At 38.9% G+C, this 72,089-nt stretch overlaps 1 long non-coding RNA gene across 1 annotated transcript; it reads right to left on the bottom strand.

The window, feature by feature from the left end:
• Positions 1-44,414: 44,414 nt before the first annotated feature.
• On the bottom strand, positions 44,415-48,166 carry LOC138407096 (uncharacterized). The gene is made up of 3 exons (XR_011240528.1): positions 47,965-48,166; positions 46,822-46,886; positions 44,415-46,135 (listed from the first exon to the last, which is right to left on the bottom strand). It is a non-coding gene; the product is annotated as an uncharacterized lncRNA (long non-coding RNA).
• Between the last annotated feature and the right edge of the window lie 23,923 nt (positions 48,167-72,089).

The raw sequence follows: 72,089 nt of genomic DNA, 5'->3' as shown, positions 1-72,089 counted from the left end.
AACATCCAACAACACTAACATAATGGAGTGGCCACTCCGATCATCCTGGACTACAATACCTGTACACAGGTGACGCAACTTGGTCGACTCCATGCAACACACATGTGAAGCTGTTCTCAAACACACTGCTTGTACAACTAAATACAACTTCAGTGATTCACAGACAAGACACATCTTCTAGCATTTTTCCCTTCATACAATTAATGTTTGACTTTGTAAAGACCAATGCAGACACTGCTATCTTTTTTTTTTTTATTAACACACTGCTATTATTCTGAACACAACTCTACATCTCACATGGAACAAGCAGCAATAGATCAAATACATTCAAACAATAACTGTTCAAATCTACTCACAAATCCAGCAGTGACACAATCCAGGTGCTTCAACAAACCTGTAACACATGACATGGTTTACAAACACACATTAATATAAAGTCTCTTTTGATTTAATGAACAAACACTGAACTGTACAACCACTTACCACTGTTGATCCTCAGTAACACTGGTGGAACAGCTTAGAGGTTTCTTAGGTCCACATGAAGTACAACCTGCTAGACACAATAACACATTAACATACAGTAACCAGGACTTATGGCTCACCTGGAGGAACACATACCTATTTGCTGCTAAACAACAATCTTTAAAAGCTCAATACCTATTTTAAATCACACTCACCATTTTCCATGTGGTTCCCTCGCACCACCAAGGACTTTCAGTACAATGTCTGAAAGGGGACAGAAGTGGTCATCTTTAGTTTTTACAACTTTAACAACGTCAGTGTGTACAGATTATTCAGACTATTTGCTCTTAATACATTACTTACCTCAAACAACATCGCTCCACATAACCAGTGAGCCGCTGTCCTCATCGGCCCTGTATGACAGTCAAAACAATCAAGGGTCTCATTTAGCAAACACTGTGTGGCATTCATACAAAAACTGGACTTACACAAAACTAAATTACTATTTAGAAAACCATGCAGGTTCACCCAATAGATTTTTGAGAAGAGAAAAGAATAGAAACATACTCACCTGGGACTTTTCCTGGCTGAACAATCACCTTTCTATTGTGACAGAGGCATGACAAGACACAACCCTAACACAATTTCACCACTTTCAACAACAGTCATTGTGTTCAAAAGAACAGCAGTGTGGAGTTCTATTACTCAAGTCAAACAGGTGGCCCTCATTTAAGGACCAAGGCAGCAAATGTTCTACATGCTAGTTCTAGTGCATTTCTCTGAAAATCACTGGAACATGGGTCATTGTTCACAACAACAGCATACTTTGATTCAAAAGTATCAAAAAACCAGAAAAGTACAAACCGCTCAACTTCAATCATCTCAAATCCTTTAAAATAGCAACCAAAACCACAAAGACGTGGAAGACAACAGAACACTACCATTCAGATGAATCAAACAATAACCAAAATGACACCTACGCAAAGTCCAATTGTTGAAAAATCAACATGTGCTGAAGAGGTTACAATTTTCCTTAAAGGACAATACCACAACATTTTGTGGAGTGATGAAGGCAACACTGTTCAAACCACAGAACACTGTGAAGCATGATGGCACAGGCACAATACTTCAAGACATTGTGTTGCCTTATGCCAAAGAGGAGACACCCTTCAAATGTGTGTTTCAACAAGACAACCACCCCAAACACACAAGTAAGCACACAGCATCTTCAACATCCAACAACACTAACATAATGGAGTGGCCACTCCGATCATCCTGGACTACAATACCTGTACACAAGTGACGCAACTTGGTCGACTCCATGCAACACACATGTGAAGCTGTTCTCAAACACACTGCTTGTACAACTAAATACAACTTCAGTGATTCACAGACAAGACACATCTTCTAGCATTTTTCACTTCATACAATAAATGTTTGACTTTGTAAAGAACAATGCAGACACTGCTATCTTTTATTTTATTGTATTATATTGTTTAAAACACACTGCTATTACTTTGAACACAACTCTACTTCTCACATGGAACAAGCAGCAATAGATCAACTACATTCAAACAATAACTGTTCAAATCTACTCACAAATCCAGCAGTGACACAATCCATGTGCTTCAACAAACCTGTAACACATGACATAGTTTACAAACACACATTAATATAAAGTCTCTTTTGATTTAATGAACAAACACTGAACTGTACAACCACTTACCACTGTTGATCCTCAGTAACACTGGTGGAACAGCTTAGAGGTTTCTTAGGTCCACATGAAGTACAACCTGGTAGACACAATAACACCTGAAACACATGAAGGACATACAGTAACCAGGACTTATGGCTTACCTGGAGGAACACATACCTACTTGCTGCTAAACAACAATCTTTAAAAGCTGATAATCTATTTTAGATCAAACTCACCATTTTCCATGTGGTTCCCTCGCACCACCAAGGACTTTCAGTACAATGTCTGAAAGGGGACAGAAGTGGTCGTCTTTAGTTTTTACAACTTTAACAACGTCAGTGTGTACAGATTATTCAGACTATTTGCTCTTAATACATTACTTACCTCAAACAACATCGCTCCACATAACCAGTGAGCCGCTGTCCTCATCGGCCCTGTATGACAGTCAAAACAATCAAGGGTCTCATTTAGCAAACACTGTGTGGCATTCATACAAAAACTGGACTTACACAAAACTAAATTACTATTTAGAAAACCATGCAGGTTCACCCAATAGATTTTTGAGAAGAGAAAAGAATAGAAACATACTCACCTGGGACTTTTCCTGGCTGGACAATCACCTTTCTATTGTGACAGAGGCATGACAAGACACAACCCTAACACAATTTCACCACTTTCAACAACAGTCATTGTGTTCAAAAGAACAGCAGTGTGGAGTTCTATTACTCAAGTCAAACAGGTGGCCCTCATTTAAGGACCAAGGCAGCAAATGTTCTACATGCTAGTTCTAGTGCATTTCTCTGAAAATCACTGGAACATGGGTCATTGTTCACAACAACAGCATACTTTGATTCAAAAGTATCAAAAAACCAGAAAAGTACAAACCGCTCAACTTCAATCATCTCAAATCCTTTAAAATAGCAACCAAAACCACAAAGACGTGGAAGACAACAGAACACTACCATTCAGATGAATCAAACAATAACCAAAATGACACCTACGCAAAGTCCAATTGTTGAAAAATCAACATGTGCTGAAGAGGTTACAATTTTCCTTAAAGGACAATACCACAACATTTTGTGGAGTGATGAAGGCAACACTGTTCAAACCACAGAACACTGTGAAGCATGATGGCACAGGCACAATACTTCAAGACATTGTGTTGCCTTATGCCAAAGAGGAGACACCCTTCAAATGTGTGTTTCAACAAGACAACCACCCCAAACACACAAGTAAGCACACAGCATCTTCAACATCCAACAACACTAACATAATGGAGTGGCCACTCCGATCATCCTGGACTACAATACCTGTACACAGGTGACGCAACTTGGTCGACTCCATGCAACACACATGTGAAGCTGTTCTCAAACACACTGCTTGTACAACTAAATACAACTTCAGTGATTCACAGACAAGACACATCTTCTAGCATTTTTCCCTTCATACAATTAATGTTTGACTTTGTAAAGACCAATGCAGACACTGCTATCTTTTTTTTTTTTATTAACACACTGCTATTATTCTGAACACAACTCTACATCTCACATGGAACAAGCAGCAATAGATCAAATACATTCAAACAATAACTGTTCAAATCTACTCACAAATCCAGCAGTGACACAATCCAGGTGCTTCAACAAACCTGTAACACATGACATGGTTTACAAACACACATTAATATAAAGTCTCTTTTGATTTAATGAACAAACACTGAACTGTACAACCACTTACCACTGTTGATCCTCAGTAACACTGGTGGAACAGCTTAGAGGTTTCTTAGGTCCACATGAAGTACAACCTGCTAGACACAATAACACATTAACATACAGTAACCAGGACTTATGGCTCACCTGGAGGAACACATACCTATTTGCTGCTAAACAACAATCTTTAAAAGCTCAATACCTATTTTAAATCACACTCACCATTTTCCATGTGGTTCCCTCGCACCACCAAGGACTTTCAGTACAATGTCTGAAAGGGGACAGAAGTGGTCATCTTTAGTTTTTACAACTTTAACAACGTCAGTGTGTACAGATTATTCAGACTATTTGCTCTTAATACATTACTTACCTCAAACAACATCGCTCCACATAACCAGTGAGCCGCTGTCCTCATCGGCCCTGTATGACAGTCAAAACAATCAAGGGTCTCATTTAGCAAACACTGTGTGGCATTCATACAAAAACTGGACTTACACAAAACTAAATTACTATTTAGAAAACCATGCAGGTTCACCCAATAGATTTTTGAGAAGAGAAAAGAATAGAAACATACTCACCTGGGACTTTTCCTGGCTGAACAATCACCTTTCTATTGTGACAGAGGCATGACAAGACACAACCCTAACACAATTTCACCACTTTCAACAACAGTCATTGTGTTCAAAAGAACAGCAGTGTGGAGTTCTATTACTCAAGTCAAACAGGTGGCCCTCATTTAAGGACCAAGGCAGCAAATGTTCTACATGCTAGTTCTAGTGCATTTCTCTGAAAATCACTGGAACATGGGTCATTGTTCACAACAACAGCATACTTTGATTCAAAAGTATCAAAAAACCAGAAAAGTACAAACCGCTCAACTTCAATCATCTCAAATCCTTTAAAATAGCAACCAAAACCACAAAGACGTGGAAGACAACAGAACACTACCATTCAGATGAATCAAACAATAACCAAAATGACACCTACGCAAAGTCCAATTGTTGAAAAATCAACATGTGCTGAAGAGGTTACAATTTTCCTTAAAGGACAATACCACAACATTTTGTGGAGTGATGAAGGCAACACTGTTCAAACCACAGAACACTGTGAAGCATGATGGCACAGGCACAATACTTCAAGACATTGTGTTGCCTTATGCCAAAGAGGAGACACCCTTCAAATGTGTGTTTCAACAAGACAACCACCCCAAACACACAAGTAAGCACACAGCATCTTCAACATCCAACAACACTAACATAATGGAGTGGCCACTCCGATCATCCTGGACTACAATACCTGTACACAAGTGACGCAACTTGGTCGACTCCATGCAACACACATGTGAAGCTGTTCTCAAACACACTGCTTGTACAACTAAATACAACTTCAGTGATTCACAGACAAGACACATCTTCTAGCATTTTTCACTTCATACAATAAATGTTTGACTTTGTAAAGAACAATGCAGACACTGCTATCTTTTATTTTATTGTATTATATTGTTTAAAACACACTGCTATTACTTTGAACACAACTCTACTTCTCACATGGAACAAGCAGCAATAGATCAACTACATTCAAACAATAACTGTTCAAATCTACTCACAAATCCAGCAGTGACACAATCCATGTGCTTCAACAAACCTGTAACACATGACATAGTTTACAAACACACATTAATATAAAGTCTCTTTTGATTTAATGAACAAACACTGAACTGTACAACCACTTACCACTGTTGATCCTCAGTAACACTGGTGGAACAGCTTAGAGGTTTCTTAGGTCCACATGAAGTACAACCTGGTAGACACAATAACACCTGAAACACATGAAGGACATACAGTAACCAGGACTTATGGCTTACCTGGAGGAACACATACCTACTTGCTGCTAAACAACAATCTTTAAAAGCTGATAATCTATTTTAGATCAAACTCACCATTTTCCATGTGGTTCCCTCGCACCACCAAGGACTTTCAGTACAATGTCTGAAAGGGGACAGAAGTGGTCGTCTTTAGTTTTTACAACTTTAACAACGTCAGTGTGTACAGATTATTCAGACTATTTGCTCTTAATACATTACTTACCTCAAACAACATCGCTCCACATAACCAGTGAGCCGCTGTCCTCATCGGCCCTGTATGACAGTCAAAACAATCAAGGGTCTCATTTAGCAAACACTGTGTGGCATTCATACAAAAACTGGACTTACACAAAACTAAATTACTATTTAGAAAACCATGCAGGTTCACCCAATAGATTTTTGAGAAGAGAAAAGAATAGAAACATACTCACCTGGGACTTTTCCTGGCTGAACAATCACCTTTCTATTGTGACAGAGGCATGACAAGACACAACCCTAACACAATTTCACCACTTTCAACAACAGTCATTGTGTTCAAAAGAACAGCAGCGTGGAGTTCTATTACTCAAGTCAAACAGGTGGCCGTCATTTAAGGACCAAGGCAGCAAATGTTCTACATGCTAGTTCTAGTGCATTTGTCTGAAAATCACTGGAACATGGGTCATTGTTCAAAACAACAGCATACTTTGATTCAAAAGTATCAACACAACCAGAAAAGTACAAACTGCTCAACTTCAATCATCTCAAATCCTTTAAAATAGCAACCAAAACCACAAAGACGTGGAAGACAACAGTACACTACCATTCAGATGAATCAAACAATAACCAAAATGACACCTACGCAAAGTCCAATTGTTGAAAAATCAACATCTGCTGAAAAGGTTACAATTTTCCTTAAAGGAAAATACCACAACATTTTGTGGAGTGATGAAGGCAACACTGTTCAAACCACAGAACACTGTGAAGCATGGTGGCACAAGCACAATACTTCAAGACATCATGTTGACTTATGCCAAAGAGGAGACACCCTTCAAATGTGTGTTTCAACAAGACAACCACCCCAAACACACAAGTAAGCACACAGCATCTTCAACATCCAACAACACTAACATAATGGAGTGGCCACTCCGATCATCCTGGACTACAATACCTGTACACAGGTGACGCAACTTGGTCGACTCCATGCAACACACATGTGAAGCAGTTCTCAAACACACTGCTCGTACAACTAAATACAACTTCAGTGATTCACAGACAAGACACATCTTCTAGCATTTTTCCCTTCATACAATTAATGTTTGACTTTGTAAAGACCAATGCAGACACTGCTATCTTTTTTTTTTTTATTAACACACTGCTATTATTCTGAACACAACTCTACATCTCACATGGAACAAGCAGCAATAGATCAAATACATTCAAACAATAACTGTTCAAATCTACTCACAAATCCAGCAGTGACACAATCCAGGTGCTTCAACAAACCTGTAACACATGACATGGTTTACAAACACACATTAATATAAAGTCTCTTTTGATTTAATGAACAAACACTGAACTGTACAACCACTTACCACTGTTGATCCTCAGTAACACTGGTGGAACAGCTTAGAGGTTTCTTAGGTCCACATGAAGTACAACCTGCTAGACACAATAACACATTAACATACAGTAACCAGGACTTATGGCTCACCTGGAGGAACACATACCTACTTGCTGCTAAACAACAATCTTTAAAAGCTGATAATCTATTTTAGATCAAACTCACCATTTTCCATGTGGTTCCCTCGCACCACCAAGGACTTTCAGTACAATGTCTGAAAGGGGACAGAAGTGGTCGTCTTTAGTTTTTACAACTTTAACAACGTCAGTGTGTACAGATTATTCAGACTATTTGCTCTTAATACATTACTTACCTCAAACAACATCGCTCCACATAACCAGTGAGCCGCTGTCCTCATCGGCCCTGTATGACAGTCAAAACAATCAAGGGTCTCATTTAGCAAACACTGTGTGGCATTCATACAAAAACTGGACTTACACAAAACTAAATTACTATTTAGAAAACCATGCAGGTTCACCCAATAGATTTTTGAGAAGAGAAAAGAATAGAAACATACTCACCTGGGACTTTTCCTGGCTGGACATTCACCTTTCTATTGTGACAGAGGCATGACAAGACACAACCCTAACACAATTTCACCACTTTCAACAACAGTCATTGTGTTCAAAAGAACAGCAGTGTGGAGTTCTATTACTCAAGTCAAACAGGTGGCCGTCATTTAAGGACCAAGGCAGCAAATGTTCTACATGCTAGTTCTAGTGCATTTGTCTGAAAATCACTGGAACATGGGTCATTGTTCAAAACAACAGCATACTTTGATTCAAAAGTATCAACACAACCAGAAAAGTACAAACTGCTCAACTTCAATCATCTCAAATCCTTTAAAATAGCAACCAAAACCACAAAGACGTGGAAGACAACAGAACACTACCATTCAGATGAATCAAACAATACCCAAAATGACACCTACGCAAAGTCCAATTGTTGAAAAATCAACATCTGCTGAAAAGGTTACAATTTTCCTTAAAGGAAAATACCACAACATTTTGTGGAGTGATGAAGGCAACACTGTTCAAACCACAGAACACTGTGAAGCATGGTGGCACAAGCACAATACTTCAAGACATCATGTTGACTTATGCCAAAGAGGAGACACCCTTCAAATGTGTGTTTCAACAAGACAACCACCCCAAACACACAAGTAAGCACACAGCATCTTCAACATCCAACAACACTAACATAATGGAGTGGCCACTCCGATCATCCTGGACTACAATACCTGTACACAGGTGACGCAACTTGGTCGACTCCATGCAACACACATGTGAAGCAGTTCTCAAACACACTGCTCGTACAACTAAATACAACTTCAGTGATTCACAGACAAGACACATCTTCTAGCATTTTTCCCTTCATACAATTAATGTTTGACTTTGTAAAGACCAATGCAGACACTGCTATCTTTTTTTTTTTTATTAACACACTGCTATTATTCTGAACACAACTCTACATCTCACATGGAACAAGCAGCAATAGATCAAATACATTCAAACAATAACTGTTCAAATCTACTCACAAATCCAGCAGTGACACAATCCAGGTGCTTCAACAAACCTGTAACACATGACATGGTTTACAAACACACATTAATATAAAGTCTCTTTTGATTTAATGAACAAACACTGAACTGTACAACCACTTACCACTGTTGATCCTCAGTAACACTGGTGGAACAGCTTAGAGGTTTCTTAGGTCCACATGAAGTACAACCTGCTAGACACAATAACACATTAACATACAGTAACCAGGACTTATGGCTCACCTGGAGGAACACATACCTACTTGCTGCTAAACAACAATCTTTAAAAGCTGATAATCTATTTTAGATCAAACTCACCATTTTCCATGTGGTTCCCTCGCACCACCAAGGACTTTCAGTACAATGTCTGAAAGGGGACAGAAGTGGTCGTCTTTAGTTTTTACAACTTTAACAACGTCAGTGTGTACAGATTATTCAGACTATTTGCTCTTAATACATTACTTACCTCAAACAACATCGCTCCACATAACCAGTGAGCCGCTGTCCTCATCGGCCCTGTATGACAGTCAAAACAATCAAGGGTCTCATTTAGCAAACACTGTGTGGCATTCATACAAAAACTGGACTTACACAAAACTAAATTACTATTTATAAACCATGCAGGTTCACCCAATAGATTTTTGAGAAGAGAAAAGAATAGAAACATACTCACCTGGGACTTTTCCTGGCTGAACAATCACCTTTCTATTGTGACAGAGGCATGACAAGACACAACCCTAACACAATTTCACCACTTTCAACAACAGTCATTGTGTTCAAAAGAACAGCAGTGTGGAGTTCTATTACTCAAGTCAAACAGGTGGCCGTCATTTAAGGACCAAGGCAGCAAATGTTCTACATGCTAGTTCTAGTGCATTTGTCTGAAAATCACTGGAACATGGGTCATTGTTCAAAACAACAGCATACTTTGATTCAAAAGTATCAACACAACCAGAAAAGTACAAACTGCTCAACTTCAATCATCTCAAATCCTTTAAAATAGCAACCAAAACCACAAAGACGTGGAAGACAACAGAACACTACCATTCAGATGAATCAAACAATACCCAAAATGACACCTACGCAAAGTCCAATTGTTGAAAAATCAACATCTGCTGAAAAGGTTACAATTTTCCTTAAAGGAAAATACCACAACATTTTGTGGAGTGATGAAGGCAACACTGTTCAAACCACAGAACACTGTGAAGCATGGTGGCACAAGCACAATACTTCAAGACATCATGTTGACTTATGCCAAAGAGGAGACACCCTTCAAATGTGTGTTTCAACAAGACAACCACCCCAAACACACAAGTAAGCACACAGCATCTTCAACATCCAACAACACTAACATAATGGAGTGGCCACTCCGATCATCCTGGACTACAATACCTGTACACAGGTGACGCAACTTGGTCGACTCCATGCAACACACATGTGAAGCAGTTCTCAAACACACTGCTCGTACAACTAAATACAACTTCAGTGATTCACAGACAAGACACATCTTCTAGCATTTTTCCCTTCATACAATTAATGTTTGACTTTGTAAAGACCAATGCAGACACTGCTATCTTTTTTTTTTTTATTAACACACTGCTATTATTCTGAACACAACTCTACATCTCACATGGAACAAGCAGCAATAGATCAAATACATTCAAACAATAACTGTTCAAATCTACTCACAAATCCAGCAGTGACACAATCCAGGTGCTTCAACAAACCTGTAACACATGACATGGTTTACAAACACACATTAATATAAAGTCTCTTTTGATTTAATGAACAAACACTGAACTGTACAACCACTTACCACTGTTGATCCTCAGTAACACTGGTGGAACAGCTTAGAGGTTTCTTAGGTCCACATGAAGTACAACCTGCTAGACACAATAACACATTAACATACAGTAACCAGGACTTATGGCTCACCTGGAGGAACACATACCTACTTGCTGCTAAACAACAATCTTTAAAAGCTGATAATCTATTTTAGATCAAACTCACCATTTTCCATGTGGTTCCCTCGCACCACCAAGGACTTTCAGTACAATGTCTGAAAGGGGACAGAAGTGGTCGTCTTTAGTTTTTACAACTTTAACAACGTCAGTGTGTACAGATTATTCAGACTATTTGCTCTTAATACATTACTTACCTCAAACAACATCGCTCCACATAACCAGTGAGCCGCTGTCCTCATCGGCCCTGTATGACAGTCAAAACAATCAAGGGTCTCATTTAGCAAACACTGTGTGGCATTCATACAAAAACTGGACTTACACAAAACTAAATTACTATTTATAAACCATGCAGGTTCACCCAATAGATTTTTGAGAAGAGAAAAGAATAGAAACATACTCACCTGGGACTTTTCCTGGCTGAACAATCACCTTTCTATTGTGACAGAGGCATGACAAGACACAACCCTAACACAATTTCACCACTTTCAACAACAGTCATTGTGTTCAAAATAACAGCAGTGTGGAGTTCTATTACTCAAGTCAAACAGGTGGCCGTCATTTAAGGACCAAGGCAGCAAATGTTCTACATGCTAGTTCTAGTGCATTTGTCTGAAAATCACTGGAACATGGGTCATTGTTCAAAACAACAGCATACTTTGATTCAAAAGTATCAACACAACCAGAAAAGTACAAACTGCTCAACTTCAATCATCTCAAATCCTTTAAAATAGCAACCAAAACCACAAAGACGTGGAAGACAACAGAACACTACCATTCAGATGAATCAAACAATACCCAAAATGACACCTACGCAAAGTCCAATTGTTGAAAAATCAACATCTGCTGAAAAGGTTACAATTTTCCTTAAAGGAAAATACCACAACATTTTGTGGAGTGATGAAGGCAACACTGTTCAAACCACAGAACACTGTGAAGCATGGTGGCACAAGCACAATACTTCAAGACATCATGTTGACTTATGCCAAAGAGGAGACACCCTTCAAATGTGTGTTTCAACAAGACAACCACCCCAAACACACAAGTAAGCACACAGCATCTTCAACATCCAACAACACTAACATAATGGAGTGGCCACTCCGATCATCCTGGACTACAATACCTGTACACAGGTGACGCAACTTGGTCGACTCCATGCAACACACATGTGAAGCAGTTCTCAAACACACTGCTCGTACAACTAAATACAACTTCAGTGATTCACAGACAAGACACATCTTCTAGCATTTTTCCCTTCATACAATTAATGTTTGACTTTGTAAAGACCAATGCAGACACTGCTATCTTTTTTTTTTTTATTAACACACTGCTATTATTCTGAACACAACTCTACATCTCACATGGAACAAGCAGCAATAGATCAAATACATTCAAACAATAACTGTTCAAATCTACTCACAAATCCAGCAGTGACACAATCCAGGTGCTTCAACAAACCTGTAACACATGACATGGTTTACAAACACACATTAATATAAAGTCTCTTTTGATTTAATGAACAAACACTGAACTGTACAACCACTTACCACTGTTGATCCTCAGTAACACTGGTGGAACAGCTTAGAGGTTTCTTAGGTCCACATGAAGTACAACCTGCTAGACACAATAACACATTAACATACAGTAACCAGGACTTATGGCTCACCTGGAGGAACACATACCTACTTGCTGCTAAACAACAATCTTTAAAAGCTGATAATCTATTTTAGATCAAACTCACCATTTTCCATGTGGTTCCCTCGCACCACCAAGGACTTTCAGTACAATGTCTGAAAGGGGACAGAAGTGGTCGTCTTTAGTTTTTACAACTTTAACAACGTCAGTGTGTACAGATTATTCAGACTATTTGCTCTTAATACATTACTTACCTCAAACAACATCGCTCCACATAACCAGTGAGCCGCTGTCCTCATCGGCCCTGTATGACAGTCAAAACAATCAAGGGTCTCATTTAGCAAACACTGTGTGGCATTCATACAAAAACTGGACTTACACAAAACTAAATTACTATTTATAAACCATGCAGGTTCACCCAATAGATTTTTGAGAAGAGAAAAGAATAGAAACATACTCACCTGGGACTTTTCCTGGCTGAACAATCACCTTTCTATTGTGACAGAGGCATGACAAGACACAACCCTAACACAATTTCACCACTTTCAACAACAGTCATTGTGTTCAAAATAACAGCAGTGTGGAGTTCTATTACTCAAGTCAAACAGGTGGCCGTCATTTAAGGACCAAGGCAGCAAATGTTCTACATGCTAGTTCTAGTGCATTTGTCTGAAAATCACTGGAACATGGGTCATTGTTCAAAACAACAGCATACTTTGATTCAAAAGTATCAACACAACCAGAAAAGTACAAACTGCTCAACTTCAATCATCTCAAATCCTTTAAAATAGCAACCAAAACCACAAAGACGTGGAAGACAACAGAACACTACAATTCAGATGAATCAAACAATACCCAAAATGACACCTACGCAAAGTCCAATTGTTGAAAAATCAACATCTGCTGAAAAGGTTACAATTTTCCTTAAAGGAAAATACCACAACATTTTGTGGAGTGATGAAGGCAACACTGTTCAAACCACAGAACACTGTGAAGCATGGTGGCACAAGCACAATACTTCAAAACATCATGTTGACTTATGCCAAAGAGGAGACACCCTTCAAATGTGTGTTTCAACAAGACAACCACCCCAAACACACAAGTAAGCACACAGCATCTTCAACATCCAACAACACTAACATAATGGAGTGGCCACTCCGATCATCCTGGACTACAATACCTGTACACAGGTGACGCAACTTGGTCGACTCCATGCAACACACATGTGAAGCAGTTCTCAAACACACTGCTCGTACAACTAAATACAACTTCAGTGATTCACAGACAAGACACATCTTCTAGCATTTTTCCCTTCATACAATTAATGTTTGACTTTGTAAAGACCAATGCAGACACTGCTATCTTTTTTTTTTTTATTAACACACTGCTATTATTCTGAACACAACTCTACATCTCACATGGAACAAGCAGCAATAGATCAAATACATTCAAACAATAACTGTTCAAATCTACTCACAAATCCAGCAGTGACACAATCCAGGTGCTTCAACAAACCTGTAACACATGACATGGTTTACAAACACACATTAATATAAAGTCTCTTTTGATTTAATGAACAAACACTGAACTGTACAACCACTTACCACTGTTGATCCTCAGTAACACTGGTGGAACAGCTTAGAGGTTTCTTAGGTCCACATGAAGTACAACCTGCTAGACACAATAACACATTAACATACAGTAACCAGGACTTATGGCTCACCTGGAGGAACACATACCTATTTGCTGCTAAACAACAATCTTTAAAAGCTCAATACCTATTTTAAATCACACTCACCATTTTCCATGTGGTTCCCTCGCACCACCAAGGACTTTCAGTACAATGTCTGAAAGGGGACAGAAGTGGTCGTCTTTAGTTTTTACAACTTTAACAACGTCAGTGTGTACAGATTATTCAGACTATTTGCTCTTAATACATTACTTACCTCAAACAACATCGCTCCACATAACCAGTGAGCCGCTGTCCTCATCGGCCCTGTATGACAGTCAAAACAATCAAGGGTCTCATTTAGCAAACACTGTGTGGCATTCATACAAAAACTGGACTTACACAAAACTAAATTACTATTTAGAAAACCATGCAGGTTCACCCAATAGATTTTTGAGAAGAGAAAAGAATAGAAACATACTCACCTGGGACTTTTCCTGGCTGAACAATCACCTTTCTATTGTGACAGAGGCATGACAAGACACAACCCTAACACAATTTCACCACTTTCAACAACAGTCATTGTGTTCAAAAGAACAGCAGTGTGGAGTTCTATTACTCAAGTCAAACAGGTGGCCCTCATTTAAGGACCAAGGCAGCAAATGTTCTACATGCTAGTTCTAGTGCATTTCTCTGAAAATCACTGGAACATGGGTCATTGTTCACAACAACAGCATACTTTGATTCAAAAGTATCAAAAAACCAGAAAAGTACAAACCGCTCAACTTCAATCATCTCAAATCCTTTAAAATAGCAACCAAAACCACAAAGACGTGGAAGACAACAGAACACTACCATTCAGATGAATCAAACAATAACCAAAATGACACCTACGCAAAGTCCAATTGTTGAAAAATCAACATGTGCTGAAGAGGTTACAATTTTCCTTAAAGGACAATACCACAACATTTTGTGGAGTGATGAAGGCAACACTGTTCAAACCACAGAACACTGTGAAGCATGATGGCACAGGCACAATACTTCAAGACATTGTGTTGCCTTATGCCAAAGAGGAGACACCCTTCAAATGTGTGTTTCAACAAGACAACCACCCCAAACACACAAGTAAGCACACAGCATCTTCAACATCCAACAACACTAACATAATGGAGTGGCCACTCCGATCATCCTGGACTACAATACCTGTACACAGGTGACGCAACTTGGTCGACTCCATGCAACACACATGTGAAGCTGTTCTCAAACACACTGCTTGTACAACTAAATACAACTTCAGTGATTCACAGACAAGACACATCTTCTAGCATTTTTCACTTCATACAATAAATGTTTGACTTTGTAAAGAACAATGCAGACACTGCTATCTTTTATTTTATTGTATTATATTGTTTAAAACACACTGCTATTACTTTGAACACAACTCTACTTCTCACATGGAACAAGCAGCAATAGATCAACTACATTCAAACAATAACTGTTCAAATCTACTCACAAATCCAGCAGTGACACAATCCAGGTGCTTCAACAAACCTGTAACACATGAGATAGTTTACAAACACACATTAATATAAAGTCTCTTTTGATTTAATGAACAAACACTGAACTGTACAACCACTTACCACTGTTGATCCTCAGTAACACTGGTGGAACAGCTTAGAGGTTTCTTAGGTCCACATGAAGTACAACCTGCTAGACACAATAACACATTAACATACAGTAACCAGGACTTATGGCTCACCTGGAGGAACACATACCTACTTGCTGCTAAACAACAATCTTTAAAAGCTGATAATCTATTTTAGATCAAACTCACCATTTTCCATGTGGTTCCCTCGCACCACCAAGGACTTTCGGTACAATGTCTGAAAGGGGACAGAAGTGGTCGTCTTTAGTTTTTACAACTTTAACAACGTCAGTGTGTACAGATTATTCAGACTATTTGCTCTTAATACATTACTTACCTCAAACAACATCGCTCCACATAACCAGTGAGCCGCTGTCCTCATCGGCCCTGTATGACAGTCAAAACAATCAAGGGTCTCATTTAGCAAACACTGTGTGGCATTCATACAAAAACTGGACTTACACAAAACTAAATTACTATTTAGAAAACCATGCAGGTTCACCCAATAGATTTTTGAGAAGAGAAAAGAATAGAAACATACTCACCTGGGACTTTTCCTGGCTGAACAATCACCTTTCTATTGTGACAGAGGCATGACAAGACACAACCCTAACACAATTTCACCACTTTCAACAACAGTCATTGTGTTCAAAAGAACAGCAGTGTGGAGTTCTATTACTCAAGTCAAACAGGTGGCCGTCATTTAAGGACCAAGGCAGCAAATGTTCTACATGCTAGTTCTAGTGCATTTGTCTGAAAATCACTGGAACATGGGTCATTGTTCAAAACAACAGCATACTTTGATTCAAAAGTATCAACACAACCAGAAAAGTACAAACTGCTCAACTTCAATCATCTCAAATCCTTTAAAATAGCAACCAAAACCACAAAGACGTGGAAGACAACAGTACACTACCATTCAGATGAATCAAACAATAACCAAAATGACACCTACGCAAAGTCCAATTGTTGAAAAATCAACATCTGCTGAAAAGGTTACAATTTTCCTTAAAGGAAAATACCACAACATTTTGTGGAGTGATGAAGGCAACACTGTTCAAACCACAGAACACTGTGAAGCATGGTGGCACAAGCACAATACTTCAAGACATCATGTTGACTTATGCCAAAGAGGAGACACCCTTCAAATGTGTGTTTCAACAAGACAACCACCCCAAACACACAAGTAAGCACACAGCATCTTCAACATCCAACAACACTAACATAATGGAGTGGCCACTCCGATCATCCTGGACTACAATACCTGTACACAGGTGACGCAACTTGGTCGACTCCATGCAACACACATGTGAAGCAGTTCTCAAACACACTGCTCGTACAACTAAATACAACTTCAGTGATTCACAGACAAGACACATCTTCTAGCATTTTTCCCTTCATACAATTAATGTTTGACTTTGTAAAGACCAATGCAGACACTGCTATCTTTTTTTTTTTTATTAACACACTGCTATTATTCTGAACACAACTCTACATCTCACATGGAACAAGCAGCAATAGATCAAATACATTCAAACAATAACTGTTCAAATCTACTCACAAATCCAGCAGTGACACAATCCAGGTGCTTCAACAAACCTGTAACACATGACATGGTTTACAAACACACATTAATATAAAGTCTCTTTTGATTTAATGAACAAACACTGAACTGTACAACCACTTACCACTGTTGATCCTCAGTAACACTGGTGGAACAGCTTAGAGGTTTCTTAGGTCCACATGAAGTACAACCTGCTAGACACAATAACACATTAACATACAGTAACCAGGACTTATGGCTCACCTGGAGGAACACATACCTACTTGCTGCTAAACAACAATCTTTAAAAGCTGATAATCTATTTTAGATCAAACTCACCATTTTCCATGTGGTTCCCTCGCACCACCAAGGACTTTCAGTACAATGTCTGAAAGGGGACAGAAGTGGTCGTCTTTAGTTTTTACAACTTTAACAACGTCAGTGTGTACAGATTATTCAGACTATTTGCTCTTAATACATTACTTACCTCAAACAACATCGCTCCACATAACCAGTGAGCCGCTGTCCTCATCGGCCCTGTATGACAGTCAAAACAATCAAGGGTCTCATTTAGCAAACACTGTGTGGCATTCATACAAAAACTGGACTTACACAAAACTAAATTACTATTTAGAAAACCATGCAGGTTCACCCAATAGATTTTTGAGAAGAGAAAAGAATAGAAACATACTCACCTGGGACTTTTCCTGGCTGAACAATCACCTTTCTATTGTGACAGAGGCATGACAAGACACAACCCTAACACAATTTCACCACTTTCAACAACAGTCATTGTGTTCAAAAGAACAGCAGTGTGGAGTTCTATTACTCAAGTCAAACAGGTGGCCGTCATTTAAGGACCAAGGCAGCAAATGTTCTACATGCTAGTTCTAGTGCATTTGTCTGAAAATCACTGGAACATGGGTCATTGTTCAAAACAACAGCATACTTTGATTCAAAAGTATCAACACAACCAGAAAAGTACAAACTGCTCAACTTCAATCATCTCAAATCCTTTAAAATAGCAACCAAAACCACAAAGACGTGGAAGACAACAGAACACTACCATTCAGATGAATCAAACAATAACCAAAATGACACCTACGCAAAGTCCAATTGTTGAAAAATCAACATCTGCTGAAAAGGTTACAATTTTCCTTAAAGGAAAATACCACAACATTTTGTGGAGTGATGAAGGCAACACTGTTCAAACCACAGAACACTGTGAAGCATGGTGGCACAAGCACAATACTTCAAGACATCATGTTGACTTATGCCAAAGAGGAGACACCCTTCAAATGTGTGTTTCAACAAGACAACCACCCCAAACACACAAGTAAGCACACAGCATCTTCAACATCCAACAACACTAACATAATGGAGTGGCCACTCCGATCATCCTGGACTACAATACCTGTACACAGGTGACGCAACTTGGTCGACTCCATGCAACACACATGTGAAGCAGTTCTCAAACACACTGCTCGTACAACTAAATACAACTTCAGTGATTCACAGACAAGACACATCTTCTAGCATTTTTCCCTTCATACAATTAATGTTTGACTTTGTAAAGACCAATGCAGACACTGCTATCTTTTTTTTTTTTATTAACACACTGCTATTATTCTGAACACAACTCTACATCTCACATGGAACAAGCAGCAATAGATCAAATACATTCAAACAATAACTGTTCAAATCTACTCACAAATCCAGCAGTGACACAATCCAGGTGCTTCAACAAACCTGTAACACATGACATGGTTTACAAACACACATTAATATAAAGTCTCTTTTGATTTAATGAACAAACACTGAACTGTACAACCACTTACCACTGTTGATCCTCAGTAACACTGGTGGAACAGCTTAGAGGTTTCTTAGGTCCACATGAAGTACAACCTGCTAGACACAATAACACATTAACATACAGTAACCAGGACTTATGGCTCACCTGGAGGAACACATACCTATTTGCTGCTAAACAACAATCTTTAAAAGCTCAATACCTATTTTAAATCACACTCACCATTTTCCATGTGGTTCCCTCGCACCACCAAGGACTTTCAGTACAATGTCTGAAAGGGGACAGAAGTGGTCGTCTTTAGTTTTTACAACTTTAACAACGTCAGTGTGTACAGATTATTCAGACTATTTGCTCTTAATACATTACTTACCTCAAACAACATCGCTCCACATAACCAGTGAGCCGCTGTCCTCATCGGCCCTGTATGACAGTCAAAACAATCAAGGGTCTCATTTAGCAAACACTGTGTGGCATTCATACAAAAACTGGACTTACACAAAACTAAATTACTATTTAGAAAACCATGCAGGTTCACCCAATAGATTTTTGAGAAGAGAAAAGAATAGAAACATACTCACCTGGGACTTTTCCTGGCTGAACAATCACCTTTCTATTGTGACAGAGGCATGACAAGACACAACCCTAACACAATTTCACCACTTTCAACAACAGTCATTGTGTTCAAAAGAACAGCAGTGTGGAGTTCTATTACTCAAGTCAAACAGGTGGCCCTCATTTAAGGACCAAGGCAGCAAATGTTCTACATGCTAGTTCTAGTGCATTTCTCTGAAAATCACTGGAACATGGGTCATTGTTCACAACAACAGCATACTTTGATTCAAAAGTATCAAAAAACCAGAAAAGTACAAACCGCTCAACTTCAATCATCTCAAATCCTTTAAAATAGCAACCAAAACCACAAAGACGTGGAAGACAACAGAACACTACCATTCAGATGAATCAAACAATAACCAAAATGACACCTACGCAAAGTCCAATTGTTGAAAAATCAACATGTGCTGAAGAGGTTACAATTTTCCTTAAAGGACAATACCACAACATTTTGTGGAGTGATGAAGGCAACACTGTTCAAACCACAGAACACTGTGAAGCATGATGGCACAGGCACAATACTTCAAGACATTGTGTTGCCTTATGCCAAAGAGGAGACACCCTTCAAATGTGTGTTTCAACAAGACAACCACCCCAAACACACAAGTAAGCACACAGCATCTTCAACATCCAACAACACTAACATAATGGAGTGGCCACTCCGATCATCCTGGACTACAATACCTGTACACAGGTGACGCAACTTGGTCGACTCCATGCAACACACATGTGAAGCTGTTCTCAAACACACTGCTTGTACAACTAAATACAACTTCAGTGATTCACAGACAAGACACATCTTCTAGCATTTTTCACTTCATACAATAAATGTTTGACTTTGTAAAGAACAATGCAGACACTGCTATCTTTTATTTTATTGTATTATATTGTTTAAAACACACTGCTATTACTTTGAACACAACTCTACTTCTCACATGGAACAAGCAGCAATAGATCAACTACATTCAAACAATAACTGTTCAAATCTACTCACAAATCCAGCAGTGACACAATCCAGGTGCTTCAACAAACCTGTAACACATGACATGGTTTACAAACACACATTAATATAAAGTCTCTTTTGATTTAATGAACAAACACTGAACTGTACAACCACTTACCACTGTTGATCCTCAGTAACACTGGTGGAACAGCTTAGAGGTTTCTTAGGTCCACATGAAGTACAACCTGCTAGACACAATAACACATTAACATACAGTAACCAGGACTTATGGCTCACCTGGAGGAACACATACCTACTTGCTGCTAAACAACAATCTTTAAAAGCTGATAATCTATTTTAGATCAAACTCACCATTTTCCATGTGGTTCCCTCGCACCACCAAGGACTTTCAGTACAATGTCTGAAAGGGGACAGAAGTGGTGGTCTTTAGTTTTTACAACTTTAACAACGTCAGTGTGTACAGATTATTCAGACTATTTGCTCTTAATACATTACTTACCTCAAACAACATCGCTCCACATAACCAGTGAGCCGCTGTCCTCATCGGCCCTGTATGACAGTCAAAACAATCAAGGGTCTCATTTAGCAAACACTGTGTGGCATTCATACAAAAACTGGACTTACACAAAACTAAATTACTATTTAGAAAACCATGCAGGTTCACCCAATAGATTTTTGAGAAGAGAAAAGAATAGAAACATACTCACCTGGGACTTTTCCTGGCTGAACAATCACCTTTCTATTGTGACAGAGGCATGACAAGACACAACCCTAACACAATTTCACCACTTTCAACAACAGTCATTGTGTTCAAAAGAACAGCAGTGTGGAGTTCTATTACTCAAGTCAAACAGGTGGCCGTCATTTAAGGACCAAGGCAGCAAATGTTCTACATGCTAGTTCTAGTGCATTTGTCTGAAAATCACTGGAACATGGGTCATTGTTCAAAACAACAGCATACTTTGATTCAAAAGTATCAACACAACCAGAAAAGTACAAACTGCTCAACTTCAATCATCTCAAATCCTTTAAAATAGCAACCAAAACCACAAAGACGTGGAAGACAACAGAACACTACCATTCAGATGAATCAAACAATAACCAAAATGACACCTACGCAAAGTCCAATTGTTGAAAAATCAACATCTGCTGAAAAGGTTACAATTTTCCTTAAAGGAAAATACCACAACATTTTGTGGAGTGATGAAGGCAACACTGTTCAAACCACAGAACACTGTGAAGCATGGTGGCACAAGCACAATACTTCAAGACATCATGTTGACTTATGCCAAAGAGGAGACACCCTTCAAATGTGTGTTTCAACAAGACAACCACCCCAAACACACAAGTAAGCACACAGCATCTTCAACATCCAACAACACTAACATAATGGAGTGGCCACTCCGATCATCCTGGACTACAATACCTGTACACAGGTGACGCAACTTGGTCGACTCCATGCAACACACATGTGAAGCAGTTCTCAAACACACTGCTCGTACAACTAAATACAACTTCAGTGATTCACAGACAAGACACATCTTCTAGCATTTTTCCCTTCATACAATTAATGTTTGACTTTGTAAAGACCAATGCAGACACTGCTATCTTTTTTTTTTTTATTAACACACTGCTATTATTCTGAACACAACTCTACATCTCACATGGAACAAGCAGCAATAGATCAAATACATTCAAACAATAACTGTTCAAATCTACTCACAAATCCAGCAGTGACACAATCCAGGTGCTTCAACAAACCTGTAACACATGACATGGTTTACAAACACACATTAATATAAAGTCTCTTTTGATTTAATGAACAAACACTGAACTGTACAACCACTTACCACTGTTGATCCTCAGTAACACTGGTGGAACAGCTTAGAGGTTTCTTAGGTCCACATGAAGTACAACCTGCTAGACACAATAACACATTAACATACAGTAACCAGGACTTATGGCTCACCTGGAGGAACACATACCTATTTGCTGCTAAACAACAATCTTTAAAAGCTCAATACCTATTTTAAATCACACTCACCATTTTCCATGTGGTTCCCTCGCACCACCAAGGACTTTCAGTACAATGTCTGAAAGGGGACAGAAGTGGTCGTCTTTAGTTTTTACAACTTTAACAACGTCAGTGTGTACAGATTATTCAGACTATTTGCTCTTAATACATTACTTACCTCAAACAACATCGCTCCACATAACCAGTGAGCCGCTGTCCTCATCGGCCCTGTATGACAGTCAAAACAATCAAGGGTCTCATTTAGCAAACACTGTGTGGCATTCATACAAAAACTGGACTTACACAAAACTAAATTACTATTTAGAAAACCATGCAGGTTCACCCAATAGATTTTTGAGAAGAGAAAAGAATAGAAACATACTCACCTGGGACTTTTCCTGGCTGAACAATCACCTTTCTATTGTGACAGAGGCATGACAAGACACAACCCTAACACAATTTCACCACTTTCAACAACAGTCATTGTGTTCAAAAGAACAGCAGTGTGGAGTTCTATTACTCAAGTCAAACAGGTGGCCCTCATTTAAGGACCAAGGCAGCAAATGTTCTACATGCTAGTTCTAGTGCATTTCTCTGAAAATCACTGGAACATGGGTCATTGTTCACAACAACAGCATACTTTGATTCAAAAGTATCAAAAAACCAGAAAAGTACAAACCGCTCAACTTCAATCATCTCAAATCCTTTAAAATAGCAACCAAAACCACAAAGACGTGGAAGACAACAGAACACTACCATTCAGATGAATCAAACAATAACCAAAATGACACCTACGCAAAGTCCAATTGTTGAAAAATCAACATGTGCTGAAGAGGTTACAATTTTCCTTAAAGGACAATACCACAACATTTTGTGGAGTGATGAAGGCAACACTGTTCAAACCACAGAACACTGTGAAGCATGATGGCACAGGCACAATACTTCAAGACATTGTGTTGCCTTATGCCAAAGAGGAGACACCCTTCAAATGTGTGTTTCAACAAGACAACCACCCCAAACACACAAGTAAGCACACAGCATCTTCAACATCCAACAACACTAACATAATGGAGTGGCCACTCCGATCATCCTGGACTACAATACCTGTACACAGGTGACGCAACTTGGTCGACTCCATGCAACACACATGTGAAGCTGTTCTCAAACACACTGCTTGTACAACTAAATACAACTTCAGTGATTCACAGACAAGACACATCTTCTAGCATTTTTCACTTCATACAATAAATGTTTGACTTTGTAAAGAACAATGCAGACACTGCTATCTTTTATTTTATTGTATTATATTGTTTAAAACACACTGCTATTACTTTGAACACAACTCTACTTCTCACATGGAACAAGCAGCAATAGATCAACTACATTCAAACAATAACTGTTCAAATCTACTCACAAATCCAGCAGTGACACAATCCAGGTGCTTCAACAAACCTGTAACACATGACATGGTTTACAAACACACATTAATATAAAGTCTCTTTTGATTTAATGAACAAACACTGAACTGTACAACCACTTACCACTGTTGATCCTCAGTAACACTGGTGGAACAGCTTAGAGGTTTCTTAGGTCCACATGAAGTACAACCTGCTAGACACAATAACACATTAACATACAGTAACCAGGACTTATGGCTCACCTGGAGGAACACATACCTACTTGCTGCTAAACAACAATCTTTAAAAGCTGATAATCTATTTTAGATCAAACTCACCATTTTCCATGTGGTTCCCTCGCACCACCAAGGACTTTCAGTACAATGTCTGAAAGGGGACAGAAGTGGTCGTCTTTAGTTTTTACAACTTTAACAACGTCAGTGTGTACAGATTATTCAGACTATTTGCTCTTAATACATTACTTACCTCAAACAACATCGCTCCACATAACCAGTGAGCCGCTGTCCTCATCGGCCCTGTATGACAGTCAAAACAATCAAGGGTCTCATTTAGCAAACACTGTGTGGCATTCATACAAAAACTGGACTTACACAAAACTAAATTACTATTTAGAAAACCATGCAGGTTCACCCAATAGATTTTTGAGAAGAGAAAAGAATAGAAACATACTCACCTGGGACTTTTCCTGGCTGAACAATCACCTTTCTATTGTGACAGAGGCATGACAAGACACAACCCTAACACAATTTCACCACTTTCAACAACAGTCATTGTGTTCAAAAGAACAGCAGTGTGGAGTTCTATTACTCAAGTCAAACAGGTGGCCGTCATTTAAGGACCAAGGCAGCAAATGTTCTACATGCTAGTTCTAGTGCATTTGTCTGAAAATCACTGGAACATGGGTCATTGTTCAAAACAACAGCATACTTTGATTCAAAAGTATCAACACAACCAGAAAAGTACAAACTGCTCAACTTCAATCATCTCAAATCCTTTAAAATAGCAACCAAAACCACAAAGACGTGGAAGACAACAGAACACTACCATTCAGATGAATCAAACAATAACCAAAATGACACCTACGCAAAGTCCAATTGTTGAAAAATCAACATCTGCTGAAAAGGTTACAATTTTCCTTAAAGGAAAATACCACAACATTTTGTGGAGTGATGAAGGCAACACTGTTCAAACCACAGAACACTGTGAAGCATGGTGGCACAAGCACAATACTTCAAGACATCATGTTGACTTATGCCAAAGAGGAGACACCCTTCAAATGTGTGTTTCAACAAGACAACCACCCCAAACACACAAGTAAGCACACAGCATCTTCAACATCCAACAACACTAACATAATGGAGTGGCCACTCCGATCATCCTGGACTACAATACCTGTACACAGGTGACGCAACTTGGTCGACTCCATGCAACACACATGTGAAGCAGTTCTCAAACACACTGCTCGTACAACTAAATACAACTTCAGTGATTCACAGACAAGACACATCTTCTAGCATTTTTCCCTTCATACAATTAATGTTTGACTTTGTAAAGACCAATGCAGACACTGCTATCTTTTTTTTTTTTATTAACACACTGCTATTATTCTGAACACAACTCTACATCTCACATGGAACAAGCAGCAATAGATCAAATACATTCAAACAATAACTGTTCAAATCTACTCACAAATCCAGCAGTGACACAATCCAGGTGCTTCAACAAACCTGTAACACATGACATGGTTTACAAACACACATTAATATAAAGTCTCTTTTGATTTAATGAACAAACACTGAACTGTACAACCACTTACCACTGTTGATCCTCAGTAACACTGGTGGAACAGCTTAGAGGTTTCTTAGGTCCACATGAAGTACAACCTGCTAGACACAATAACACATTAACATACAGTAACCAGGACTTATGGCTCACCTGGAGGAACACATACCTACTTGCTGCTAAACAACAATCTTTAAAAGCTGATAATCTATTTTAGATCAAACTCACCATTTTCCATGTGGTTCCCTCGCACCACCAAGGACTTTCAGTACAATGTCTGAAAGGGGACAGAAGTGGTCGTCTTTAGTTTTTACAACTTTAACAACGTCAGTGTGTACAGATTATTCAGACTATTTGCTCTTAATACATTACTTACCTCAAACAACATCGCTCCACATAACCAGTGAGCCGCTGTCCTCATCGGCCCTGTATGACAGTCAAAACAATCAAGGGTCTCATTTAGCAAACACTGTGTGGCATTCATACAAAAACTGGACTTACACAAAACTAAATTACTATTTATAAACCATGCAGGTTCACCCAATAGATTTTTGAGAAGAGAAAAGAATAGAAACATACTCACCTGGGACTTTTCCTGGCTGAACAATCACCTTTCTATTGTGACAGAGGCATGACAAGACACAACCCTAACACAATTTCACCACTTTCAACAACAGTCATTGTGTTCAAAATAACAGCAGTGTGGAGTTCTATTACTCAAGTCAAACAGGTGGCCCTCATTTAAGGACCAAGGCAGCAAATGTTCTACATGCTAGTTCTAGTGCATTTGTCTGAAAATCACTGGAACATGGGTCATTGTTCAAAACAACAGCATACTTTGATTCAAAAGTATCAACACAACCAGAAAAGTACAAACTGCTCAACTTCAATCATCTCAAATCCTTTAAAATAGCAACCAAAACCACAAAGACGTGGAAGACAACAGAACACTACCATTCAGATGAATCAAACAATACCCAAAATGACACCTACGCAAAGTCCAATTGTTGAAAAATCAACATCTGCTGAAAAGGTTACAATTTTCCTTAAAGGAAAATACCACAACATTTTGTGGAGTGATGAAGGCAACACTGTTCAAACCACAGAACACTGTGAAGCATGGTGGCACAAGCACAATACTTCAAGACATCATGTTGACTTATGCCAAAGAGGAGACACCCTTCAAATGTGTGTTTCAACAAGACAACCACCCCAAACACACAAGTAAGCACACAGCATCTTCAACATCCAACAACACTAACATAATGGAGTGGCCACTCCGATCATCCTGGACTACAATACCTGTACACAGGTGACGCAACTTGGTCGACTCCATGCAACACACATGTGAAGCAGTTCTCAAACACACTGCTCGTACAACTAAATACAACTTCAGTGATTCACAGACAAGACACATCTTCTAGCATTTTTCCCTTCATACAATTAATGTTTGACTTTGTAAAGACCAATGCAGACACTGCTATCTTTTTTTTTTTTATTAACACACTGCTATTATTCTGAACACAACTCTACATCTCACATGGAACAAGCAGCAATAGATCAAATACATTCAAACAATAACTGTTCAAATCTACTCACAAATCCAGCAGTGACACAATCCAGGTGCTTCAACAAACCTGTAACACATGACATGGTTTACAAACACACATTAATATAAAGTCTCTTTTGATTTAATGAACAAACACTGAACTGTACAACCACTTACCACTGTTGATCCTCAGTAACACTGGTGGAACAGCTTAGAGGTTTCTTAGGTCCACATGAAGTACAACCTGCTAGACACAATAACACATTAACATACAGTAACCAGGACTTATGGCTCACCTGGAGGAACACATACCTATTTGCTGCTAAACAACAATCTTTAAAAGCTCAATACCTATTTTAAATCACACTCACCATTTTCCATGTGGTTCCCTCGCACCACCAAGGACTTTCAGTACAATGTCTGAAAGGGGACAGAAGTGGTCGTCTTTAGTTTTTACAACTTTAACAACGTCAGTGTGTACAGATTATTCAGACTATTTGCTCTTAATACATTACTTACCTCAAACAACATCGCTCCACATAACCAGTGAGCCGCTGTCCTCATCGGCCCTGTATGACAGTCAAAACAATCAAGGGTCTCATTTAGCAAACACTGTGTGGCATTCATACAAAAACTGGACTTACACAAAACTAAATTACTATTTAGAAAACCATGCAGGTTCACCCAATAGATTTTTGAGAAGAGAAAAGAATAGAAACATACTCACCTGGGACTTTTCCTGGCTGAACAATCACCTTTCTATTGTGACAGAGGCATGACAAGACACAACCCTAACACAATTTCACCACTTTCAACAACAGTCATTGTGTTCAAAAGAACAGCAGTGTGGAGTTCTATTACTCAAGTCAAACAGGTGGCCCTCATTTAAGGACCAAGGCAGCAAATGTTCTACATGCTAGTTCTAGTGCATTTCTCTGAAAATCACTGGAACATGGGTCATTGTTCACAACAACAGCATACTTTGATTCAAAAGTATCAAAAAACCAGAAAAGTACAAACCGCTCAACTTCAATCATCTCAAATCCTTTAAAATAGCAACCAAAACCACAAAGACGTGGAAGACAACAGAACACTACCATTCAGATGAATCAAACAATAACCAAAATGACACCTACGCAAAGTCCAATTGTTGAAAAATCAACATGTGCTGAAGAGGTTACAATTTTCCTTAAAGGACAATACCACAACATTTTGTGGAGTGATGAAGGCAACACTGTTCAAACCACAGAACACTGTGAAGCATGATGGCACAGGCACAATACTTCAAGACATTGTGTTGCCTTATGCCAAAGAGGAGACACCCTTCAAATGTGTGTTTCAACAAGACAACCACCCCAAACACACAAGTAAGCACACAGCATCTTCAACATCCAACAACACTAACATAATGGAGTGGCCACTCCGATCATCCTGGACTACAATACCTGTACACAGGTGACGCAACTTGGTCGACTCCATGCAACACACATGTGAAGCTGTTCTCAAACACACTGCTTGTACAACTAAATACAACTTCAGTGATTCACAGACAAGACACATCTTCTAGCATTTTTCACTTCATACAATAAATGTTTGACTTTGTAAAGAACAATGCAGACACTGCTATCTTTTATTTTATTGTATTATATTGTTTAAAACACACTGCTATTACTTTGAACACAACTCTACTTCTCACATGGAACAAGCAGCAATAGATCAACTACATTCAAACAATAACTGTTCAAATCTACTCACAAATCCAGCAGTGACACAATCCAGGTGCTTCAACAAACCTGTAACACATGACATGGTTTACAAACACACATTAATATAAAGTCTCTTTTGATTTAATGAACAAACACTGAACTGTACAACCACTTACCACTGTTGATCCTCAGTAACACTGGTGGAACAGCTTAGAGGTTTCTTAGGTCCACATGAAGTACAACCTGCTAGACACAATAACACATTAACATACAGTAACCAGGACTTATGGCTCACCTGGAGGAACACATACCTACTTGCTGCTAAACAACAATCTTTAAAAGCTGATAATCTATTTTAGATCAAACTCACCATTTTCCATGTGGTTCCCTCGCACCACCAAGGACTTTCAGTACAATGTCTGAAAGGGGACAGAAGTGGTGGTCTTTAGTTTTTACAACTTTAACAACGTCAGTGTGTACAGATTATTCAGACTATTTGCTCTTAATACATTACTTACCTCAAACAACATCGCTCCACATAACCAGTGAGCCGCTGGCCTCATCGGCCCTGTATGACAGTCAAAACAATCAAGGGTCTCATTTAGCAAACACTGTGTGGCATTCATACAAAAACTGGACTTACACAAAACTAAATTACTATTTAGAAAACCATGCAGGTTCACCCAATAGATTTTTGAGAAGAGAAAAGAATAGAAACATACTCACCTGGGACTTTTCCTGGCTGAACAATCACCTTTCTATTGTGACAGAGGCATGACAAGACACAACCCTAACACAATTTCACCACTTTCAACAACAGTCATTGTGTTCAAAAGAACAGCAGTGTGGAGTTCTATTACTCAAGTCAAACAGGTGGCCGTCATTTAAGGACCAAGGCAGCAAATGTTCTACATGCTAGTTCTAGTGCATTTGTCTGAAAATCACTGGAACATGGGTCATTGTTCAAAACAACAGCATACTTTGATTCAAAAGTATCAACACAACCAGAAAAGTACAAACTGCTCAACTTCAATCATCTCAAATCCTTTAAAATAGCAACCAAAACCACAAAGACGTGGAAGACAACAGAACACTACCATTCAGATGAATCAAACAATAACCAAAATGACACCTACGCAAAGTCCAATTGTTGAAAAATCAACATCTGCTGAAAAGGTTACAATTTTCCTTAAAGGAAAATACCACAACATTTTGTGGAGTGATGAAGGCAACACTGTTCAAACCACAGAACACTGTGAAGCATGGTGGCACAAGCACAATACTTCAAGACATCATGTTGACTTATGCCAAAGAGGAGACACCCTTCAAATGTGTGTTTCAACAAGACAACCACCCCAAACACACAAGTAAGCACACAGCATCTTCAACATCCAACAACACTAACATAATGGAGTGGCCACTCCGATCATCCTGGACTACAATACCTGTACACAGGTGACGCAACTTGGTCGACTCCATGCAACACACATGTGAAGCAGTTCTCAAACACACTGCTCGTACAACTAAATACAACTTCAGTGATTCACAGACAAGACACATCTTCTAGCATTTTTCCCTTCATACAATTAATGTTTGACTTTGTAAAGACCAATGCAGACACTGCTATCTTTTATTTTTTTATTAACACACTGCTATTATTCTGAACACAACTCTACATCTCACATGGAACAAGCAGCAATAGATCAAATACATTCAAACAATAACTGTTCAAATCTACTCACAAATCCAGCAGTGACACAATCCAGGTGCTTCAACAAACCTGTAACACATGACATGGTTTACAAACACACATTAATATAAAGTCTCTTTTGATTTAATGAACAAACACTGAACTGTACAACCACTTACCACTGTTGATCCTCAGTAACACTGGTGGAACAGCTTAGAGGTTTCTTAGGTCCACATGAAGTACAACCTGCTAGACACAATAACACATTAACATACAGTAACCAGGACTTATGGCTCACCTGGAGGAACACATACCTACTTGCTGCTAAACAACAATCTTTAAAAGCTGATAATCTATTTTAGATCAAACTCACCATTTTCCATGTGGTTCCCTCGCACCACCAAGGACTTTCAGTACAATGTCTGAAAGGGGACAGAAGTGGTCGTCTTTAGTTTTTACAACTTTAACAACGTCAGTGTGTACAGATTATTCAGACTATTTGCTCTTAATACATTACTTACCTCAAACAACATCGCTCCACATAACCAGTGAGCCGCTGTCCTCATCGGCCCTGTATGACAGTCAAAACAATCAAGGGTCTCATTTAGCAAACACTGTGTGGCATTCATACAAAAACTGGACTTACACAAAACTAAATTACTATTTAGAAAACCATGCAGGTTCACCCAATAGATTTTTGAGAAGAGAAAAGAATAGAAACATACTCACCTGGGACTTTTCCTGGCTGAACAATCACCTTTCTATTGTGACAGAGGCATGACAAGACACAACCCTAACACAATTTCACCACTTTCAACAACAGTCATTGTGTTCAAAAGAACAGCAGTGTGGAGTTCTATTACTCAAGTCAAACAGGTGGCCGTCATTTAAGGACCAAGGCAGCAAATGTTCTACATGCTAGTTCTAGTGCATTTGTCTGAAAATCACTGGAACATGGGTCATTGTTCAAAACAACAGCATACTTTGATTCAAAAGTATCAACACAACCAGAAAAGTACAAACTGCTCAACTTCAATCATCTCAAATCCTTTAAAATAGCAACCAAAACCACAAAGACGTGGAAGACAACAGAACACTACCATTCAGATGAATCAAACAATAACCAAAATGACACCTACGCAAAGTCCAATTGTTGAAAAATCAACATCTGCTGAAAAGGTTACAATTTTCCTTAAAGGAAAATACCACAACATTTTGTGGAGTGATGAAGGCAACACTGTTCAAACCACAGAACACTGTGAAGCATGGTGGCACAAGCACAATACTTCAAGACATCATGTTGACTTATGCCAAAGAGGAGACACCCTTCAAATGTGTGTTTCAACAAGACAACCACCCCAAACACACAAGTAAGCACACAGCATCTTCAACATCCAACAACACTAACATAATGGAGTGGCCACTCCGATCATCCTGGACTACAATACCTGTACACAGGTGACGCAACTTGGTCGACTCCATGCAACACACATGTGAAGCAGTTCTCAAACACACTGCTCGTACAACTAAATACAACTTCAGTGATTCACAGACAAGACACATCTTCTAGCATTTTTCCCTTCATACAATTAATGTTTGACTTTGTAAAGACCAATGCAGACACTGCTATCTTTTTTTTTTTTATTAACACACTGCTATTATTCTGAACACAACTCTACATCTCACATGGAACAAGCAGCAATAGATCAAATACATTCAAACAATAACTGTTCAAATCTACTCACAAATCCAGCAGTGACACAATCCAGGTGCTTCAACAAACCTGTAACACATGACATGGTTTACAAACACACATTAATATAAAGTCTCTTTTGATTTAATGAACAAACACTGAACTGTACAACCACTTACCACTGTTGATCCTCAGTAACACTGGTGGAACAGCTTAGAGGTTTCTTAGGTCCACATGAAGTACAACCTGCTAGACACAATAACACATTAACATACAGTAACCAGGACTTATGGCTCACCTGGAGGAACACATACCTATTTGCTGCTAAACAACAATCTTTAAAAGCTCAATACCTATTTTAAATCACACTCACCATTTTCCATGTGGTTCCCTCGCACCACCAAGGACTTTCAGTACAATGTCTGAAAGGGGACAGAAGTGGTCGTCTTTAGTTTTTACAACTTTAACAACGTCAGTGTGTACAGATTATTCAGACTATTTGCTCTTAATACATTACTTACCTCAAACAACATCGCTCCACATAACCAGTGAGCCGCTGTCCTCATCGGCCCTGTATGACAGTCAAAACAATCAAGGGTCTCATTTAGCAAACACTGTGTGGCATTCATACAAAAACTGGACTTACACAAAACTAAATTACTATTTAGAAAACCATGCAGGTTCACCCAATAGATTTTTGAGAAGAGAAAAGAATAGAAACATACTCACCTGGGACTTTTCCTGGCTGAACAATCACCTTTCTATTGTGACAGAGGCATGACAAGACACAACCCTAACACAATTTCACCACTTTCAACAACAGTCATTGTGTTCAAAAGAACAGCAGTGTGGAGTTCTATTACTCAAGTCAAACAGGTGGCCCTCATTTAAGGACCAAGGCAGCAAATGTTCTACATGCTAGTTCTAGTGCATTTCTCTGAAAATCACTGGAACATGGGTCATTGTTCACAACAACAGCATACTTTGATTCAAAAGTATCAAAAAACCAGAAAAGTACAAACCGCTCAACTTCAATCATCTCAAATCCTTTAAAATAGCAACCAAAACCACAAAGACGTGGAAGACAACAGAACACTACCATTCAGATGAATCAAACAATAACCAAAATGACACCTACGCAAAGTCCAATTGTTGAAAAATCAACATGTGCTGAAGAGGTTACAATTTTCCTTAAAGGACAATACCACAACATTTTGTGGAGTGATGAAGGCAACACTGTTCAAACCACAGAACACTGTGAAGCATGATGGCACAGGCACAATACTTCAAGACATTGTGTTGCCTTATGCCAAAGAGGAGACACCCTTCAAATGTGTGTTTCAACAAGACAACCACCCCAAACACACAAGTAAGCACACAGCATCTTCAACATCCAACAACACTAACATAATGGAGTGGCCACTCCGATCATCCTGGACTACAATACCTGTACACAGGTGACGCAACTTGGTCGACTCCATGCAACACACATGTGAAGCTGTTCTCAAACACACTGCTTGTACAACTAAATACAACTTCAGTGATTCACAGACAAGACACATCTTCTAGCATTTTTCACTTCATACAATAAATGTTTGACTTTGTAAAGAACAATGCAGACACTGCTATCTTTTATTTTATTGTATTATATTGTTTAAAACACACTGCTATTACTTTGAACACAACTCTACTTCTCACATGGAACAAGCAGCAATAGATCAACTACATTCAAACAATAACTGTTCAAATCTACTCACAAATCCAGCAGTGACACAATCCAGGTGCTTCAACAAACCTGTAACACATGACATAGTTTACAAACACACATTAATATAAAGTCTCTTTTGATTTAATGAACAAACACTGAACTGTACAACCACTTACCACTGTTGATCCTCAGTAACACTGGTGGAACAGCTTAGAGGTTTCTTAGGTCCACATGAAGTACAACCTGCTAGACACAATAACACATTAACATACAGTAACCAGGACTTATGGCTCACCTGGAGGAACACATACCTACTTGCTGCTAAACAACAATCTTTAAAAGCTGATAATCTATTTTAGATCAAACTCACCATTTTCCATGTGGTTCCCTCGCACCACCAAGGACTTTCAGTACAATGTCTGAAAGGGGACAGAAGTGGTCGTCTTTAGTTTTTACAACTTTAACAACGTCAGTGTGTACAGATTATTCAGACTATTTGCTCTTAATACATTACTTACCTCAAACAACATCGCTCCACATAACCAGTGAGCCGCTGTCCTCATCGGCCCTGTATGACAGTCAAAACAATCAAGGGTCTCATTTAGCAAACACTGTGTGGCATTCATACAAAAACTGGACTTACACAAAACTAAATTACTATTTAGAAAACCATGCAGGTTCACCCAATAGATTTTTGAGAAGAGAAAAGAATAGAAACATACTCACCTGGGACTTTTCCTGGCTGAACAATCACCTTTCTATTGTGACAGAGGCATGACAAGACACAACCCTAACACAATTTCACCACTTTCAACAACAGTCATTGTGTTCAAAAGAACAGCAGTGTGGAGTTCTATTACTCAAGTCAAACAGGTGGCCCTCATTTAAGGACCAAGGCAGCAAATGTTCTACATGCTAGTTCTAGTGCATTTCTCTGAAAATCACTGGAACATGGGTCATTGTTCACAACAACAGCATACTTTGATTCAAAAGTATCAAAAAACCAGAAAAGTACAAACCGCTCAACTTCAATCATCTCAAATCCTTTAAAATAACAACCAAAACCACAAAGACGTGGAAGACAACAGAACACTACCATTCAGATGAATCAAACAATAACCAAAATGACACCTACGCAAAGTCCAATTGTTGAAAAATCAACATGTGCTGAAGAGGTTACAATTTTCCTTAAAGGACAATACCACAACATTTTGTGGAGTGATGAAGGCAACACTGTTCAAACCACAGAACACTGTGAAGCATGATGGCACAGGCACAATACTTCAAGACATTGTGTTGCCTTATGCCAAAGAGGAGACACCCTTCAAATGTGTGTTTCAACAAGACAACCACCCCAAACACACAAGTAAGCACACAGCATCTTCAACATCCAACAACACTAACATAATGGAGTGGCCACTCCGATCATCCTGGACTACAATACCTGTACACAGGTGACGCAACTTGGTCGACTCCATGCAACACACATGTGAAGCTGTTCTCAAACACACTGCTTGTACAACTAAATACAACTTCAGTGATTCACAGACAAGACACATCTTCTAGCATTTTTCACTTCATACAATAAATGTTTGACTTTGTAAAGAACAATGCAGACACTGCTATCTTTTATTTTATTGTATTATATTGTTTAAAACACACTGCTATTACTTTGAACACAACTCTACTTCTCACATGGAACAAGCAGCAATAGATCAACTACATTCAAACAATAACTGTTCAAATCTACTCACAAATCCAGCAGTGACACAATCCAGGTGCTTCAACAAACCTGTAACACATGACATGGTTTACAAACACACATTAATATAAAGTCTCTTTTGATTTAATGAACAAACACTGAACTGTACAACCACTTACCACTGTTGATCCTCAGTAACACTGGTGGAACAGCTTAGAGGTTTCTTAGGTCCACATGAAGTACAACCTGCTAGACACAATAACACATTAACATACAGTAACCAGGACTTATGGCTCACCTGGAGGAACACATACCTACTTGCTGCTAAACAACAATCTTTAAAAGCTGATAATCTATTTTAGATCAAACTCACCATTTTCCATGTGGTTCCCTCGCACCACCAAGGACTTTCAGTACAATGTCTGAAAGGGGACAGAAGTGGTCGTCTTTAGTTTTTACAACTTTAACAACGTCAGTGTGTACAGATTATTCAGACTATTTGCTCTTAATACATTACTTACCTCAAACAACATCGCTCCACATAACCAGTGAGCCGCTGTCCTCATCGGCCCTGTATGACAGTCAAAACAATCAAGGGTCTCATTTAGCAAACACTGTGTGGCATTCATACAAAAACTGGACTTACACAAAACTAAATTACTATTTAGAAAACCATGCAGGTTCACCCAATAGATTTTTGAGAAGAGAAAAGAATAGAAACATACTCACCTGGGACTTTTCCTGGCTGAACAATCACCTTTCTATTGTGACAGAGGCATGACAAGACACAACCCTAACACAATTTCACCACTTTCAACAACAGTCATTGTGTTCAAAAGAACAGCAGTGTGGAGTTCTATTACTCAAGTCAAACAGGTGGCCGTCATTTAAGGACCAAGGCAGCAAATGTTCTACATGCTAGTTCTAGTGCATTTGTCTGAAAATCACTGGAACATGGGTCATTGTTCAAAACAACAGCATACTTTGATTCAAAAGTATCAACACAACCAGAAAAGTACAAACTGCTCAACTTCAATCATCTCAAATCCTTTAAAATAGCAACCAAAACCACAAAGACGTGGAAGACAACAGAACACTACCATTCAGATGAATCAAACAATAACCAAAATGACACCTACGCAAAGTCCAATTGTTGAAAAATCAACATCTGCTGAAAAGGTTACAATTTTCCTTAAAGGAAAATACCACAACATTTTGTGGAGTGATGAAGGCAACACTGTTCAAACCACAGAACACTGTGAAGCATGGTGGCACAAGCACAATACTTCAAGACATCATGTTGACTTATGCCAAAGAGGAGACACCCTTCAAATGTGTGTTTCAACAAGACAACCACCCCAAACACACAAGTAAGCACACAGCATCTTCAACATCCAACAACACTAACATAATGGAGTGGCCACTCCGATCATCCTGGACTACAATACCTGTACACAGGTGACGCAACTTGGTCGACTCCATGCAACACACATGTGAAGCAGTTCTCAAACACACTGCTCGTACAACTAAATACAACTTCAGTGATTCACAGACAAGACACATCTTCTAGCATTTTTCCCTTCATACAATTAATGTTTGACTTTGTAAAGACCAATGCAGACACTGCTATCTTTTTTTTTTTTATTAACACACTGCTATTATTCTGAACACAACTCTACATCTCACATGGAACAAGCAGCAATAGATCAAATACATTCAAACAATAACTGTTCAAATCTACTCACAAATCCAGCAGTGACACAATCCAGGTGCTTCAACAAACCTGTAACACATGACATGGTTTACAAACACACATTAATATAAAGTCTCTTTTGATTTAATGAACAAACACTGAACTGTACAACCACTTACCACTGTTGATCCTCAGTAACACTGGTGGAACAGCTTAGAGGTTTCTTAGGTCCACATGAAGTACAACCTGCTAGACACAATAACACATTAACATACAGTAACCAGGACTTATGGCTCACCTGGAGGAACACATACCTACTTGCTGCTAAACAACAATCTTTAAAAGCTGATAATCTATTTTAGATCAAACTCACCATTTTCCATGTGGTTCCCTCGCACCACCAAGGACTTTCAGTACAATGTCTGAAAGGGGACAGAAGTGGTCGTCTTTAGTTTTTACAACTTTAACAACGTCAGTGTGTACAGATTATTCAGACTATTTGCTCTTAATACATTACTTACCTCAAACAACATCGCTCCACATAACCAGTGAGCCGCTGTCCTCATCGGCCCTGTATGACAGTCAAAACAATCAAGGGTCTCATTTAGCAAACACTGTGTGGCATTCATACAAAAACTGGACTTACACAAAACTAAATTACTATTTATAAACCATGCAGGTTCACCCAATAGATTTTTGAGAAGAGAAAAGAATAGAAACATACTCACCTGGGACTTTTCCTGGCTGAACAATCACCTTTCTATTGTGACAGAGGCATGACAAGACACAACCCTAACACAATTTCACCACTTTCAACAACAGTCATTGTGTTCAAAAGAACAGCAGTGTGGAGTTCTATTACTCAAGTCAAACAGGTGGCCGTCATTTAAGGACCAAGGCAGCAAATGTTCTACATGCTAGTTCTAGTGCATTTGTCTGAAAATCACTGGAACATGGGTCATTGTTCAAAACAACAGCATACTTTGATTCAAAAGTATCAACACAACCAGAAAAGTACAAACTGCTCAACTTCAATCATCTCAAATCCTTTAAAATAGCAACCAAAACCACAAAGACGTGGAAGACAACAGAACACTACCATTCAGATGAATCAAACAATACCCAAAATGACACCTACGCAAAGTCCAATTGTTGAAAAATCAACATCTGCTGAAAAGGTTACAATTTTCCTTAAAGGAAAATACCACAACATTTTGTGGAGTGATGAAGGCAACACTGTTCAAACCACAGAACACTGTGAAGCATGGTGGCACAAGCACAATACTTCAAGACATCATGTTGACTTATGCCAAAGAGGAGACACCCTTCAAATGTGTGTTTCAACAAGACAACCACCCCAAACACACAAGTAAGCACACAGCATCTTCAACATCCAACAACACTAACATAATGGAGTGGCCACTCCGATCATCCTGGACTACAATACCTGTACACAGGTGACGCAACTTGGTCGACTCCATGCAACACACATGTGAAGCAGTTCTCAAACACACTGCTCGTACAACTAAATACAACTTCAGTGATTCACAGACAAGACACATCTTCTAGCATTTTTCCCTTCATACAATTAATGTTTGACTTTGTAAAGACCAATGCAGACACTGCTATCTTTTTTTTTTTTATTAACACACTGCTATTATTCTGAACACAACTCTACATCTCACATGGAACAAGCAGCAATAGATCAAATACATTCAAACAATAACTGTTCAAATCTACTCACAAATCCAGCAGTGACACAATCCAGGTGCTTCAACAAACCTGTAACACATGACATGGTTTACAAACACACATTAATATAAAGTCTCTTTTGATTTAATGAACAAACACTGAACTGTACAACCACTTACCACTGTTGATCCTCAGTAACACTGGTGGAACAGCTTAGAGGTTTCTTAGGTCCACATGAAGTACAACCTGCTAGACACAATAACACATTAACATACAGTAACCAGGACTTATGGCTCACCTGGAGGAACACATACCTACTTGCTGCTAAACAACAATCTTTAAAAGCTGATAATCTATTTTAGATCAAACTCACCATTTTCCATGTGGTTCCCTCGCACCACCAAGGACTTTCAGTACAATGTCTGAAAGGGGACAGAAGTGGTCGTCTTTAGTTTTTACAACTTTAACAACGTCAGTGTGTACAGATTATTCAGACTATTTGCTCTTAATACATTACTTACCTCAAACAACATCGCTCCACATAACCAGTGAGCCGCTGTCCTCATCGGCCCTGTATGACAGTCAAAACAATCAAGGGTCTCATTTAGCAAACACTGTGTGGCATTCATACAAAAACTGGACTTACACAAAACTAAATTACTATTTAGAAAACCATGCAGGTTCACCCAATAGATTTTTGAGAAGAGAAAAGAATAGAAACATACTCACCTGGGACTTTTCCTGGCTGAACAATCACCTTTCTATTGTGACAGAGGCATGACAAGACACAACCCTAACACAATTTCACCACTTTCAACAACAGTCATTGTGTTCAAAAGAACAGCAGTGTGGAGTTCTATTACTCAAGTCAAACAGGTGGCCGTCATTTAAGGACCAAGGCAGCAAATGTTCTACATGCTAGTTCTAGTGCATTTGTCTGAAAATCACTGGAACATGGGTCATTGTTCAAAACAACAGCATACTTTGATTCAAAAGTATCAACACAACCAGAAAAGTACAAACTGCTCAACTTCAATCATCTCAAATCCTTTAAAATAGCAACCAAAACCACAAAGACGTGGAAGACAACAGAACACTACCATTCAGATGAATCAAACAATAACCAAAATGACACCTACGCAAAGTCCAATTGTTGAAAAATCAACATCTGCTGAAAAGGTTACAATTTTCCTTAAAGGAAAATACCACAACATTTTGTGGAGTGATGAAGGCAACACTGTTCAAACCACAGAACACTGTGAAGCATGGTGGCACAAGCACAATACTTCAAGACATCATGTTGACTTATGCCAAAGAGGAGACACCCTTCAAATGTGTGTTTCAACAAGACAACCACCCCAAACACACAAGTAAGCACACAGCATCTTCAACATCCAACAACACTAACATAATGGAGTGGCCACTCCGATCATCCTGGACTACAATACCTGTACACAGGTGACGCAACTTGGTCGACTCCATGCAACACACATGTGAAGCAGTTCTCAAACACACTGCTCGTACAACTAAATACAACTTCAGTGATTCACAGACAAGACACATCTTCTAGCATTTTTCCCTTCATACAATTAATGTTTGACTTTGTAAAGACCAATGCAGACACTGCTATCTTTTTTTTTTTTATTAACACACTGCTATTATTCTGAACACAACTCTACATCTCACATGGAACAAGCAGCAATAGATCAAATACATTCAAACAATAACTGTTCAAATCTACTCACAAATCCAGCAGTGACACAATCCAGGTGCTTCAACAAACCTGTAACACATGACATGGTTTACAAACACACATTAATATAAAGTCTCTTTTGATTTAATGAACAAACACTGAACTGTACAACCACTTACCACTGTTGATCCTCAGTAACACTGGTGGAACAGCTTAGAGGTTTCTTAGGTCCACATGAAGTACAACCTGCTAGACACAATAACACATTAACATACAGTAACCAGGACTTATGGCTCACCTGGAGGAACACATACCTACTTGCTGCTAAACAACAATCTTTAAAAGCTGATAATCTATTTTAGATCAAACTCACCATTTTCCATGTGGTTCCCTCGCACCACCAAGGACTTTCAGTACAATGTCTGAAAGGGGACAGAAGTGGTCGTCTTTAGTTTTTACAACTTTAACAACGTCAGTGTGTACAGATTATTCAGACTATTTGCTCTTAATACATTACTTACCTCAAACAACATCGCTCCACATAACCAGTGAGCCGCTGTCCTCATCGGCCCTGTATGACAGTCAAAACAATCAAGGGTCTCATTTAGCAAACACTGTGTGGCATTCATACAAAAACTGGACTTACACAAAACTAAATTACTATTTAGAAAACCATGCAGGTTCACCCAATAGATTTTTGAGAAGAGAAAAGAATAGAAACATACTCACCTGGGACTTTTCCTGGCTGAACAATCACCTTTCTATTGTGACAGAGGCATGACAAGACACAACCCTAACACAATTTCACCACTTTCAACAACAGTCATTGTGTTCAAAAGAACAGCAGTGTGGAGTTCTATTACTCAAGTCAAACAGGTGGCCCTCATTTAAGGACCAAGGCAGCAAATGTTCTACATGCTAGTTCTAGTGCATTTCTCTGAAAATCACTGGAACATGGGTCATTGTTCACAACAACAGCATACTTTGATTCAAAAGTATCAAAAAACCAGAAAAGTACAAACCGCTCAACTTCAATCATCTCAAATCCTTTAAAATAGCAACCAAAACCACAAAGACGTGGAAGACAACAGAACACTACCATTCAGATGAATCAAACAATAACCAAAATGACACCTACGCAAAGTCCAATTGTTGAAAAATCAACATGTGCTGAAGAGGTTACAATTTTCCTTAAAGGACAATACCACAACATTTTGTGGAGTGATGAAGGCAACACTGTTCAAACCACAGAACACTGTGAAGCATGATGGCACAGGCACAATACTTCAAGACATTGTGTTGCCTTATGCCAAAGAGGAGACACCCTTCAAATGTGTGTTTCAACAAGACAACCACCCCAAACACACAAGTAAGCACACAGCATCTTCAACATCCAACAACACTAACATAATGGAGTGGCCACTCCGATCATCCTGGACTACAATACCTGTACACAGGTGACGCAACTTGGTCGACTCCATGCAACACACATGTGAAGCTGTTCTCAAACACACTGCTTGTACAACTAAATACAACTTCAGTGATTCACAGACAAGACACATCTTCTAGCATTTTTCACTTCATACAATAAATGTTTGACTTTGTAAAGAACAATGCAGACACTGCTATCTTTTTTTTTATTGTATTATATTGTTTAAAACACACTGCTATTACTTTGAACACAACTCTACTTCTCACATGGAACAAGCAGCAATAGATCAACTACATTCAAACAATAACTGTTCAAATCTACTCACAAATCCAGCAGTGACACAATCCAGGTGCTTCAACAAACCTGTAACACATGACATGGTTTACAAACACACATTAATATAAAGTCTCTTTTGATTTAATGAACAAACACTGAACTGTACAACCACTTACCACTGTTGATCCTCAGTAACACTGGTGGAACAGCTTAGAGGTTTCTTAGGTCCACATGAAGTACAACCTGCTAGACACAATAACACCTGAAACACATGAAGGACATACAGTAACCAGGACTTATGGCTCACCTGGAGGAACACATACCTACTTGCTGCTAAACAACAATCTTTAAAAGCTGATAATCTATTTTAGATCAAACTCACCATTTTCCATGTGGTTCCCTCCCACCACCAAGGACTTTCAGTACAATGTCTGAAAGAGGAAAGAAGTGGTCGTCTTTATTTTTAACAACGTCAGTGTGTACAGATTATTCAGACTATTTGCTGTTAATACATTACTTACCTCAAACAACATCGCTCCACCTAACGAGTGAGCCGCTGTCCTCATCGGCCCTGTATGACAGACAAAACAATCAAGGGTCTCATTTAGCAAACACTGTGTGGCATTCATACAAAAACTGGACTTACACAAAACTAAATTACTATTTAGAAAACCATGCAGGTTCACCCAATAGATTTTTGAGAAGAGAAAAGAATAGAAACATACTCACCTGGGACTTTTCCTGGCTGAACAATCACCTTTCTATTGTGACAGAGGCATGACAAGACAGAACCCTAACACAATTTCACCACTTTCAACAACAGTCATTGTGTTCAAAATAACAGCAGTGTGGAGTTCTATTACTCAAGTCAAACAGGTGGCCCTCATTTAAGGACCAAGGCAGCAAATGTTCTACATGCTAGTTCTAGTGCATTTCTCTGAAAATCACTGGAACATGGGTCATTGTTCACAACAACAGCATACTTTGATTCAAAAGTATCAAGACAACCAGAAAAGTACAAACTGCTCAACTACAATCATCTCAAATCCTTTAAAATAGCAACCAAAACCACAAAGACGTGGAAGACAACAGAACACTACCATTCAGATGAATCAAACAATAACCAAAATGACACCTATGCAAAGTCCCATTGTTGAAAAATTAACATGTGCTGAAGAGGTTACAATTTTCCTTAAAGGAAAATACCACAACATTTTGTGGAGTGATGACATCACCACTGTTCAAACCACAGAACACGGTGAAGCATGGTGGCACAAGCACAATACTTCAAGACATCATGGTGACTTATACCAAAGAGGAGACACCCTTCAAATGTGTGTTTCAACAAGACAACCACCCCAAACACACAAGTAAGCACACAGCATCTTCAACAGCCAACAACACTAACATAATGGAGTGGCCACTCCGATCATCCTGGACTCCAATACCTGTACACAGGTGACACAACTTGGTCGACTCCATGCAACACACATGTGAAGCAGTTCTCAAAAACACTGCTTGTACAACTAAATACAACTTCAGTGATTCACAGACAAGACACATCTTCAAGCATTTTTCACTTCATACAATTAATGTTTGACTTTGTAAAGAACAATGCAGACACTGCTTTTTTTTTTTAAAAAAAACAGCCTCATTTTTAGATTTATTGACAGCTGCCATATCCCCCATACACAACATTTAACAATTATTATGTGCTTGTGATAACTGGACTCATTATGTGGCCCTATGAGGCAAACAACATGTAAAATCACACCATTGATACAAATCATGATGAGAACAATACAATGTATGAGGCCCAGCAGTCTCCACACTGGAAACCTACCTTCTGATGCTAACACAGGAGTTTCCAAGAACCTCAGTCCACCGGCCAGATGCACCTCATTGATGACTGATCAGTTAATCACAGTGGAGCTAGAGGAGAGACGAGAGACAAACAGGGACACTACAGGAAACACCCCCACCCTTAAAACAATGATTCAACACTTACATCACATTTCACTAACTAACAACTAAGGTCAATTCATTCATTACAATGCATTTGCCAACTAATTACTGCTGCTGGATTCAAAGTGAGCGGCAGACACACAAGTTGTACCACAAGGGAATGTCACTTCACACAAAATGGCTGCCACCACGAGGTGGACAAATCAAACAACAGGTGTTACTCAAGCTACCTTCACGCAACACTCACACAGGTGACCAACACAAACGTGGAGTGCAACACCCACCAAACCAAAAGAGTGACAATTACACCACCTACAAAGTTGCTGCCATTCACCAACACAACATCAATTTCGATGACAAGTACTGCAGCAGTTGAGTCAATTTACTTGGTGACCTTCAACACTAACATTATTTCTGATTTCATTCACATCTCTACTCATTCTCACATATCAACAACTGTTCACACCTTCAGCTTCCTGTCGTTTGTTTTGTGACTTCACAGAAAGTGAATCACTTCCTGTTTGCCAGGTTGTCTTCAAATTAACACTCAAGACATTAACTAGTACAATGGCATGAAACATTACACGTGTTTTAAGAATACCACACTGATTACTTACTTATATTTAGTAGCAGTCATGAGGTGAAGAACTTTCACTTTACTTTTATTCATAATAGAGATGTCACAGTTACCCCTTTTTAAAATATATAAGGTACAGAGTGTAGAATTTAGTGATATCTACTGTTAAAGTTGCATGTTGCAGCTGAACACCTCTCACCTCACCCTCTCCTAAAACATGAAAAGAACCTGTGGCAGCTTCAGTTACCTCAAAAGGGATTTAGTTTGTTCAGTCTGGACTACTGTAAAAAACAAGCAGCCTCCATAGAGAGGAGCCCCTCGATGTAAATATGGTGTATTTAAATATTAATGGCCTTTTCAACAGTACATAAAACTATATTCATATAATTTAGATGAAGTGAACTAGTGAAAACATCATGAGGATTATCTGACATTCAATTTCTGCCAATAGATCCCTTTCACCTAAATTTTACACAATTAACCTTTAAGTGAGAAGATAACAAACAAGTAAATAGGTGGTTGCCACAAATTGGATCAAAAAATAGTAGCATCATCATATCGTGAGTTGCGCTTTTAAAGGGGCCTATTGTGAGATGTTACCTTGATCGCCCACACACGCACAGTAAAACTATCAAAGGGCCCAATCCAGGAATCCTGGACTTGGAGAATTCCTCCCTCTGTCCAGAATTTACACCAACATACCCAGGACACAAAAGCTTCCATCTTGTGCATTTGGAGCAAGAGTTTGCCACATCTTTTGGGGATCTATCATCGTTTATCTCGTCGCTTTGTGCTGCTGTGAGAGGCCTTCAGCGTGACGCAGACAGCTGGAGATCTGCAGGAAATAAGAGTCACAGTTACTCAGGGTTGTGTTCTCCATCAAATCCAACAGCTTAGTGTTTGGGAAATGTACAACTACAACTCACTGTGGATGTTTGGTGATTACTGATTTTGTTTTCAGTTTTATATCAAATCAAATGTCCTTCTACTTATAAGGTCAAAAAAAAACTGAACAACATGGTAGGTAAAAATATAACATAATATGAATAGAAGTTCCTATAAATGTTAATTAAACATTTGGAAGGGCCTTTTCGTGATGTCACGCTACATACATACATACATATATATATATATATATATATATATTTGGGGTTTGGTAGGGCTGGGTGATACAACACTATTGATAAAATGTGTGGACTCTGCTGACATCTGGTGGTGAAGCTGTGTGTTGCAGCTTCTCCTTCCAAACATGAAAGAATACGTTAGACGACATACTAACCTATGACTTTTTTTGTCATATTTTAGACGACATACTAACCTATGACTTTTTTTTCTTATTATTTTAGACGACATGACAGCCTAGAAAAAGTCATAGTATAATATGACGTCTGAAATTTAAATGTATCAAGAGTCGCAGCAGATTCCACTATTAACAAACATGTTAACAATGGAAAAGCTGCAGCAACACGTCAAACACACAGAAGATCCAATAAATGTGTTGATATTTTAAGCAATAGTCACCAAATGATGGGTCTGTGGGCTCCTGGCATCTCCAGCGTACTGGCTCCCTCTACCTCCATCCCTAGCTAATGACAGTAGCAAACATAGCAAACAAATGATACAAGCTTTCCTTAGGAACACACTTTAGTTCATATAAAATACATTTAAATGGAGCAGGGAGCTCAAACGGTGACATTAACATTTTAATAAAGGTCAAATCAGGGCTGAGCGATAAAAGAATATCAATAATGATGTCCAATATATATCAATGTAATGATTATGCATTGTGAAAACAATGATGAGGTAGAGCACATGCAATAGATGCCACGTGTCTAGTGCAATTCTTTACTCATTCAACAGAGCAATAGTATTAAAACAATTAAAATGATCTAATCTGTTAAATAGAGATGAAACAATAAACCTGTTTCAATTCAATTTAATTTGTATAGCACCAAATCATAATATACATTATCTCAAGGCACTTTAAAATCTCATTTAACATAGAGAAACCCAACAGTTCCCACAATGAGCAGCACTTTGGCGACTGTGGAGAGGAAAAACTCCCTCCCTCCCTGTTTATCGTCATGATCATTATTTTCTATGTATATTGATTTATGATGGTAAATTATATATAATTGGGTGTTTTACATGGCTGCAAAACACTATCAATACTTATTGCAATTTAATATTCATCATAAAGGTTATATATACGCATATACGTACCAAGGTTATTATAGTTTTGAAATTGTTATTAGTTTTTATTTTTATTTCGTTTTTCAGTTTGCATTTTTATTTCATATATATATATATATATTTATATTAATACACAATACAAATCTATGAAATCAACACGTATTGAACTTGTGTTACTTTGATATTGATGAAAATGAAAAGCTGATCATTATTCAAGTGGACGTACTTTAGTTAGTTTAGGACAAAAGAAGCGATCGAGTGTTTTACAAGAGAATTCCACACGCGCTCAGGTGTGGTTAGCTTGGGATAGCTAGCTTAGCTTAGCATCGACACGAGGAACTAATGAGACGCGTTTTGCTCGAAAACACGAGTGAACAATGAAAAATGTGCAGCGACACGTCAAACACACAGAAGATCTGATAACTGTGTATAACTGTGTATAACTGTGTTGATATTTAAAACAGTATTCACCTCGTGAAGATCTACGGGCTCCCGATCCAAGCAGTTCCGCATCCAAGCGGAAGTACCGACTGGCAAACAGGAAGTGGAGGACTCCAATGGGATATATGGAGAAGGGGAACTTCGAATAGACCAAGTTACGTAGACTCGCGGGGGTGGAGTTTCTTTATCTAACTCAAACAATAAATATTGTAAACAATTTCCAAACATTCGTGGGCACGACTGATTTAAAAAAAATATATAGCACATCATATGATATGATAATAAAATATCACAATCTGTTTATTTAATTTATTTTTAAATGTTATTCATCCCTCATGAGCACATCCATTGACAGGATGATATAAAGTTATTATAATTGATCTTCAGGGTTGTTACTACTCTGAAAAGTATGTACATTTACTGCACTTTTTAATATAATTTGTATACCTTACTATACAATGATGGGGTTTTTTGAGGTCTTTTGCCTTAATATACAATTCATCTTGATGATATTATATATATATTATCAGAGAACTATGATGGGAAGAGGGAAGACACTTTCTTGGTTTATATCAAACCAAGAAAGTCTCAAGAGGGCTGCATAGGACTGAATAATATATTTTCAGCCCCTGTGCCTAAGTACTGCTGTATGCGTATACATGGTAGCAGCCAAAACCATATGTAGCTTAAAAGCATGTTTGCCTTTTTTTTGGTTTCTTCCGCACACACACACAATCTCACATTACTTAGCCGAAGCAATATCCTTTAACTGCCCATGTTGGTTTATAGACTTGCTTGGTGAACTGAGCCAGCAGCAGGCAGCCTTGTGCCGTCCGTGCCATGTGGCGTGGCCTCAAATTCACCGTTTTCCTAATTAGGTGTCAGCAAGGATGGCAGATGATGTCTCTTCTCTCCTCCTCAATGTGGACACCAATGTGCTGGGCCTTGGCAAGCAGGAAATCGAAGAGCGGAGGAAATGCGGGCAGCGTGACTGAGTCGCACGTTTTTCTTTACCTTCCATTAACAGACATATCAGTGGTGACGCATACACCAAAAAGTGCCACGGCCCCAAATATTACTGGATCCATCTGGTCTGCCGATATCTTTGGTTTTAGCAATATGATTCACACTGATCCCTTTATTTGCATCCTTCTATCGTGGTTATTTTGTGGACACCAGGTGTTCCCAGTGTGAACTCTGCAGGAACTATTCAACCCAGTTGCGAATTCCTGCTCAGAAAACAGACTTGACGTCAGAATAGGATGAAATTAGCTTCAGTTCCACGAATAACTCTGAAAAGCTTGCATTTGAATTTGGGAGCCACATACATCACACTCCTGCACACAGGGATTATTTACTAACAATTAAACAGAAGGTTATTTCACAAATGAGAGCACTGGTGCACTCCGTGTTGTCATTGTAATGATTACTGATGCTGAAAAGATGGAGTTAATGATCATGATGATGACACTCATTAGTTATTGAGATACCACGAGCTCAAAGGTTCATCGTGGGTATCGATTCATTTGTCAGTGCCTGAGAATTACTCGAGGGTTGTTCTTATTATAGCGATGGGTTTCTGGCTGTTTCTTCTTCTGTACTTTGTCCCCAGTGACGGTGGTTTACATTCAAAATAAATTGCATCCAACCAACGAAATATTTGTCATAAAGCTGTATCAGCAGAGTTTACTGAGCTCACCGGACTCCCGCAGTGTGGGCACTCAATGTATTCGTTATGGACGAGAAAGTGCCACAGCAAAATTCACGGGTGGATTCATTGCGATGTAGCCACCGCTGCAGATATGGACGTGTCCGAAATCTGTCTTTTTCGTTCGCTCGCTAATCCCTGTGCAACAGATGCGATATCGCTCGCTCCATGGTGAGCGGTAAACTTTGAGGACAATAAACAGAGAGCAATAATATAATAATTATGGAGTGATTTCACACTTCCATAGTTGGTAAAAAAACAATCTCTGGGCCCATCGGTTATCATCTGAAGATGTATTGGCCACTGGGGCAATGGTTCTAGTGGAGACAACAGATATCCAGGCCAAGACTGTGTCTTCCTTTCACTTCCTGTCTACAGTCCGAGGTAAACGTTTAAAAAACATGAAACACCAAAAAGAGCGATATTTTATGTGCGTGTTTTGGTTATATGCATATGAATGGAGATAAATTAAATGGCAGACAGCAGATGTATTTCAGCCAATATGCTCCACTTCTTTTGCTCTACGCACCCACTGTTTACCTTCGGACCATTCTGTGTGGCATTTGCATTTTCCCCGTGTCTGTGGAGGTTCGAGGAGAACAGTTTTAAATCTGAAAAGTGGAATGATACCTTCTCTTACGGCAAAATCAGGGAGAGATTGAGAAAAAATAACACCCGAGGAGCTCCCTACATTTTTCTTTCAACCTTTTTTCTGTCTCCTGCCCCACAGTGCAGCTCTTAAACCCTGCACTACACTTCACTTTGCTCATCTGCAATTTTCTCATCCACCTGAAAACAAGGCATGAATTTCAACTGTGACAATGCACTGTAAAGAACACAGTACTGCACAAAATGTATTTCAATGTGGACTAAACATTCATTAATAGAAAATATGTTGTTTTTTTTATCAAGATACAATTATTATTCTCTGAGAAATCACATATAATGTTAAAATATTTCACAATATTGAATAATTTGATTTGCCCCTGATCTGAAACAGGACCACAATGTAATTGGATCCTCACTGACCCATATCCCTCCACCTCCACAGAAATCCATCTGGTCATTTTAACATAATCCCTCAGTTAACACAGTTTATTTCTATAGTCACATTCTTTTTTATGGGTCTTAATCCTGTTTACGAACAAACAGACAGAGGGGTGACAACATAACTACCTTGGCAGAGGTAACTAAAGCAAAGTACCTCAAAACTTAAGTACAAAACACACAAGCTACTCCATATTGAATGCAGCGTGTGTATTTGACGGTGCGTTCCACTTATTCCTGTCTTGATGTTTTTCACCCCATTTCATTTATCTGTCAACTTTAGGAAAAGGTACTTTGCCATTTCAGATTAAAACAAACATTTAGCAACAATTGAATCGATTAGGAATTATGACGACAGATACATTTGTTTTAGCATCAGAGAACTTTATTGACTGCTTTGTGCTGTTTTTTTGGTTTGATTCGATTCATGTGTCAGAATCTGCCTCTGTGGATAATAAATACACGTGTGTGTTTCAGTGTTAAACCTCTCACTCCCATCTTCTCCTCTTCCTCCTCGCAGACTTCAAGGTCACCATGCGGCTATTTCCAGCTCGTCTTCGCTCTCATCCGTGTCGCAAAATGACAATTCAATTCAATTCAATTTTATTTATATAGCGCCAATTCATAATTTACATTATCTCAAGGCACTTTACATTTAAAGGTCAAGACCTTAAAACAATATTAACATAGAGAAACCCAACAGTTCCCACAATGAGCAAGCACAGGCGACTGTGGAGAGGAAAAACTCCCTCATTAACAGGGAGAAACCTCTGGCAGAACCAGGCTCAATGTGGGCGGTCATCTGCCTCGACCGGTTGGGGTGAGGAAAGAAAAGTAAGGGGGGAGGAAAGGAGAGATGGGTGGAAAGCGGGGGAGAGAAGAGAGAGATGAGGTGGAGAGAGAGAGACCGGGAACAATTTGGCACCATCAGTATCAAGGCTGACTATAACAATAACTAAATAAATAATGATGACAATGGTGATGGTGGTCGTTGTTGTCCTGCAGTCCCGGTGCCAGAGTTATCTGAAACGAGATAGAGAGAAGAGCCAGAGGGACTATGGGAGGACAAAGTGACACTTTGACATGATGACATGTTAAAACTAATAAATAAATAAATAAATAAACAGGTGTGGGGGGGCAGAGAGACAGAGAGACAGAGGGAAGTGATGAAGTGCTCAATGCATGATGGGAGTTCCCCCAGCAGTCTAGACCTATAGCAGCACAACTAAGGGATGGTTCAGGACTCACCTGATCCAGCCCTAACTATAGGCTTTGTCAAAGAGGAAGGTTTTTAGTTTTACTTTAAATAGTGGGATAGTGTCTGCCTCCCGAACCCAGAGTGGGAGCTGGTTCCACAGGAGAGGAGCCTGGTAGCTAAATGTTCTACCTCCTGCTCTACTCTTACAGACTCTTGGAACCACTAGAGAGCCTGTGTTTTGGGAACAAAGTGATCTACTTGGATAATAAGGTGTTATCAGCTCTTTGATATATGAAGGGGCGTGATTGTTGAGGGCTTTAAAAGTGAGGAGCAGGATCTTGAATTCTATTCTAAATTTTACTGGGAGCCAATGTAAGGAAGCTAAGACAGGAGTGATATGATCTCTCCTTCTAGTTCCTGTCAGCACTCGTGCTGCAGCATTTTGGACCAACTGGAGACTTTTAACAGTCTTCATGGAGCATCCTGCTAATAGAGAGTTGCAGTAATCTAATCTAGAGGTTACAAACGCGTGGACTGGTTTTTCAGCATCCTGCTTAGACAGGATGTTTCTAATTTTGGTAATATTGCGCAGATGGAAGAAAGCCATCCTAGACACTAGTTTAATATGGGGGTCAAATGACATGTCTTGGTCGAACAACACTCCAAGGTTCCTCACAGTGGAGCTGGAAGCCAGACTGACACCATCCAAAGTGACTATCTGGTCAGACAGTGTTTCTCTGAGATGTTTAGGGCCAATTACAACAACCTCAGTTTTGTCTGAGTTTAAAAGTAGAAAATTTTGGGTCATCCACACCTTGATATCTTTGAGACATTCCTGAAGTTGAACTAGGCGATTAGATTCATCATGCTTCATGGAAATATACAATTGGGTGTCGTCTGCATAGCAGTGGAATTGTATGTGGTGCTGTCTGATAATGTTGCCTAAGGGCAGCATATATAAGGTGAAGAGCATTGGTCCAAGGACAGAACCTTGTGGAACTCCATGATTAACTTGCATGTGCATGGAGTAGTCATTGTTAACATTAATAAATTGGAATCTATCTGATAAATATGATTTAAACCTGTGTAGTGCTGTTCCTTTAATTCCTATATGTTGTTCTAATCTCTGTAGCAGAATCTTATGATCTATTGTGTCAAAGGCTGCACTAAGGTCCAACAAGACGAGGACAGAGACAAGTCCATCATCTGATGCCATAAGAAGGTCATTAGTGACTTTCAATAGTGCTGTTTCTGTGCTGTGATAGGTTCTAAATCCTGACTGAAATTTTTCCAATAAACCGTTACTATTTAAGGAACCACACAGCTGGTTAGCAACGGCTTTTTCTAGGATTTTGGAAATGAAGGCCAGGTTGGATATGGGTCTACAGTTAGCTAAAACCTCTGGATCAAGCGTAGGCTTTTTAAGCAGAGGTTTAATAACAGCTACCTTAAAAGCCTGTGGTACGTAGCCGGTTAGCAAAGACATATTAATCTGATTTAAAATGGAACGGTCAATTAGGGGTAGGACTTCTTTAAAAAGTCTAGTTGGAACAGAGTCCAGCTGACAAGTAGTTGGTTTAGATGATGAAACTAACGAGGTCAGTTCAGGAAGATCAATCGAGTAAAATTTGTTTAGACATAAATCTGGTGCTATGGTTTCAGGACCAGACAATGTATCAGTGTTATTCACTGGGAGGAGGTGGTGGATTTTATCCCTGATGGTTGTAATTTCATTAGTGAACAACTTCATGAAGTCATTGCTTCTCACATCTAGAGGAATAGATGGGTCAGTACAGGTGTGACTTTCTGTCAGCCTGGCTACAGTGCTGAAGAGGAACCTGGGGTTGTTCCTATTTTCTTCTATTAGTAATGAATAATAAGAGGTTTGGGCATTTCTAAGTGCTTTTTTGTAATTTATAAGGCTACTCTTCCAGGCTAGGTGGAAGTCTTGGCGATTGGTGGAACGCCACTTCCTTTCTAGCTTCCGCGATGTCTGTTTTAGAACGCGCGTTTGGGAATTATACCACGGAGCTAATCTCCTCTGACTTAGTTTCTTCTTTTTGAATGGGGCGACAGCTTCAAGTGCTGTTTTTAGTGAGGCTGCAGTACTATTTACAAAGTTATCAACTAGTGTGGGAGTAAGGTTTTGATAATCTTCTTGTATTGTACTGAGACATGGCTGAGAGGGAAGTGAGGAGGGGAGCAGTTCTTTAAATTTGTGAACAGTTTTGTCGGATAAACATCGACTGTAATAGAATTTCCGTCCACAATTGACGTAATTAAGAACAATGCAGACAATATCTTTTATTTTATTTTATTATTTTGTTTACAACACACTGCTATTATTTTCAACACAACTCTACATCTCACATGGAACAAGCTGCAATAGATCAACTACATTCAAACCATAACTGTTCAAATCTACTATCAATTCCAGCAGTGACACAATCCAGGTGCTTCAACAAACCTGTAACACATGACATGGTTTACAAACACACATTCATATAAAGTCTCTTTTGATTTAATGAACAAACACTGAACTGTACAACCACTTACCACTGTTGATCCTCAATAACACTGGTGGAACAGCTTAGAAGTTTCTTAGGTCCACATGAAGTACAACCTGGTAGACACAATAACACCTGAAACACATGAAGGAAATGGAGTTATGGCTCACATGGAGGGACACACACCTAGTTAGCAAGTGCAGCAAGTTTACCCAATAGATTTTTGAGAAGAGAAAAGAATAGAAACATACTCACCTGTGACTTTTCCTGGCTGAACAATCACCTTTCTATTGTGACAGAGGCATGACAAGACACAACCCTAACACAATTTCACCACTTTCAACAACAGTCATTGTGTTCAAAATAACAGCAGTGTGGAGTTCTATTACTCAAGTCAAACAGGTGGCCCTCATTTAAGGACCAAGGCAGCAAATGTTCTACATGCTAGTTCTAGTGCATTTGTCTGAAAATCACTGGAACATGGGTCATTGTTCACAACAACAGCATACTTTGATTCAAAAGTATCAAAAAACCAGAAAAGTACAAACTGCTCAACTTCAATCATCTCAAATCCTTTAAAATAGCAACCAAAACCACAAAGACGTGGAAGACAACAGAACACTACCATTCAGATGAATCAAACAATAACCTAAATGACACCTACGCAAAGTCCAATTGTTGAAAAATCAACATCTGCTGAAAAGGTTACAATTTTCCTTAAAGGAAAATACCACAACATTTTGTGGAGTGATGAAGGCAACACTGTTCAAACCACAGAACACTGTGAAGCATGGTGGCACAGGCACAATACTTCAAGACATCATGTTGACTTATGCCAAAGAGGAGACACCCTTCAAATGTGTGTTTCAACAAGACAACCACCCCAAACACACAAGTAAGCACGCAGCATCTTCAACATCCAACAACACTAACATAATGGAGTGGCCACTCCGATCACCCTGGACTACAATACCTGTACACAGGTGACGCAACTTGGTCGACTCCATGCAACACACATGTGAAGCAGTTCTCAAACACACTGCTCGTACAACTAAATACAACTTCAGTGATTCACAGACAAGACACATCTTCTAGCATTTTTCCCTTCATACAATTAATGTTTGACTCTGTAAAGACCAATGCAGACACTGCTATCTTTTATTTTTTTATTAACACACTGCTATTATTCTGAACACAACTCTACATCTCACATGGAACAAGCAGCAATAGATCAAATACATTCAAACAATAACTGTTCAAATCTACTCACAAATCCAGCAGTGACACAATCCAGGTGCTTCAACAAACCTGTAACACATGACATGGTTCACAAACACACATTAATATAAAGTCACCTTTGATTTAATGAACAAACACTGAACTGTACAACCACTTACCACTGTTGATCCTCAGTAACACTGGTGGAACAGCTTAGAGGTTTCTTAGGTCCACATGAAGTACAACCTGCTAGACACAATAACACATTAACATACAGTAACCAGGACTTATGGCTCACCTGGAGGAACACATACCTATTTGCTGCTAAACAACAATCTTTAAAAGCTCAATACCTATTTTAAATCACACTCACCATTTTCCATGTGGTTCCCTCCCACCACCAAGGACTTTCAGTACAATGTCTGAAAGAGGACAGAAGTGGTCGTCTTTAGTTTTTACAACTTTAACAACGTCAGCGTGTACAGATTATTCAGACTATTTGCTCTTAATACATTACTTACCTCAAACAACATCGCTCCACATAACCAGTGAGCCGCTGTCCTCATCGGCCCTGTATGACAGACAAAACAATCAAGGGTCTCATTTAGCAAACACTGTGTGGCATTCATACAAAAACTGGACTTACACAAAACTAAATTACTATTTAGAAAACCATGCAGGTTCACCCAATAGATTTTTGAGAAGAGAAAAGAATAGAAACATACTCACCTGGGACTTTTCCTGGCTGAACAATCACCTTTCTATTGTGACAGAGGCATGACAAGACACAACCCTAACACAATTTCACCACTTTCAACAACAGTCATTGTGTTCAAAATAACAGCAGTGTGGAGTTCTATTACTCAAGTCAAACAGGTGGCCCTCATTTAAGGACCAAGGCAGCAAATGTTCTACATGCTAGTTCTAGTGCATTTCTCTGAAAATCACTGGAACATGGGTCATTGTTCACAACAACCGCATACTTTGATTCAAAAGTATCAAAAAACCAGAAAAGTACAAACCGCTCAACTTCAATCATCTCAAATCCTTTAAAATAGCAACCAAAACCACAAAGACGTGGAAGACAACAGAACACTACCATTCAGATGAATCAGACAATAACCAAAATGACACCTACGCAAAGTCCAATTGTTGAAAAATCAACATGTGCTGAAGAGGTTACAATTTTCCTTAAAGGACAATACCACAACATTTTGTGGAGTGATGAAGGCAACACTGTTCAAACCACAGAACACTGTGAAGCATGATGGCACAGGCACAATACTTCAAGACATTGTGTTGACTTATGCCAAAGAGGAGACACCCTTCAAATGTGTGTTTCAACGAGACAACCACCCCAAACACACAAGTAAGCACACAGCATCTTCAACATCCAACAACACTAACATTATGGAGTGGCCACTCCGATCATCCTGGACTACAATACGTGTACACAGGTGACACAACTTGGTCGACTCCATGCAACACACATGTGAAGCTGTTCTCAAACACACTGCTTGTACAACTAAATACAACTTCAGTGATTCACAGACAAGACACATCTAGCATTTTTTACTTCATACAATAAATGTTTGACTTTGTAAAGAACAATGCAGACACTGCTATCTTTTATTTTATTTTATTATATTGTTTAAAACACACTGCTATTACTTTGAACACAACTCTACTTCTCACATGGAACAAGCAGCAATAGATCAACTACATTCAAACAATAACTGTTCAAATCTACTCACAAATCCAGCAGTGACACAATCCAGGTGCTTCAACAAACCTGTAACACATGACATGGTTTACAAACACACATTCATATAAAGTCTCTTTTGATTTAATGAACAAACACTGAACTGTACAACCACTTACCACTGTTGATCCTCAGTAACACTGGTGGAACAGCTTAGAGGTTTCTTAGGTCCACATGAAGTACAACCTGGTAGACACAATAACACCTGAAACACATGAAGGACATACAGTAACCAGGACTTATGGCTCACCTGGAGGAACACATACCTACTTGCTGCTAAACTACAATCTTTAAAAGCTGATAATCTATTTTAGATCAAACTCAACATTTTCCATGTGGTTCCCTCCCTCCACCAAGGACTTTCAGTACAATGTCTGAAAGAGGAAAGAAGTGGTCGTCTTTATTTTTAACAACGTCAGCGTGTACAGATTATTCAGACTATTTGCTCTTAATACATTACTTACCTCAAACAACATCGCTCCACCTAACGAGTGAGCCGCTGTCCTCATCGGCCCTGTATGACAGACAAAACAATCAAGGGTCTCATTTAGCAAACACTGTGTGGCATTCATACAAAAACTGGACTTACACAAAACTAAATTACTATTTAGAAAACCATGCAGGTTCACCCAGTAGATTTTTGAGAAGAGAAAAGAATAGAAACATACTCACCTGGGACTTTTCCTGGCTGAACAATCACCTTTCTATTGTGACAGAGGCATGACAAGACAGAACCCTAACACAATTTCACCACTTTCAACAACAGTCATTGTGTTCAAAATAACAGCAGTGTGGAGTTCTATTACTCAAGTCAAACAGCTGGCCCTCATTTAAGGACCAAGGCAGCAAATGTTCTACATGCTAGTTCTAGTGCATTTGTCTGAAAATCACTGGAACATGGGTCATTGTTCACAACAACAGCATACTTTGATTCAAAAGTATCAAGACAACCAGAAAAGTACTAACCGCTCAACTACAATCATCTCAAATCCTTTAAAATAGCAACCAAAACCACAAAGACGTGGAAGACAACAAAACACTACCATTCAGATGAATCAAACAATAACCAAAATGACACCTACGCAAAGTCCCATTGTTGAAAAATTAACATGTGCTGAAGAGGTTACAATTTTCCTAAAAGGAAAATACCACAACATTTTGTGGAGTGATGAAGGCAACACTGTTCAAACCACAGAACACGGTGAAGCATGGTGGCACAAGCACAATACTTCAAGACATCATGTTGCCTTATGCCAAAGAGGAGACACCCTTCAAATGTGTGTTTCAACAAGACAACCACCCCAAACACACAAGTAAGCACACAGCATCTTCAACATCCAACAACACTAACATAATGGAGTGGCCACTCCGATCATCCTGGACTACAATACCTGTACACAGGTGACGCAACTTGGTCGACTCCATGCAACACACATGTGAAGCAGTTCTCAAACACACTGCTTGTACAACTAAATACAACTTCAGTGATTCACAGACAAGACACATCTTCAAGCATTTTTCCCTTCATACAATAAATGTTTGACTTTGTAAAGAACAATGCAGACACTGCTATCTTTTATTTATTTATTTATTTTTTATTAACACACTGCTATTATTTTGAACACAACTCTACATCTCACATGGAACAAGCAGCAATAGATCGACTACATTCAAACCAATAACTGTTCAGATCTACTCACAAATCCAGCAGTGACACAATCCAGGTGCTTCAACAAACCTGTAACACATGACATGGTTCACAAACACACATTAATATAAAGTCTCTTTTGATTTAATGAACAAACACTGAACTGTACAACCACTTACCACTGTTGATCCTCAGTAACACTGGTGGAACAGCTTAGAGGTTTCTTAGGTCCACATGAAGTACAACCTGGTAGACACAATAACACCTGAAAAGGATGAAGGACATACAGTAACCAGGACTTATGGCTCACCTGGAGGAACACATACCTACTTGCTGCTAAACAACAATCTTTAAAAGCTGATAATCTATTTTAGATCAAACTCACCATTTTCCATGTGGTTCCCTCCCACCACCAAGGACTTTCAGTACAATGTCTGAAAGAGGAAAGAAGTGGTCGTCTTTATTTTTAACAACGTCAGTGTGTACAGATTATTCAGACTATTTGCTCTTAATACATTACTTACCTCAAACAACATCGCTCCACCTAACGAGTGATCCACTGTCCTCATCGGCCCTGTATGACAGACAAAACAATCAAGGGTCTCATTTAACAAACATTGTGTGGCATTCATACAAAAACTGGACTTACACAAAACTAAATTACTATTTAGAAAACCATGCAGGTTCACCCAATAGATTTTTGAGAAGAGAAAAGAATAGAAACATACTCACCTGGGACTTTTCCTGGCTGAACAATCACCTTTCTATTGTGACAGAGGCATGACAAGACAGAACCCTAACACAATTTCACCACTTTCAACAACAGTCATTGTGTTCAAAATAACAGCAGTGTGGAGTTCTATTACTCAAGTCAAACAGCTGGCCCTCATTTAAGGACCAAGGCAGCAAATGTTCTACATGCTAGTTCTAGTGCATTTGTCTGAAAATCACTGGAACATGGGTCATTGTTCACAACAACAGCATACTTTGATTCAAAAGTATCAAGACAACCAGAAAAGTACTAACCGCTCAACTACAATCATCTCAAATCCTTTAAAATAGCAACCAAAACCACAAAGACGTGGAAGACAACAAAACACTACCATTCAGATGAATCAAACAATAACCAAAATGACACCTACGCAAAGTCCCATTGTTGAAAAATTAACATGTGCTGAAGAGGTTACAATTTTCCTTAAAGGAAAATACCACAACATTTTGTGGAGTGATGAAGGCAACACTGTTCAAACCACAGAACACGGTGAAGCATGGTGGCACAAGCACAATCCCTCAAGACATCATGTTGCCTCATGCCAAAGAGGAGACACCCTTCAAATGTGTGTTTCAACAAGACAACCACCCCAAACACACAAGTAAGCACACAGCATCTTCAACATCCAACAACACTAACATAATGGAGTGGCCACTCCGATCACCCTGGACTACAATACCTGTACACAGGTGACGCAACTTGGTCGACTCCATGCAACACACATGTGAAGCAGTTCTCAAACACACTGCTTGTACAACTAAATACAACTTCAGTGATTCACAGACAAGACACATCTAGCATTTTTTACTTCATACAATAAATGTTTGACTTTGTAAAGAACAATGCAGACACTGCTATCTTTTATTTTATTTTATTATATTGTTTAAAACACACTGCTATTACTTTGAACACAACTCTACTTCTCACATGGAACAAGCAGCAATAGATCAACTACATTCAAACAATAACTGTTCAAATCTACTCACAAATCCAGCAGTGACACAATCCAGGTGCTTCAACAAACCTGTAACACATGACATGGTTTACAAACACACATTAATATAAAGTCTCTTTTGATTTAATGAACAAACACTGAACTGTACAACCACTTACCACTGTTGATCCTCAGTAACACTGGTGGAACAGCTTAGAGGTTTCTTAGGTCCACATGAAGTACAACCTGGTAGACACAATAACACCTGAAAAGGATGAAGGACATACAGTAACCAGGACTTATGGCTCACCTGGAGGAACACATACCTACTTGCTGCTAAACAACAATCTTTAAAAGCTGATAATCTATTTTAGATCAAACTCACCATTTTCCATGTGGTTCCCTCCCACCACCAAGGACTTTCAGTACAATGTCTGAAAGAGGAAAGAAGTGGTCGTCTTTATTTTTAACAACGTCAGTGTGTACAGATTATTCAGACTATTTGCTCTTAATACATTACTTACCTCAAACAACATCGCTCCACCTAACGAGTGATCCACTGTCCTCATCGGCCCTGTATGACAGACAAAACAATCAAGGGTCTCATTTAGCAAACACTGTGTGGCATTCATACAAAAACTGGACTTACACAAAACTAAATTACTATTTAGAAAACCATGCAGGTTCACCCAATAGATTTTTGAGAAGAGAAAAGAATAGAAACATACTCACCTGGGACTTTTCCTGGCTGAACAATCACCTTTCTATTGTGACAGAGGCATGACAAGACACAACCCTAACACAATTTCACCACTTTCAACAACAGTCATTGTGTTCAAAATAACAGCAGTGTGGAGTTCTATTACTCAAGTCAAACAGGTGGCCGTCATTTAAGGACCAAGGCAGCAAATGTTCTACATGCTAGTTCTAGTGCATTTGTCTGAAAATCACTGGAATATGGGTCATTGTTCAAAACAACAGCATACTTTGATTCAAAAGTATCAACACAACCAGAAAAGTACAAACTGCTCAACTTCAATCATCTCAAATCCTTTAAAATAGCAACCAAAACCACAAAGACGTGGAAGACAACAGTACACTACCATTCAGATGAATCAAACAATAACCAAAATGACACCTACGCAAAGTCCAATTGTTGAAAAATCAACATCTGCTGAAAAGGTTACAATTTTCCTTAAAGGAAAATACCACAACATTTTGTGGAGTGATGAAGGCAACACTGTTCAAACCACAGAACACTGTGAAGCATGGTAGCACAAGCACAATACTTCAAGACATCATGTTGACTTATGCCAAAGAGGAGACACCCTTCAAATGTGTGTTTCAACAAGACAACCACCCCAAACACACAAGTAAGCACGCAGCATCTTCAACATCCAACAACACTAACATTATGGAGTGGCCACTCCGATCATCCTGGACTACAATACCTGTACACAGGTGACGCAACTTGGTCGACTCCATGCAACACACATGTGAAGCAGTTCTCAAACACACTGCTCGTACAACTAAATACAACTTCAGTGATTCACAGACAAGACACATCTTCTAGCATTTTTCCCTTCATACAATTAATGTTTGACTTTGTAAAGACCAATGCAGACACTGCTATCTTTTATTTTTTTATTAACACACTGCTATTATTCTGAACACAACTCTACATCTCACATGGAACAAGCAGCAATAGATCAAATACATTCAAACAATAACTGTTCAAATCTACTCACAAATCCAGCAGTGACACAATCCAGGTGCTTCAACAAACCTGTAACACATGACATGGTTCACAAACACACATTAATATAAAGTCACCTTTGATTTAATGAACAAACACTGAACTGTACAACCACTTACCACTGTTGATCCTCAGTAACACTGGTGGAACAGCTTAGAGGTTTCTTAGGTCCACATGAAGTACAACCTGGTAGACACAATAACACCTGAAAAGGATGAAGGACATACAGTAACCAGGACTTATGGCTCACCTGGAGGAACACATACCTACTTGCTGCTAAACAACAATCTTTAAAAGCTGATAATCTATTTTAGATCAAACTCACCATTTTCCATGTGGTTCCCTCCCACCACCAAGGACTTTCAGTACAATGTCTGAAAGAGGAAAGAAGTGGTCGTCTTTATTTTTAACAACGTCAGCGTGTACAGATTATTCAGACTATTTGCTCTTAATACATTACTTACCTCAAACAACATCGCTCCACCTAACGAGTGAGCCGCTGTCCTCATCGGCCCTGTATGACAGACAAAACAATCAAGGGTCTCATTTAGCAAACACTGTGTGGCATTCATACAAAAACTGGACTTACACAAAACTAAATTACTATTTAGAAAACCATGCAGGTTCACCCAATAGATTTTTGAGAAGAGAAAAGAATAGAAACATACTCACCTGGGACTTTTCCTGGCTGAACAATCACCTTTCTATTGTGACAGAGGCATGACAAGACACAACCCTAACACAATTTCAACACTTTCAACAACAGTCATTGTGTTCAAAATAACAGCAGTGTGGAGTTCTATTACTCAAGTCAAACAGGTGGCCCTCATTTAAGGACCAAGGCAGCAAATGTTCTACATGCTAGTTCTAGTGCATTTCTCTGAAAATCACTGGAACATGGGTCATTGTTCACAACAACCACATACTTTGATTCAAAAGTATCAAAAAACCAGAAAAGTACAAACCGCTCAACTTCAATCATCTCAAATCCTTTAAAATAACAACCAAAACCACAAAGACGTGGAAGACAACAGAACACTACCATTCAGATGAATCAAACAATAACCAAAATGACACCTACGCAAAGTCCAATTGTTGAAAAATCAACATGTGCTGAAGAGGTTACAATTTTCCTTAAAGGACAATACCACAACATTTTGTGGAGTGATGAAGGCAACACTGTTCAAACCACAGAACACTGTGAAGCATGATGGCACAGGCACAATACTTCAAGACATTGTGTTGCCTTATGCCAAAGAGGAGACACCCTTCAAATGTGTGTTTCAACGAGACAACCACCCCAAACACACAAGTAAGCACACAGCATCTTCAACATCCAACAACACTAACATTATGGAGTGGCCACTCCGATCATCCTGGACTACAATACCTGTACACAGGTGACGCAACTTGGTCGACTCCATGCAACACACATGTGAAGCAGTTCTCAAACACACTGCTCGTACAACTAAATACAACTTCAGTGATTCACAGACAAGACACATCTTCTAGCATTTTTCCCTTCATACAATTAATGTTTGACTTTGTAAAGACCAATGCAGATACTGCTATCTTTTATTTTTTTATTAACACACTGCTATTATTCTGAACACAACTCTACATCTCACATGGAACAAGCAGCAATAGATCAAATACATTCAAACAATAACTGTTCAAATCTACTCACAAATCCAGCAGTGACACAATCCAGGTGCTTCAACAAACCTGTAACACATGACATGGTTCACAAACACACATTAATATAAAGTCACCTTTGATTTAATGAACAAACACTGAACTGTACAACCACTTACCACTGTTGATCCTCAGTAACACTGGTGGAACAGCTTAGAGGTTTCTTAGGTCCACATGAAGTACAACCTGGTAGACACAATAACACCTGAAACACATGAAGGACATACAGTAACCAGGACTTATGGCTCACCTGGAGGAACACATACCTACTTGCTGCTAAACAACAATCTTTAAAAGCTGATAATCTATTTTAGATCAAACTCACCATTTTCCATGTGGTTCCCTCCCACCACCAAGGACTTTCAGTACAATGTCTGAAAGAGGAAAGAAGTGGTCGTCTTTATTTTTAACAACGTCAGTGTGTACAGATTATTCAGACTATTTGCTCTTAATACATTACTTACCTCAAACAACATCGCTCCACCTAACGAGTGAGCCGCTGTCCTCATCGGCCCTGTATGACAGACAAAACAATCAAGGGTCTCATTTAGCAAACACTGTGTGGCATTCATACAAAAACTGGACTTACACAAAACTAAATTACTATTTAGAAAACCATGCAGGTTCACCCAATAGATTTTTGAGAAGAGAAAAGAATAGAAACATACTCACCTGGGACTTTTCCTGGCTGAACAATCACCTTTCTATTGTGACAGAGGCATGACAAGACACAACCCTAACACAATTTCACCACTTTCAACAACAGTCATTGTGTTCAAAATAACAGCAGTGTGGAGTTCTATTACTCAAGTCAAACAGGTGGCCCTCATTTAAGGACCAAGGCAGCAAATGTTCTACATGCTAGTTCTAGTGCATTTCTCTGAAAATCACTGGAACATGGGTCATTGTTCACAACAACCGCATACTTTGATTCAAAAGTATCAAAAAACCAGAAAAGTACAAACCGCTCAACTTCAATCATCTCAAATCCTTTAAAATAACAACCAAAACCACAAAGACGTGGAAGACAACAGAACACTACCATTCAGATGAATCAAACAATAACCAAAATGACACCTACGCAAAGTCCAATTGTTGAAAAATCAACATGTGCTGAAGAGGTTACAATTTTCCTTAAAGGACAATACCACAACATTTTGTGGAGTGATGAAGGCAACACTGTTCAAACCACAGAACACTGTGAAGCATGATGGCACAGGCACAATACTTCAAGACATTGTGTTGCCTTATGCCAAAGAGGAGACACCCTTCAAATGTGTGTTTCAACGAGACAACCACCCCAAACACACAAGTAAGCACACAGCATCTTCAACATCCAACAACACTAACATAATGGAGTGGCCACTCCGATCACCCTGGACTACAATACCTGTACACAGGTGACGCAACTTGGTCGACTCCATGCAACACACATGTGAAGCAGTTCTCAAACACACTGCTTGTACAACTAAATACAACTTCAGTGATTCACAGACAAGACACATCTAGCATTTTTTACTTCATACAATAAATGTTTGACTTTGTAAAGAACAATGCAGACACTGCTATCTTTTATTTTATTTTATTATATTGTTTAAAACACACTGCTATTACTTTGAACACAACTCTACTTCTCACATGGAACAAGCAGCAATAGATCAACTACATTCAAACAATAACTGTTCAAATCTACTCACAAATCCAGCAGTGACACAATCCAGGTGCTTCAACAAACCTGTAACACATGACATGGTTTACAAACACACATTAATATAAAGTCTCTTTTGATTTAATGAACAAACACTGAACTGTACAACCACTTACCACTGTTGATCCTCAGTAACACTGGTGGAACAGCTTAGAGGTTTCTTAGGTCCACATGAAGTACAACCTGGTAGACACAATAACACCTGAAAAGGATGAAGGACATACAGTAACCAGGACTTATGGCTCACCTGGAGGAACACATACCTACTTGCTGCTAAACAACAATCTTTAAAAGCTGATAATCTATTTTAGATCAAACTCACCATTTTCCATGTGGTTCCCTCCCACCACCAAGGACTTTCAGTACAATGTCTGAAAGAGGAAAGAAGTGGTCGTCTTTATTTTTAACAACGTCAGTGTGTACAGATTATTCAGACTATTTGCTCTTAATACATTACTTACCTCAAACAACATCGCTCCACCTAACGAGTGAGCCGCTGTCCTCATCGGCCCTGTATGACAGACAAAACAATCAAGGGTCTCATTTAGCAAACACTGTGTGGCATTCATACAAAAACTGGACTTACACAAAACTAAATTACTATTTAGAAAACCATGCAGGTTCACCCAATAGATTTTTGAGAAGAGAAAAGAATAGAAACATACTCACCTGGGACTTTTCCTGGCTGAACAATCACCTTTCTATTGTGACAGAGGCATGACAAGACACAACCCTAACACAATTTCACCACTTTCAACAACAGTCATTGTGTTCAAAATAACAGCAGTGTGGAGTTCTATTACTCAAGTCAAACAGGTGGCCCTCATTTAAGGACCAAGGCAGCAAATGTTCTACATGCTAGTTCTAGTGCATTTCTCTGAAAATCACTGGAACATGGGTCATTGTTCACAACAACCGCATACTTTGATTCAAAAGTATCAAAAAACCAGAAAAGTACAAACCGCTCAACTTCAATCATCTCAAATCCTTTAAAATAACAACCAAAACCACAAAGACGTGGAAGACAACAGAACACTACCATTCAGATGAATCAAACAATAACCAAAATGACACCTACGCAAAGTCCAATTGTTGAAAAATCAACATGTGCTGAAGAGGTTACAATTTTCCTTAAAGGACAATACCACAACATTTTGTGGAGTGATGAAGGCAACACTGTTCAAACCACAGAACACTGTGAAGCATGATGGCACAGGCACAATACTTCAAGACATTGTGTTGCCTTATGCCAAAGAGGAGACACCCTTCAAATGTGTGTTTCAACGAGACAACCACCCCAAACACACAAGTAAGCACACAGCATCTTCAACATCCAACAACACTAACATAATGGAGTGGCCACTCCGATCACCCTGGACTACAATACCTGTACACAGGTGACGCAACTTGGTCGACTCCATGCAACACACATGTGAAGCAGTTCTCAAACACACTGCTTGTACAACTAAATACAACTTCAGTGATTCACAGACAAGACACATCTAGCATTTTTTACTTCATACAATAAATGTTTGACTTTGTAAAGAACAATGCAGACACTGCTATCTTTTATTTTATTTTATTATATTGTTTAAAACACACTGCTATTACTTTGAACACAACTCTACTTCTCACATGGAACAAGCAGCAATAGATCAACTACATTCAAACAATAACTGTTCAAATCTACTCACAAATCCAGCAGTGACACAATCCAGGTGCTTCAACAAACCTGTAACACATGACATGGTTTACAAACACACATTAATATAAAGTCTCTTTTGATTTAATGAACAAACACTGAACTGTACAACCACTTACCACTGTTGATCCTCAGTAACACTGGTGGAACAGCTTAGAGGTTTCTTAGGTCCACATGAAGTACAACCTGGTAGACACAATAACACCTGAAAAGGATGAAGGACATACAGTAACCAGGACTTATGGCTCACCTGGAGGAACACATACCTACTTGCTGCTAAACAACAATCTTTAAAAGCTGATAATCTATTTTAGATCAAACTCACCATTTTCCATGTGGTTCCCTCCCACCACCAAGGACTTTCAGTACAATGTCTGAAAGAGGAAAGAAGTGGTCGTCTTTATTTTTAACAACGTCAGTGTGTACAGATTATTCAGACTATTTGCTCTTAATACATTACTTACCTCAAACAACATCGCTCCACCTAACGAGTGATCCACTGTCCTCATCGGCCCTGTATGACAGACAAAACAATCAAGGGTCTCATTTAGCAAACACTGTGTGGCATTCATACAAAAACTGGACTTACACAAAACTAAATTACTATTTAGAAAACCATGCAGGTTCACCCAATAGATTTTTGAGAAGAGAAAAGAATAGAAACATACTCACCTGGGACTTTTCCTGGCTGAACAATCACCTTTCTATTGTGACAGAGGCATGACAAGACACAACCCTAACACAATTTCACCACTTTCAACAACAGTCATTGTGTTCAAAATAACAGCAGTGTGGAGTTCTATTACTCAAGTCAAACAGGTGGCCGTCATTTAAGGACCAAGGCAGCAAATGTTCTACATGCTAGTTCTAGTGCATTTGTCTGAAAATCACTGGAATATGGGTCATTGTTCAAAACAACAGCATACTTTGATTCAAAAGTATCAAGACAACCAGAAAAGTACAAACTGCTCAACTTCAATCATCTCAAATCCTTTAAAATAGCAACCAAAACCACAAAGACGTGGAAGACAACAGTACACTACCATTCAGATGAATCAAACAATAACCAAAATGACACCTACGCAAAGTCCAATTGTTGAAAAATCAACATCTGCTGAAAAGGTTACAATTTTCCTTAAAGGAAAATACCACAACATTTTGTGGAGTGATGAAGGCAACACTGTTCAAACCACAGAACACTGTGAAGCATGGTAGCACAAGCACAATACTTCAAGACATCATGTTGACTTATGCCAAAGAGGAGACACCCTTCAAATGTGTGTTTCAACAAGACAACCACCCCAAACACACAAGTAAGCACGCAGCATCTTCAACATCCAACAACACTAACATTATGGAGTGGCCACTCCGATCATCCTGGACTACAATACCTGTACACAGGTGACGCAACTTGGTCGACTCCATGCAACACACATGTGAAGCAGTTCTCAAACACACTGCTCGTACAACTAAATACAACTTCAGTGATTCACAGACAAGACACATCTTCTAGCATTTTTCCCTTCATACAATTAATGTTTGACTTTGTAAAGACCAATGCAGATACTGCTATCTTTTATTTTTTTATTAACACACTGCTATTATTCTGAACACAACTCTACATCTCACATGGAACAAGCAGCAATAGATCAAATACATTCAAACAATAACTGTTCAAATCTACTCACAAATCCAGCAGTGACACAATCCAGGTGCTTCAACAAACCTGTAACACATGACATGGTTCACAAACACACATTAATATAAAGTCACCTTTGATTTAATGAACAAACACTGAACTGTACAACCACTTACCACTGTTGATCCTCAGTAACACTGGTGGAACAGCTTAGAGGTTTCTTAGGTCCACATGAAGTACAACCTGGTAGACACAATAACACCTGAAAAGGATGAAGGACATACAGTAACCAGGACTTATGGCTCACCTGGAGGAACACATACCTACTTGCTGCTAAACAACAATCTTTAAAAGCTGATAATCTATTTTAGATCAAACTCACCATTTTCCATGTGGTTCCCTCCCACCACCAAGGACTTTCAGTACAATGTCTGAAAGAGGAAAGAAGTGGTCGTCTTTATTTTTAACAACGTCAGCGTGTACAGATTATTCAGACTATTTGCTCTTAATACATTACTTACCTCAAACAACATCGCTCCACCTAACGAGTGAGCCGCTGTCCTCATCGGCCCTGTATGACAGACAAAACAATCAAGGGTCTCATTTAGCAAACACTGTGTGGCATTCATACAAAAACTGGACTTACACAAAACTAAATTACTATTTAGAAAACCATGCAGGTTCACCCAATAGATTTTTGAGAAGAGAAAAGAATAGAAACATACTCACCTGGGACTTTTCCTGGCTGAACAATCACCTTTCTATTGTGACAGAGGCATGACAAGACACAACCCTAACACAATTTCACCACTTTCAACAACAGTCATTGTGTTCAAAATAACAGCAGTGTGGAGTTCTATTACTCAAGTCAAACAGGTGGCCCTCATTTAAGGACCAAGGCAGCAAATGTTCTACATGCTAGTTCTAGTGCATTTCTCTGAAAATCACTGGAACATGGGTCATTGTTCACAACAACCGCATACTTTGATTCAAAAGTATCAAAAAACCAGAAAAGTACAAACCGCTCAACTTCAATCATCTCAAATCCTTTAAAATAACAACCAAAACCACAAAGACGTGGAAGACAACAGAACACTACCATTCAGATGAATCAAACAATAACCAAAATGACACCTACGCAAAGTCCAATTGTTGAAAAATCAACATGTGCTGAAGAGGTTACAATTTTCCTTAAAGGACAATACCACAACATTTTGTGGAGTGATGAAGGCAACACTGTTCAAACCACAGAACACTGTGAAGCATGATGGCACAGGCACAATACTTCAAGACATTGTGTTGCCTTATGCCAAAGAGGAGACACCCTTCAAATGTGTGTTTCAACGAGACAACCACCCCAAACACACAAGTAAGCACACAGCATCTTCAACATCCAACAACACTAACATTATGGAGTGGCCACTCCGATCATCCTGGACTACAATACCTGTACACAGGTGACGCAACTTGGTCGACTCCATGCAACACACATGTGAAGCAGTTCTCAAACACACTGCTCGTACAACTAAATACAACTTCAGTGATTCACAGACAAGACACATCTTCTAGCATTTTTCCCTTCATACAATTAATGTTTGACTTTGTAAAGACCAATGCAGATACTGCTATCTTTTATTTTTTTATTAACACACTGCTATTATTCTGAACACAACTCTACATCTCACATGGAACAAGCAGCAATAGATCAAATACATTCAAACAATAACTGTTCAAATCTACTCACAAATCCAGCAGTGACACAATCCAGGTGCTTCAACAAACCTGTAACACATGACATGGTTCACAAACACACATTAATATAAAGTCACCTTTGATTTAATGAACAAACACTGAACTGTACAACCACTTACCACTGTTGATCCTCAGTAACACTGGTGGAACAGCTTAGAGGTTTCTTAGGTCCACATGAAGTACAACCTGGTAGACACAATAACACCTGAAACACATGAAGGACATACAGTAACCAGGACTTATGGCTCACCTGGAGGAACACATACCTACTTGCTGCTAAACAACAATCTTTAAAATCTGATAATCTATTTTAGATCAAACTCACCATTTTCCATGTGGTTCCCTCCCACCACCAAGGACTTTCAGTACAATGTCTGAAAGAGGAAAGAAGTGGTCGTCTTTATTTTTAACAACGTCAGTGTGTACAGATTATTCAGACTATTTGCTCTTAATACATTACTTACCTCAAACAACATCGCTCCACCTAACGAGTGAGCCGCTGTCCTCATCGGCCCTGTATGACAGACAAAACAATCAAGGGTCTCATTTAGCAAACACTGTGTGGCATTCATACAAAAACTGGACTTACACAAAACTAAATTACTATTTAGAAAACCATGCAGGTTCACCCAATAGATTTTTGAGAAGAGAAAAGAATAGAAACATACTCACCTGGGACTTTTCCTGGCTGAACAATCACCTTTCTATTGTGACAGAGGCATGACAAGACACAACCCTAACACAATTTCACCACTTTCAACAACAGTCATTGTGTTCAAAATAACAGCAGTGTGGAGTTCTATTACTCAAGTCAAACAGGTGGCCCTCATTTAAGGACCAAGGCAGCAAATGTTCTACATGCTAGTTCTAGTGCATTTCTCTGAAAATCACTGGAACATGGGTCATTGTTCACAACAACCGCATACTTTGATTCAAAAGTATCAAAAAACCAGAAAAGTACAAACCGCTCAACTTCAATCATCTCAAATCCTTTAAAATAGCAACCAAAACCACAAAGACGTGGAAGACAACAGAACACTACCATTCAGATGAATCAAACAATAACCAAAATGACACCTACGCAAAGTCCAATTGTTGAAAAATCAACA

The sequence above is a fragment of the Paralichthys olivaceus genome, chromosome 24 (genome assembly GCF_024713975.1).
Source record: "Paralichthys olivaceus isolate ysfri-2021 chromosome 24, ASM2471397v2, whole genome shotgun sequence".
In the NCBI taxonomy this organism is placed as follows: Eukaryota; Metazoa; Chordata; class Actinopteri; order Pleuronectiformes; family Paralichthyidae; genus Paralichthys; species Paralichthys olivaceus.
The sequence above is the reverse complement of the archived record's forward strand: the minus strand, read 5'-3'. Positions and strand labels throughout refer to the sequence as shown.